General features: G+C 46.0%; 1 protein-coding gene across 1 annotated transcript; it reads right to left on the bottom strand.

Annotated features, from left to right (window-relative positions):
• Nucleotides 1-6,830: 6,830 nt before the first annotated feature.
• On the bottom strand, nucleotides 6,831-47,716 carry PTCHD1 (patched domain containing 1). Its single transcript, XM_072848896.1, has 3 exons — nucleotides 46,765-47,716; nucleotides 32,891-33,551; nucleotides 6,831-14,429 (listed from the first exon to the last, which is right to left on the bottom strand). Exons 1-3 carry the CDS (start codon nucleotides 47,191-47,193, stop codon nucleotides 12,775-12,777), a joined length of 2,745 nt encoding a protein of 914 aa, XP_072704997.1. The 5' UTR covers nucleotides 47,194-47,716; the 3' UTR covers nucleotides 6,831-12,774.
• Between the last annotated feature and the right edge of the window lie 2,970 nt (nucleotides 47,717-50,686).

Here is a 50,686-nt window from a genome sequence, read left to right on the forward strand (position 1 = left end):
GAAGGCTGTAGCTCTCTCTTTGCAGGTGTAATTCGATCAAACAGGCATTGCATATTCCTCGCTAGTCATCGCCTAGTCCCCCAGGTGCTGACCAAGTCATTGCCTACCCATTGGCCTCCCCGGGAAGTTGCATAATGCTGCAGAGACACAATGGAGAAAGGGATATTTTTAAACGTGTGCTTTATTTTTTTTTAAACCTGTATAAATAAATACAAAATGACAAAGAGGTTCATGTTTACTAAACATTGCATTTGATTGTATGACATTACACAGTGTGTGTCACAATAGTTCACCTTGTAATTGTGTCCTTTTAGCTGTTGGTGCATAATTCTATAACTCATAGGATACAATTAGTCCTGAAGCTGCATCCAGCCACCCTTTTAGTGGAACCCCTGAGTGCTTACAATTGCAAGAGTGTATTAGGGGAGCGCTTGAGCCAATTGGCCAAAATTGGGGAATTTCATAAGAGAGGTCTGGCATAGCAAAAGAAGAAGCTAATGGGAGGGGCAGGATAGATTCTCGAGAAAAGAAAAAGTATTAAAGCTTTGGAGCATTTTTATTTCTGATTTTCTTCCCCTTAGCAGTTAACAGAAATATATCTGAAGTAATCAAAGTCAGCAGAGATCACAGGTTCATTTAGGAATATGATTTTTTTCACGCTCATTGAGAGCAGGCAAATGGACAAACCTTGCATGATCAGTTTTTACCTGAAGAGCTGGTTCATATTTTGATAAGGGTACAAATAAACTCAACCACTTGATGAAATGCTGATTCTCCAAACCACTTACCATCCTCAGCTACTGAAGGTCAACTGCCAAGGTTTTACAGACATACTCTGGTCATGATTTGCTTGCTTGCTTCTTTAAATTGCACTCCATGTGCTTTTTCACATTCATTCTCTCTAATTCTCTTCAGAAGGCTTGAATACAGCTACTTTACCTTCACTTTTAGAGCTTATAAAAGCATTTGCTGGAAACAATTTTTGCATTCTGTTTGGCCTGTTTAAAGCAAATTGTTGTTTTCAGGTATATTAGAATTTTGTATAGATTTTTCCCATTATTCCGTAAAATACATATATTTCATATGTATTTTAGGAATGAGGGTAGCTGTAAAGGATGACCCTTGACTACTTGAGATCTATGATTGGCCACCTAAGTACGGTTTGCATTTGCTCACTGGCTGACTTAAGGTACATTAATGAAAACGATGTCTAAAGAAACAAATATGGATTTGAATGGTGTGTGAGCACCAGGGAACTGGTGACATTACACATAAGCCATAACAAGAAGTTAAAAACTGTAGAGAGGTTTTGGACTTTGACAATCTTTCCCTGACTTTATTTTTCCTGGATCAGGGGATTTTTGGTAACATTTACCCGATTCTGCATTCAAATCTGTGTTTCCATACGAGTATCACGCTCGCTATTGTTTGCATTTGCTATTGCCTTCCTGTGAAGTGCTGCTCACTTGCGGTTCATCTGCCCCATCTTCCCCGGCCAGTGGAGTTAGAGCTCAATACCTTCCTTCCCTTTGGCAGCATTTTGAAATAAGCTTGGTGGGTATCTGCCTTACCGGAGAACTATTTACCACTTTACTGTTCCATAAAATGATTGTACCCAAACACAGGTACCCCACTGCTTTGATACTGGACACACTGCTGTTACCTGGGTCTATGACAAGGCTGAGACATTATAGAAGTAAGTCAGAAAAGATACATCTTTTCCCAGCTGACCTTCTGCCTCTCCCCTCCTGCACAGAAGTTTTTGTAAATGATTTTATATGCTTTGTATTTGTCAGACTTTCCTATCAGAACAAAGGTAAAAATGTGAACTTTTTTTAAAAAAGAAAAACCAATATTTTCTGCTGAAAATCTCAGATCCAGCAACTCTATCCTCCTCTCCTCCCCTTTCCAATGTTTTATTTCCACTGGGCAACATGTTTTGAAGCCAGCTGTTATACTCTGCTTGGAGTATATGGAAAACCCATAGTTCTTCCTGGCTTAGGAGTGGAATATTGAGCACCTTTTGAAAATTTGGTAGTGGAAAATGAGGCTCACAAAATCACTGATAATTGAGCCTCATAAAATCAGCTGCCACTTAGCGAAAATAATGGGACTTTTACTTGCTTTCCAATTCTCTCCTTCCTGCTGTGGCCACCTTCATTTCCAAATGTACTAAGAGAGGATAGAGATGGCAGGTGCGAAAAATCTTCTGGGGTGAATAAAACAGTTCATATTTACAAAGATTTATTTGACCTAAACAAAGTCTCTTTCAACCAAACAGTTATCTCAATAAAACCTGCAATATGAATCTCAGATGGGCTGCGTGGCATGAAGCCAAAGGCTGAGGGCTACCAAGAACTGGAAAAGCACAAGCATAAGTATCCCTGGATGGCATCCATAACACATCTACCTCTTAGCGCATCTACAGAGTACCACAGAGGCCAATTTTTCTTATAAGCTTTTAAAGAACATTAAAAATATGAATGCCCTCTTTTGTACGTCTCTCTGATGAAGGAGTAATAAAGCTTTGCCCTGCAGTGGCTCGGGTATGGGTTGTTTCCCATTACACCCGTGCTGGTCCATGCTCACCTCTGTGTTCCAGGTCCTCGGTGACTCGGGCAGTGTCAGAGGGACCGTCTGCCTTAGGAAGTGGACTGACAAAATGAAACTCAGTCTTTGGCTTCAAGGCGAAGTCGTCTGGAATGTGATGGGCCACGCTTTAAACAAGTGTTATTAGCTATAACTCCCGTGAAGTCTGTGGAGAGGTGCTGAGGTACACAAAGAGTACATCATTAAAGTATTTTTCCCATCATTTTTTCCATTTCTCCCTTACCTGGACTTCACAGTTTAAAGCTCTGTTGGTTGCAGTTGTCAATAATTTAAAACTCTTACCTTATTTTCAGCCTGGTGCTGCAACAGACCACCTGAAGAGCTCTCCAGGGCTGTGGGTACATTTGGGAGTTTTTCTGTGTAGGTTTTTATGGAGTTGTCTACAATAAATTTAGGCATTTCTCATCTCAGTCGACTTTTTGTCTCCCTTGACTTTCCCATTTCCAATATGTATTTGTCATTTCTACCTATGAAACATTCTCCATAAACTTATTATTTCCTTCTCACTTCAAACATTTTGTATTCTGAGATCTTGGCTTTTGAAGCACATGCTGGGCTAAAAAAGGAACTCACCGATGCTAGCAATCCTTTCTGTAATTCTGAAGTCACGTATCTCAGCTCCAAATTTTCCCTTTCTAAGCCCAATTCTTTTAACCTTTTCCTGTAAATTAGATTCTTTGGGCTTGGTGTCACCACTGACTGCGAGGCAATAACTCTTCCTTTGATGGAGAGGTTTGGAGAGTGCCGAATGAGTAGTTTAAATGGTGTTCTCTCTCTCTCTTTGCTCTCCCTACTTCTGCAACTTCCATATTATAAATTTGCTGTATAGCATCCACGCAGATGGTGATACTAGTTATAATATGATGTTCTGACACTGAGCTTTGAATGTTTCTCCTTTCTAGATCTACTAATATAGGTTATGTCACTCGTATGTATCAGAGCTATGTCAGAGCAGCAAAATGTTGGCTTTCCTGTGACGGCTGCTGTAGCCACCCTTCCAGTAAGATCCAAGCTATTGACAGAAATGGCTCCCATCAGAGGGGCTAATGAGCAGGAATAATCCTGAAATTACAATGTGGCCACTGCCTCTGGAGCCAACACCAGGAGAGGCTCAGCAGAATCCCACCCCTCTTGCAGCCAGGGGTACAGTATACTGATTGGTAAAACTGTCAACAGGCAAGTCTGGAACAGCTTGCAATAGCATGCTGAGAGGAGAGAAAAGAGAGCAATTCAATTGCAGATGTTCTTGACTCAGGAATCACCTCAAGAGAGCCGGTATTTCCCACTTCCCACTGTAGGTAAGGTGCCTGAGGGCTCACTTTGTCCAGAAAGAAAATTGATCACATCTTCAAAAGAAAAGAAAAGAAATCCCTCCAACACATGAGTATTTTATCAGGAAGGTATGGCTATGTCAGAAACATTAAAAGTCAGCTGCTCTTCTCTAAGAATTGTAGTGAAAAAGAGTGAGGGTCCATTTGTTGTTTTTTTTTCAGTAAGTTATAAGCCAGAATCTATTTGACTGATCTCTTTTTCTGTGTGATATTGTACATATATCATGCTAAAGTCTCCAGCTCTGGGCTCCGGATTAGATTATGAATGATATCTACCTTTTATTCCAAAGCAACGAGGTACTGAATCTGTATTTGAAATCATATAATTAGGCAGCAGTGAATTTTTATTTTCCATACATGGACAGACCCTGTCTTTTATTAGACAGCCTTAATATACATTACGGCTGCAAATCTTACATACGCTCATATAATTTTGCTCACTCTTCATTCTACCTTAGACCTTCCTTCCTTTTGCAGCTCAGTTTTTACATCAATTCTCTCCCATCCACCTGACAAAATAAAACCTGAGTATTTTCCTTTCTCAACAGCTCTGCATTTCTGCAGCTAGTTTCTTTGTTCCTAAACTCCTTACCAACTTCTCTGTTGCTCCCCTCCATGCTGATTCATTACTAATTTCAGGACAGCTGAACCATTCTTCCTGCCAGCTTTCAACCACATTTCTGGGTTGGCTTTTCCTCCTCTTTATATGGAGCCAACTTGAGTTGGGTGTATAAAAATACATAATTGGTATGGGGGTGTATGAACTATATATATATATATTAGTGGGGCATCTCATTTTTCTGAATATAGCTGACAAATATAAAATCATTTTTACTTGTAGCATCAGTGAACAGATTGCTTATTATGAAATATAATCAGTATGTGAAGGCATATTTTTTTGCAAATTGTGTTTTCTGGCATCAATTTGTTTGTATATATTTAAAATTTTGTTTCCAGCAAACTTCACCTGCGCAACTCAGTAATTTCTAGGGAGATAAGTGTCAGTCTTGCTCAAAAGTATGTCTGTTCACAGAATAGATCATATTTAAGGGGACTGAATGTGGCCAGAGAGAATCAGAATAGAATATTCTGCATTCATTTATAACATACTCTATCATATGTAGTCCGGATACCCAGCTACTAGGGTCTTTAACATGGTTCTTACATTTCCCACATCTATAAATTTTCAAGTGGACTTTTATTTCTGCTGATGGACTGTTAGATGTCTTATTCCCCGGTTCTTTCTAGCTAGGTGCTTGGCATATATTTCAGTCATTCTCTGCCAGTAAACTGAAATCAGCAAAACAAATCCAGTTCTCCTCAATAAGTTCTATATTGCCATTAACCTTTACATGTTTAAGTGATGTTTACAGGATGAATGTAAATCTGAGCACACCTCACTGTTTTGAGTCCATAATCCTGCCTAGTTCTGTGTGCAAATTAGTTGTACAAATAAGGAAATCTGGTATTTTGGAATGACAATATTCTGATTTGTATGCAGCAGTGCAAGAATTGCACCTGGAATTGACGTGCCATCCGTGAACATTTGTTGGGCTCAACTGTATTCCTTGATAACCTAAAAATCAGACTTAACATGCCTCTATTCTGAAGGTATACATACAGATAAATTTTCAGAATAAAACATACTGATTACACATTTGGAAAGCCTGATTTTTGTAAATTAGGTCTATGGAGAACTGTATGAACAGCTCTTGCTAACATAGACAAATGAGGCACACCAGCCTCGTATGGGAGTTTTGCTCTTTGAGTTCCTGTGCGATGCTTAGGCGTAGCCTCTCTTACATTAGATTAGCAATTAGAAAATGGATATAATTTGGTTTTCTGTTTCAGCCAGAATTTCTGCCAACAGTCCTTGTGGATCTTGAATTTAAGGCAACGTGAGAAAGAACGACTGGAAGGGACAAGGCCAGGAGCCGTAACAGGTGACAGAAGTCACCTTTAAATTGCAGACCCAAACTTCCCGTTAAACTAAAGCAGCCGAAAGCCCTTGGCAGCCAAAAGCCCACCAGCTCTCAGGCCTGCTGCTGTTTGCCGTGACTCACCTGCTTTTTAGAGTAAATTGATTTTTATCTCATTGCTGCAACCAGGTGTGACAGAGCAGCCGTAACTATCACCCTTGTCACTCAGTGTGGTGGTTTGCTTCTCCATCAAAGCAGTTGGTCCAAGTGGGCCTATAGGGGTCCCTCTCCCCTTCCCCAAAACACTGGGAAAAGCTGTAAATGGGTGGTCTACCTGGGTGTGGGAAGAGGATGATGGACCACAGTCATCGGAAGATCCTGGGGCAGCGGCTGTGGTTCTGCTGGGGAGCGGGAGGTGGGTCTCTCAGTGATGATGGGGCTTCCTAACTTTGTGGTTGTTAAGGTGTTGGTAAGAAAATTTTTAATAGTCATAATTCTGTTCAATAGTAATATTTGAGGTCTACCTACCAGATCTTGGTAGGTCTAGTTCTTGTCTGAGCAGATAACACTAGTTTTTGGTCAAATCAATTTGAGATTTTTACCTTAGCTATTGCTTTGCCTGCTTGGGCTGGGGTTCTGCTGCTGGATTAGCTAGGAACCCCCCCCAGAAAAGGAATTGGATCTCAATTAACATGGAAATGAATAGACGTGAAGCGAATGCATTTTCCCTGTGCTTGCTGCAGAGCAGCGTGCAGCCTGGGACAAGAGGGGCTACTGGAGAAGCAGCGTGCCCTTCGTCTTTGGGACATTGCCAGCTCTGTGCTGCAGCAGGTCCCCCTGAACTGTTCCACCACTCCTCTCTGATGGGAGTTGGAGAGGATGCACAGCCTGATTATCTGGGTTAGGCTAGGTAAATTGGTTTGTTAGATTGGTGATGGCATGGGACTTCTGTAGCAGTTTGGGAGCACAGGAAGCAAAGAGAGAGACAGCCATTTTATTTTAGGCTTATGCTATACATTGAGATTCATTATACAATTTTTTTCCCTAAATTAATACAAAAATAGTAAAAATAGGTTAAAAAAAGCCCAAACGAAAACCCCTGACATCTTGCAAGCCATTTATTTGACGCACAGGTTAAGACTTCTTGGAGCTTAAATAACCTAGAATTATTTATGCTGACTTTTTTTTCTTTCTTTTCCCAAACTAAAAAAAGGTGATGACTTGCAGAAAGCCAACTACACCAGACTGATTCGTGCCTGAGAAGCGGCTGCCCCAGGCAGCCGCAGGTGATGCTGAGGTGCCCTCTCTCCAGGCAGGAAGCTGCGCCAGGACCACGACGGGGCGAGTGGTGGCACGTTGGGGCACGCCGCTCTGTCCCAATCTATGCGCCATGGGCAGGTATACATCTTCAAATGCCCTCCTGGGATGCCTTCGCCATATTTTTCTCAAAAAACCCCTCCCAAACAACCCCGAAGTTCTCCCTTGCACTTTCCTGGCAGCAGACAGGTTTCACAAGGGCTCCCTGGGGACCCATCCCCGCCACAATTTGGAGTTAAATCTCCCCCCTGTTCTCTAATGAGACTGGGGAGGGGGTGAGGAGGGATAAGGTTTCCCCTGCCCTGGGCTGGGGTCCCTGGGCTGCCCTGCGGCGATGGTGTGGTGCCTGACCGTGGGTGGAGAATGCTGCCTACCTTTGGGGAGGGATAGGGGCTCTCTCCCCTCCACGCCCCCTTCTCATCAGAGCTCTGTGTACCCCAGGAAGGCTTACTTATTTCAAAATATTTAGAAGTAAATAAATGACCAGTAGTTTTAGTGATAAATGTAGGGATAAAATAATGGAAGAAATACTTTGCCCCTACATAGCTAATTGTACAAGTTGATTTGTATGGATCAGGGTCTTAATACCTGTGAAGGCAGGGGAGTAAAAGGCTCTGGGTAATCCTTTCTGACCAGGATCTTCCCAAAAGTGCCTTCCCACAGGGCTCGTGCCTTACCACACGAGCTCCGGGTCAGCAAACCCCAGCAGCTCTGTCGTGACGTGAGGCACAGGAGGAGCTAGCTGAGCGTGCACGGGAGCTCGTGCACACTGTGGGCTACGCACGCCCCTGGGAGCCGCCGGGCCGGGCTGTGGGACGGTGGCATGGGAAGTGTCCCCACCGCAGTGGGGTCTGGCATCCTGCCCCTCCTGCGCTCCCGACCTGCCGTCAGCTCCCAACCACGCCAGAGTCGCTACAGCAACTGGGGGGCCACCGCGAACCTGAGGCTAACTCCTCTTAACTCTGCTTCCCTTCCCGCATCTCCTTGAACACACTATCTGCTTCCAAACTTAACAAATAGGAGAAACACCAGTTTGCTAAGTTTTGAATCAACCAGTTCTTCTCCCATAAAAACCACTTGCAAAAGAGCTGTTTCTGGCTTTCTCACTGTCTGTAAGAGAAGTCACGGTCTTCCTTCTGACTCCCTGAACTCTGCCCAGTCGTGCTGCCACTCTCTTTTGTTTTCTCTTTGAATAAACAAGGTGTGGGTTGAGGTGGGATTTGGTGGCTCACAGGACAGTCAGCCTAGAGAAAAGCATTTAAAAGTACACCTTTCAATTTACAGTACACGTTTCCCCTGAATTCAGCGCTGGCTCAGAAAGCTTCTGAGAGCAGATGCGAATCCCCATGTGGCTCAACGTAACCTCAGGCCACTTTGGTACTGTTTTCCCTCCAGGTTCATGCAGTTGACCATGATAAGTGTGTTTGCTTGTCTTTGGAAAAGAAGCTCTTTTTCTTTGCTGGACGGGTTTTTCTCAGCCCTCACAGCTCTAATTTTAATCTAACTAGAACATTTTCACTTAAACCTTTGGGCAGAAAATTCTGGCTTCATCAATTAATTTTTACGGCGTAGTTATTCCAGCTATACCAACTTTTCTCTCTTCGTTTTTTCCTCCAATTAGAGTACTTGTAAATTGAAAATGAACTTGTGCTGAGACAACATTAGGAATTATGTTACAAGAAAATTGGACTGATCTTGATGGTCATATGCACTTAGGTTGATTCTTTTTCCCCATGCTTACCCCATAGTAAAAATGTACTGTACACCATACCTTAACCGTATGGAAATAGTAATGTTTGTATAAGATATATGTGCTCAGTGAGCCACAGTCCTATATAGTCTTGTTAGCCTTAGTTAAAATTTTTGCTGTTAGATTTTAGTCAGTGCCTGACAGTGTATAATAGTCTGTTATACTCACTGAATTTATACAAAAATTGGGTCATCTATATTGCAAACAAAACCACAGTGATACCTGGGCTAAAAAGCCACTTAAGAGTATGACAAAAAACTGCTCAAGCCTAGGTAGTCTTCCAAAATGGAGGTTCACCAGTAACGGTAAAATCTTATGCACAGTTAGCTACTGGGAGTGCTTTGGACTGAGAACAGAGCACAGCATCTGCACCTATTAATCAATCGGCGCAGTGAGGACCAATTGACTTTGGTGAAGATAATTGCTCCAGAGGAAAAAGTCAAAGAGGAGGAAGGCCAAAGTGGGTTAGCATAGTCTGAAACCTTGAGAACATGCCATTTCTGGTTCATGTTGAGGTATTCAAGCTACCTGTAGAGAAGGAGTATTTGGTGCATCGCTCAGACACATCAGGACTCAGGCAGAAATCTCACGGACCTGGGCTGATTACGCCTTGGACATTTTCACAGCTTTACCTCACCAAGCCTGGAAGTGGGGAGCAGAGTGGTGGCTTGAGGTAAGACATGGTGAAAAATGTACGTAAGTTGGTTTTGGCTCTGTTTTTGGGTTTCCTCTGTTTTGGGGATGCTTCAGAGACTGTCTCCTGCCTGGCCTGTCCTTCCCTGTGCGGAGAGGGGCATGGCTCCTCTTCCCCCTCCCAGTCCTGGGAGGCCAGCAGGAGTTACTAGTTACTGGTGGGGTAACATGGCACTGGGGGAAACCGCTAGGGGAGGAATCTGCCCTTAAAAAGATTTTTAAGAACTGGCTGGACAAAAATCCTTCAGAAATTATTTAAATGTCGTTGGCTCTGCCTTGGGGCAAGGGGGTGGGCTGCATGACTTCTCACCCTGTCTTCTGCGGACACCCAAGCACGTCCTGTGGCACTTTGCCATAGGAGTGCCTCCACATCCTTTTTCTGACAGGTTTGGAGATAGAGGATTAATTTTATCACTGGTTTTATCACCTTCCTTGAAGATCTCTGAAGGCCTCACATGCTGAGATTTAATGAGAGATCTGTGAAACTACAAGCTTGTCTTTGGACATCTCTTTAAAGATGCTCCTACCTATGCATTTCAATTAGAAGTGAAGAGGTTTATGGAAGCCATCTTTGCGTCTGGTGTTTGCAAGTGATAGCATCAGGGATAGCAGAGGTGTAAAATCAGTGTTTGCCATGTATTCCTCTCTGCAGTGTACAAGCAACCTCTTTCACACATCTCCCATTTCCAGGTGTCCCACAAGCCAGTAGATTGCTGCTGCCAAAAGTGGTTTGCAATTCCTCTGTAACTCTCAACTAACTTGCTAACGCCCTCAGAAGTTTAAAAGCCACTGCAGCTGCCTGTTGAACAGCCAGGAGATAGGGTGACTTATTTAAATTACATCATAGAAAATCTAGAGTGAAGTATATTTAAGGAATGCTTTTTGGCTGGAAAACATAGCCCCAAGCCTGAGTCTAAAGAAAACAGGAGAAACGGATCTTTCCCCTAGCCTTACATTCATTTGGCTGTCTTCAAGGTGTCCACCTGACTTCTGCCAAGGCTGAAGTTGTTGTTACAGCTTCCCAGCTGCTACCGCAGCAAATGTTGTTTGTTCAAGCAAAGAGCCTGTGCATTCCTGGACACAGCTTCCATTCCTTCTGGTCAGAGAAGGGACTTATCCAGGGGAAAGTAAACGTTGCCAGCTGCACTGCCGACTTGATTTGCTAGTCGGAATGTAACAATTTGCTTCAGGGCAAAATATCTGGTTATCTTATTTTCTGCTAGGGAGGAAGCTTCAGAAGCACCTCTTTGCTTGAAAATTAATATTCACTAGGCAGCATTTGCGTGTTTTGCACGGGGCATTTGGGGGGGGTCACTGGGGTTGGATGCTAAGGAGAAGGTTCGTGCAATGAAGCTTACCCTGGGATTGTGACCGCAGCTGGACTAATCACCCCAGCCAGCCTCCCGAGGCACAGCGCTCCCCGTGGCCCAAGCCCCATGGCTCCTGCAATATCCCTTCGCCCTCCAGATACTGTGAAGGAGGCAAACACTGTGCCAACTGCTGAAAACTTTTCAAGTACTCTTACTTTCCGGACGAGCTGTAAAAAGGAGTCTGGTTGCCATATATTCACCTTGCACCACAAAGCAACAGTCCATATATTCATGAGAACACCTGACACCAGCCAGCTTCCTGCAACTGGGTTTTCACAAGCAACGTATAGTCGGAATACTCTCAGCAAAACCTACAGAATTGGCTTACGTATCCCCACTGGGGTTCAACCACATGATAAAACCTTACAGTAATGAGCCTGTCGCTCTTAAGGGTGGAGGGGGTGGAGGAGGAAAGAGATGCTGCTTTATCTGTATTACTCCACATCACAGATGCTGACAGAATTATTGATTTAGAACTCACAGCTCCAAAAAGACTCAGTAATGTAATCTTTTTAAGTTTGGTTTTTTTTTTTCTTCCTTCAGATGTGATGTTTTCAATAGGCCCCTTAGATATGGGCTCTTTGGGGATATTATTAAACTTGCTGCTGCTAAACCGCAGTCCCAACCTTCAGTTTGTTCCGCACAACTCTCACGGTCTACTGTCTCTTGGAAGAGCCCATAGCTGCAAGGTCTATTGCTTTACAGGTACTCTAGGAAGATTGAGGGATTAAGTTATACATTACGTAAAACTACCCACTAATCCTCTTAGTGTGCATTACCAGTGAATGGCCTGAAATAGGCTCTCACTAAAAGAGCCCTAACATTCACTTTCTTGATGACATTTTAGTATTTGAGGTTTGTGTCATGGATTTTGGTGCTGAAATATTCAGTACACCATCTTCTGTCTGCTGCTAGATCCACTTGCATGTGTTAGTAGAGTGCTAACAAAATTACAGTTGGTAAAGCAGATTACATGTTTAACTAGTAGCGAGACATGTATAAAATAGAATTCTATATTTTCTAGAGTGACAGAGTCACTGGGATTTCTTTGTTCTTTTTTTTGTTCTTTTTTTGTTTTTATAAGAAAAAGAAACAGCTATAAAACCATGATTAAAAATGTTACAAGGGATGATTTACATTTTAAAATGATATTTTTAGAAAAAAAAAAGTGATTTATAACATAAAAGTGTTTGGAAAGCGTTTGGTTGCTGTGTACTGCCTTCTTTCCCAGTACAGTTTGCTATCATCTGTTATACAGTCTTGCATAAATGTTTAGATTAGGGGAGAAAAGAAAAATTAAATGTGATGGCTAAGACCTATAAGAGCTGACTCACTGACTTGAGTTATTGCTGTGCAGAAAGTTTGTAAAGCCTTTACATCCAGCGAACATTTAGTGCTACTTCAGCCTTGACAGTTGACCTTTCAATCTCGTTGGGTTTAGCCACAATAATTGCAGCATCTGCAGTGCAGGCGATGCAGGCGGCTGCTTAGGAACCCAACTTCTCTCATTAGATCTTACTTCATGCGTCTAAAATTCAACCCCTCTTTGCATCTGTGTGCAAATTCTCTCCTAATACCTGTTATAGGAGCTGAGCAAGGTACCATCCCCCAGCTCTTTTTTTAAAATTTATTTTTAATTTCTCCCATCATTTTGAATATTCCTGGATTTAGATTAGAGGGGGGAGGGAAAACCTCCAAACCCCTTCCTCTCCCCAGATATTTAGTCAGTACTGGTTTCTTTTTTTTTTCTCAGTAAGACCTAGTGTAAAAAAGCAACAAACAAGTTAGACTGTTGTAATTTGGTCAACCACTCGGGTGCTATCCATATCCACCATTTCAACACACTCTATTTCCTCACGGTTTTCAGGATTCTTCTTCTCTTTCCTCTTCTTCTTGGACGGTGGCAGGAAAGTCAGTATCACAGGTAAAATGGCAAAGCAGTGAAAGAAGGTGACTAATGCTATTAAAAACAAGCACCTGAACAGTGTACGGGTCAGATTTGAAGGCACAGCTGCAAGAGGAATCAGACCAACAATATAGCAGAGGTAGCTCTGCAAAATAGCTACCCCATGCACTTCCAGGGCATTTTTCACCCATTTAGTTCTTGTGAACTCTTTGCCCAGGACAAAGGTTGATAACAGTGGAGCACAGTTGTCAATTGTATAATTAATTCCGTAAATTAAGCACAACACAGAAATACAATCTAGTTCCACTTTCCACAAGGTCATAAAACCTATAACTCCAAACTCAACCGAGGCAACAGTTAGAGTGAGCCAGACATTGATCAGAGAGTCTGCCACCAGGAATGCAGAGAAGAAGAGCAGAAATAAAGCACTAATGCAGGAGTTTTGTAAGGGGGCTCCCACTGAAGAGGCATAACGATCCATGTACACAAATGATGGATTGAAAACGATGAATTTCACCTTGGAGGTGAGAGAGAGCTTCCTCAGGGTCTCCAGGAGGTCATAAAGTTCTTCCCTCTTGGTTTCCATTGTCTTGGCCACCAAGAACATCCTGGAGGCCACGACATCGACTTCGTTGTTGTATTTCTTGGAAAAGATGATATCCTCTGAAAAATGGGCAAACTGAGGGGCCTTCAGGAAGGAGTTCCTCAACATATCAGTGAAGTTTTTCTTGGGCAATCCGGTAGATATGTTGAGTTTCCTAAGGTAATTTAAGTAGCTTTCAAACCAAGATATCCTCACAAAGCCCTTGGTATACTCCAGCACGTCCTCCTGGACACTGGTGTTCCAGTACTCGATCGACTCGTAGATGTAGAACCCAATCACCGGGCTGTAGTTACTGAAATACTTCTGCTGGGCAGTCGTATACTCAATGGTCCGTGTCGCGGTCGCTACGATGTTGCTCAGGTCTGACCCTTCGCTGACCTGCAGGTAGCCCATTAAGGCAAAGGAAATATAAACAAGGTAAAAGAGAACTACAAAAGGCTTGACGTAAGTGTTTGTTATCCAGTCACAATAATAGCGTTTAAGGAACCACACCAAAAGATGACTCTCGTAAGTGTTCGTTTCCTCTGAATCCGCTGTGTCCTCGCTGAATTTGGCTGTCAGAAGAAACCTATACCATGCAGGCTTCTCTTGCAATACCTCTGGCTTTGGTACCTTTCTGCAGAAGATACTATGCTGGTAGTTGTTTTCTATGTAGCCAGTAAACACCAGGCTGGAGCCATAAAAGGAGAGTACATAGAGGTAGTTGAAGAAAATTGCAATACAGGAATTGCAGCAGAAAATCCTGGCTGCTTCAATGTTAGTGAAGGGACTGGCACCTATTCCAAAAGTGACCAGGTACATGGCAGTGGTGAGAGAAAACGAGAGCATGGAGTCTGCAAATACGGCTGCAGTCCTCTCTTTAACGTGTTGGTCTTCTCTAGTTTTTCTCCAGGAGGACAACATTTCAAAAGTCCCATACAACCCATGACCTACAATAGAGAACAAAGCGAGTGTTTAAAGTACTCGAATCAACACGCGGAAAATGTAATGTGGACATGCTAAAAGACTCAAAGGAGACACGGCTTGCCGTTATCAGTGCTTGAAGAAAATGTCCTGCAGAAGAGAGAAATTATTATGGTGGTCTAAGCCACAGGAGCGCATTCGCTACCTGCCTAGCAAACCTTACTGCCAGAGCTTGAGGAGAGTTCTGCATCGCTGGTGCAGGGTTGATGGGTTAAAGAAAAAGGATTTTCTTCTGGTTGGCTGTTTCGTTTCATTATTTCAGAGTGCCTGTGATGGAAGATGCTTTGAAATTAGTTTTTCCTGGTGATGGGATCTGACCTGTGGTGAAAACAAAGAAATATGACCTTGAAGTGCCTATGCTGGAAGCAGAGCATTGGTTGGCCACTTTGTAGCATATCTGTAAAGAAATGAAACCTTCATATAAGCTGAACATTGTCAAGCAAATCAGTCACTGATTTCTCCACTTCCTATACAAATTTTCCTTCAGGAAAAAGAAATCCTAGAAACGGAACAAACAAAAAAAAGCACAAATAAATTTTAGAGATGCAGAATGGTAGAACTGATATGGAACTGCTTAAGGCATTGGTCTTCTTAATTTAATATATCTAAGGGCTTGTAAAATCAAATACAACTCTATTTTTCTTGGCAGTTCCTACATTTTGCAATGTATTTAATTAACTCTTAAAATGAATATAGCATTCATGAAAGGAGATAAAGACCTGCAGACCTAAAATCCTGTGTTTAACCCCCAAGTGCAGGTGAATCGGGAAAAGTGCATGGTTTTATCATAATCCCTGGTTGGTCGTCTTCCTCTTACGGTTTCTTTTTTGTGATTGATAACCAAGGCGCATTTGGACGACACAGACCTCTGCTCTCTCATAGTGGACCTGAGCTGGGAACGCAGCCATCAACCAGCTATCAGATGAGAGTGGCTGAGATAAAAGTAGGTTGGTGTTTTACACAGAGATGAACGTAAAAATATAGTCTTTGTATCACACCTAAAATGTAAGACTTTAATATTCCTCATAATAATTCGTATCACGTTCATCTTTACTTAATAGATCCTTTCTGTCTAATCCCACCCTCTTTGCTGCCTTTTGATTACTCCTTCTCCTTATTCTTTTGCTGTTTTCGCTGTCCCCTGTCTACCTCTCTGGTCTGCTCTTGCATTACCTCTAGAAATTCCCAAAAGCCCGTCCACAGTGTTTCGCTCTTACCCATTCCCTGGATAACATTAGGTAAAACGATCAGTACTGAATTAGTTGCTGATGACACTGAAGTGCAATCACTGGATTTTTGAAGCTGATGCTCCAGTCAGGCAGGTCAAGGTAATTTAAAGATCTTTGTTAGAATTTCAGGCTGGCTGCAAAGTATGAAAATTGCTGTATTGGCTCTGTTCTCTCCACCTCTAGATGATTATCACTTTTGCCATAAGGGCTATGAATATCGGTCAAGAAACCCCCCAAACAAATGAGATATTCTGAAGAACCAGAAAACCAGAAAATATGTTATTGTGGTTGGAACTAGATGATCTTTAAGGTCCCTTCCAACCCAAACTATTCTATGATTCTATGATTCTATGACCATATTTATTCTTAAATGCCTCATGTAGGCTAAATATTTAATTAACTTGACAAAAGAACCCTTTTGTGGTCAGAACCTTTTACTGTAGGGGCAGCTGTAGTTGATTCACTCCACCCTTCCTGCAAGGAATAGCATATCTACATTTTAACAGATGGCAGAGCTGATCACTCTGTAATGCTGAAAAGAATAGGTATGGGGTATTTTATAAAGAATTCAAAATACAGAGCTCATAAGATGAGATAGTAGGACAGCTGGTGTATCTCCCTATCACGGTCACCTGGTATTTGGAGTAACAAAGTCCGTGCTCTCGTGTATATCAGATATCTTACCTACATTGTTATTTGGAGTCACAACATGGACCACGATTGCCCAGTTTGTAGCAATATTACGCTCCTGGTTTTGGTATGGCATTTGGCATTCATCTTAATTTTCCAAAACAATGTTTTACAGCTGCTTTCAGAGGCCAGGTCAAGACTGTCAATTTGATAACTAGCACTGTGCCCCCTCTTAAAGCTAATGGGGAATACTGGAACTCCCCAGACGTAAAATCAAGCAAAAGGCACAATCAGTGACTGGCACCCCGTTGCTAATTATGCTTCAAATAGTTATGTTCTAGGCTCAGTAGGGAAAGCTATTAAGCTTGCTTTCAGTGTGTTCTTTGTAAAGACAGACTGACCTTTATTTAAATGTAACTGATCACTTGCCAAAGCAGGGAGTGAGAGGTTTAATCCATTTATGGCTCCCATAAGTCCTGCAGACAGGCTCGTCTGAGAATTTCATATGGCATCATATGCATTAGCTTCGAGTGAGCAAAACAGTATATAATGAGGTCATTGAATATTACAAATTACTTCCATCGTGAGCTTTAGCTATAGCATGTTTTTGTAAAAAACATTTCAGCGTTAATAGGCTCTTGCCTAAAAATACTCAAATAGCTGCATTAATTTGGAAAGCCTTTGACTTTGCAATGAATAAACAAATTTAGAGCTAATTAAATATGATGCTGAGCATGACTTTTTAACAGGTATAAGATTTCAGATAATATCTGATAACATGACTCCTGATACCATATATTTTTTTTAAGTAGGAAACATAAAAACACAATTTGCTCTAACATAATCTTTGAGACTACCCTAAAATGGAATCTGATTTAGAGAGCTGCTCAAGTAAATGCACGAAGAGGTGTCACTGCATGTGCTCCACAAAGCCAACAGAAAAACATTTAGATACTCTTCTATTTTAGGATAGGTTCCTTTTGTTGTTTGCTACACAACCTGCGTGCTAGGAATTGGTATTTTCCTTCAATTGTACAATCTGTGATTCCTCTGTCCATTTGTATACTAGCTATAAAATTCTCATTTATGTTTAGGAAGACAAGCCTAAATGACAAACTTGCACACTTTTTGCATAGGTGGCACTACTGACCTGATCCAGTATCCTCTGAGAAAAAGATTAAGCCCAAACCTGTGCACAAATTAGGCATGGCAGTCTAAAGATTATCCTTATTTAGCTAGAATGGGATTTACCTAACCTAATTTACTCCTCTAAATGCTGACTGCAAGCACAACTTGGGGTGACAATCTCCAACGTTGTCTAACTTGCTGATGCTTATATAAGTCTAACCCACAGAGATTAGGGCAGATAGCTCCATGGAAGTATTTTGTGAGAATTTCTTTCACTATTCCGTCATTTCAGAGTTTCCATTTTTTGCATCCCTAACTGATTTGCACTGATTACCTCTATTTCTCTTGCTGGTGCTATGAGTTCCCTATATAATACTAACGAGAAGAAGGCCAATTTTTCCTTGCAAATAAATTCTGTAATTGATTTAACTGATTTTCCCTTTTTACTAGAGATTTAGCCACAAATCTGTAATGATTTAGAGCAATTTGTTCATTATTCACAATCATTCAATAAATAATAAATATGAACTCAAACAGCTAATGGGCTACGGGAGATCTTTTCCTGTTGACATTTGCTATTATGATTCACTGGTTGTGCCCTACAGTCAGGCTGTACAACCATGAGCTAAGAAGAAGGAGTACATGGAAAGACGGGCTTTTTTTTTAAGGAAAAGAGGTTCTGAATGGGCAAAGGAAAATCTTAGGGGAATAGGAGAAAGGTATTGAAGAAAATGGGGACGAAAATATTTTTTTCCTTATTCTCTTTTTCTGCTGCTTTGCAGTGTAGGAGATACTGCTACCATGTCTTGGATGATGGAGGACAGAAATTCTGGCTTTTGTAGCCAAAGAAAATTAAGAAGATAGTCGCTGTTATTTCTGAGGAGCTTACGTTTTTTACAGGCTGAGGTGGGCTATCTTTAATTTTAGAAGCTAATAACAATACCAGCAATAAAAACAATAAATTATGCCTAGCTTAAATACAGTGCTTTTATGAGTAGCCTGAAAATGCTATAAAAAATTTTGTTTGTCTCCTTCAGGAGCAAGTCTTGCAATTACACATGCTCTGCAAAATCAATGCAGAGCATGCATGAGAGAAAAAAGCACTTGTAGGAAGTTGTGAAAACTAAGGCAAAATTTTCTGTTGCTTAAAATTATTGAATTATTTACCTCATTTTAAACCCTACTTATGTGCAGGAACGTAAACTGTTCTTTTTAGTACCATCTCAAAATCTCAAAAAAGAAATGCATCCTTTCCCCTGCGAAGTGGTTGTTCAAGCAAGAGGCCTTTAGGAACGGGCATCAGCAGCCTAGGCTGCAAGTTGACTCCGCTCCTGCCTGGCAAATGGCAGGACTGAAGCAGAGAGGGGAGAAGGGATTTACAGCAGCCCCAGAGCCTGTGGGAGGGCAGCGAAGTGACCTCCCGGTCACCGGAGCCACAGACCAGCTCTCTATTTGCTTGGCTTAATTGCTTCCCTAAAAAAAAGGCTACTGCCTGCTTTTATTGTTTAAAGATTAAGGGATATGTTCAATTTTGCACTAAAATCATGTGAGGTTTCAATCTTACCACGATAAGATGAGGTTTGGGTATTCAAATAGACTTCTGTAAGAGAAAGTAAGGGCAATGACTGAGAACAAGGTTTTGGTTCCTCTTCTTGCAGTTTTACCCATCTATGAAAGTAGAGAATAACCGTACGCTGTGGCTCTCATTTTTTTGTTCTTACTGTTTTGAAGGTTGTGTGTGTCTGCGTGTGTGTTTGATACTTGAGTGCAATCTCTCTGAACAAAGTCTCACTTACAGGTTGTGAAGTTCCAGCCTTCTGTGTGGAAGGTCACGTTTCAGGGGTAATTAATTTTATTCGTCCCATTTCAATGCAGCGGCACACAAAACGCTAATAGTGATTGATCTGCACCTCAGTGAGGCTGAATGCTGCACCAGGACGTATGTTGCCCATTAACTGCCAGAATTAAGACTAATAAAGCACCAAACTGTCTTCCTAAGGCGGCAGACTCCTCCAGCAGCAAAGCTGGGTTAAGAGGTGTTTCCCCCTTCCCAGGCACTGCTTCCCCTCCCCTGCCAAAGTTTGCTGCTCCCTCATTGCCACTAATTCACCTGTTTCTCGTCAAAATTGGACTAAAGGAATGGTCGGGATTAGGAGCATCAGCAACCTTTTTTTTTGAGGGTTACTTTTTAATCTGAAATCTCTTCCTGACACTGATGGCACAAAAGACTGGCTGAAATTGGGAATGTGTCATGGCAGGAGGTATGGGAGCCTTGTAAACTGGGGAGGCAAAAACCTGAAGTGGAAGCGTGCTCTGACAGAGGTACTGAGGTTAAGTCTGGATTTTGATTTAAAGTTTTTGCTTGGATTGTAATGGCTGCATCCTTGTAACACTATCCGTTCAGCTGGATGAATGCTGTCTCACTTAGGTTGATTTAAGCCTGAAATCATCCCACTGAATAGGAGCACTTGTCTGCAAGAGGAATTTAGTGTGCTGTGAAAAAGTGTGTGAATTTACAGAGGACTAGCTATGTAGCTATGTTGTTTCTTTGTGGAAATCTGTGAAGGACAGCTTGCTTCACATTCAAAGTGGAGTGAAATATCATCTGCAGAGACAAACACTGGATGAATTAACATGAAATAGCTAGGATGCTATAAATTCATATCCCAGCTTGCTGCCAATGCAGGCAAGGTCTCAAGAACTGCACTTGTGCAAAATTAGTACATGGGAGATCAGAATCATATCACAGGAATTGCCCTTTCCAAAACGATACCTGTAATAACATATGATATAATGAAGGTGCAATGAATTTTCCTAGCTGACAGTATTAAAAATAACAACGTACACTGCTCAACTCTGGGATTGCTTTCCACAGTAATGTCAACAAAGAGGCTGAGATAATTTCCCCCTGCTGACTTATTTTTTCCAGCTAGATCAGTGAGCTCATCAGCTCCCATCTTCTGAAAAGCCAAGTGAAACTGCTAATCCGGACTCCCTTTGTCACAGGAGTTGCAATCAACCAGTTGTTGACTAAATATGCGACCTGCCTCATGCGGCCTCTCCCAGCAGGCACAATTTTAACTCGGAACATATAGCAGGTTCAAAGTGCTACTGAATATGCAGGCAGAGCATGAGAATTTGCATCCAGTTGAAGCAAACATCTGGCTTCATATCCTGTTCTCACTAAAATAATAAAATACTACAGCTAACCGAGATCCTTCAGCATGCAGACAGAATTAGCACCAAGCCTAACTTATACGACAGTTTTCACTGAGTTTATAGCAATTTAGTGGCATGGGTTGAGCCGAACAGTTAAATCATCATTAGCATGCTGTTGCAACAAGCTGTGGGTTACTCTAGCCAATGTCCACCTTTGTGGTCCATAAACGGCGCTGCAGGGCTACAGTTTTGCTGCGTGAACGTCAGACCTCAAAAAGGGTGCGTATTGTCGGACGCGCCACTGCGTGCAGGCTTTCCCATCCCAAACATTTCTGCTGAGCAAAGAAAATGCACTGCAAATCCTACTTGCTTTTCCTACACTTGCCCGAGTATTTCTGGGAGCCCACTTCACAGTGTAGAGTAAAATCCTATAGGAGAATAACATCCTATAAGGTACTCATCTGATCAACTGTGTTTCCAGGCAGCAGTGTTCGTCTCAGGAGAACTGTGGCAAGGGGACTGAGGGGTGTAGACAGTTGAGTAGTCTTAAAAGCATCCTCATTTGCAAAGTGCGTGACGCCCCAGCCACCCAAGCACAGCCTGCCTTCATTTCATACCTCCAAGCACAGGTTCAAACGGCAAGTAAGCCTGAACGCTACGTGCAGGCATGGTACCTGGATTAAGAAGAACACATGAAGAGCGATACGGGATGGGATGTACTGGTATAAGCGTAGGCTGTACATATTGCAACGCTTTCTTTACCTCCTGTCACACAGACCTTACATGTCTGTACTGTAACTGAATTACAGGTATGACAACATACCTCAAAAATATGACGACGATGCTGTCAGGTAGGTTCAGTATTTGCAATTATTGTTTTAAAGACTACTAAATTCTACACAGATATCACTAAAGTGTACTATGCCTGCAGATGTTAACATCTGACTTGGGATCTTCCCAAAAGAGAAACATACTGAAATTAGATGTGTCAGTCTGTTAGGCATCTAGGCATGATACCAGCAGATCAATCTCTGCGATTGCTTTACATTTGAATATTAGCCTTCACCCTCAGTTGTCAGGCTGATGTCTCCAACCATGCTTACAACAGCACCGGCCATCCCAGTCAGAAAACCCCAGGCATGCCCATGTATTCCTCAACTTACTACTGGGATCAATACCACAAGCATCTTGGCGCATTCACACCAGATAAAAATCTGCCTCAGTCTCCAGAGAGAGAGTTGTGTTTTGTGCTGTATCTACTTGGCAACAAAATAAGAGAAACCGAAATGTTTCATAATGTGCTCCCAGTATCTGCTGCGTTTCACAGCTGTGGGTGGCTGTGCCCACAGAAGCGCACCGCTGAAGAGACAGTGTCCCTGTACAATGCACTGTATTGGTTGGTGCATGCAGAGAAGAAATCTTCAACTGGTGCTCAGCGCTTCGTGCTATGAGACCACAACGTTATTTTTAGTCGTAGATCCTGCAGAAAGACTCTCTGGGCTGTTAAGCCTGCGCTCAAATTGCTTAATGCACAGGCAGGAAAACAGGGTGCACCTGGAAATCCAGCACAAGGTTTATGCCTCATTTAGTTCTCGTGTAGCCCTGCCAAGCACAGCTTAAAAGGGGGCTAGTTGCTCATAAAACTCATATGGATCTGCTGCACTGGAATAATTTTGACCCCAGTCTTCTGGCAATGAATGTCTGCCATAATATCCTACATTTTCTAAGTTTCTAAACTTAACTTTTGGAAATGCGGCATAGGATTCACTCTCTGTTCTCCTGTGAAACAGTCTGTTTTGGTCTCTCCTGTGAAACAGTCTGTTTTGGTCAGACGCAGCTAGCCCTTTCTGAGTTATACTAAGAAGTACAGATTTGCACAAAGAATGCACTGACAAAAAAGAAATCACCCTCATACTCTTGGTCTCACCCTAAATGGTGGGGACACAGTCAGCGATGCTTGGGGTGCATGATGCATCCCAACTATAAACTCCCCAATACTACCTTTTATGGTGGCAAACAAGCAACAATGAGCCGATGTTTTAGAAAACGGTACAAATCACAAGCTAATTTTAAGAGCGTGATCTACATATTACTATTGAAATGAAAATCATTCTACATATAAATCCCTAGCTCTGTACACACACACATACATGAGACACATGTAGACATTCCTGTCATTTTTCTACCTGTATAAGGGGAAAAGAAACAAAGAGAAGAAGTAGAATTAAACAATTCCTAGTATTCCTACTCCTAGTCTTCACCACAATCCCTAATCAGCAATGACAGTAACATGGTTCGCCACTTTTTATTTTTGGAGTATGTGTATTTTAAAGCTATTCATTATAAAAAAAAATTTCTCACTTAATATTGCATTTTCAAATTATTTTTTTAAACCGTATCAAATTCAATTCAAATTAATAGCCTCTTATTATAATGATTGTATGGGTAATTCAGCATGCATGTGGTTAATCTTGAATAGTCCCATTGATTTCAATAGAGTAAAAATTACTGATTTAGGCTTTGGTAAAATGCTGGGTTTTTTGCTTGGATCACCCTTTTTTAGTACTGAACCAATGTAATATTTGAGATTTTGTTGTTATAGTGATAGTAAGAATGTCAGATAAGCACATTTTAAAAACAGAAATACATGTGAGAGAAAACTTGAGCGGCTCTTTTATTTTGAGAAAGACAGATAAGCAAAGCAAGTTATAGTTCAAACTCTACTTTTATATATAAAGTGAATATTTAATTCCACTTAAGAATCGGTAAAGGCTTGTTTTGGCATTTAAATAGCAGTCTGTCAACTCTGTTTAAACATGTGACTTGCTTTCCTCTGTTTTCATGAAAGACCTGGCAAAAGTTAAAAGTCATATTTCGTACAGTGCAACAGAAGGAGCTGAGCGTTAGTGAAATCTGGTTTTACCTGCTGGAATATTTATGTCTGCACAGCGTGCTCATCTACCGACTACCCAGACCTTGTCCAGATCTGAACCGAAAGCATTTGAGCCACACCTGTGCCGTACGTGCAAGCCTGCGGTTCTGGGGCAAACAGCAGGGGAGCATCTAACTCCCGCTGGCCTTCAAAGGGCCTCCCTGCCCGGGAGTCCCCCGTTCCTCCCAGTAACACCTCTTTAACTTTGCCGTCTTTAACTTGGAAACATGAGAAAAGCCCCCGGGAAGCACAGCGCCCTGCCTAAGCTGTTATTTGAAGAGACAGGGAGAAGGGCTTAGTTTTGCGGCATGGAGGATGACAAGAGGAGGAGGGCACAGGGCTGCGGCTGCCCGCCACCGCTGCTGGCACGGGGTACGGACCCCGGGGTGCGCGGGGGAGCCAGGACCACCCCCTGCACCAGGGGAGCCGCACAGGATGGGAGAGTCTGGTGCCAGGATAGTAAAGGAATGACAGATGTGGCCAGCAAGATGAATTTCCCCCATGATGCATGTACCTCAAGCTTCACTAGCCAAGGAGGTGGTTAGATGTAGAGTTAATATGTTAAGTACCACCGGGCTTGTCTCGCATATGACGTGCTTAGATTCATATCAGCAGACAAAATTGCAAACTGATTTTCCCCACAAAGTGAGTTTTTGACAGATTTTATGCATGCTGTGTAAAAAAACTACTTAAAGTTAAATGAAAGCTACTTGCAATCACCTGCGAAAGGTTAGTGTTTACCATGTTACAGAACAGCCAAGTGATATACAGTACATGACAGCTCCTGAAGACAGAGTAAGACACAGTGAGTATATCTGGGGCAAAATCATGTTTTAAATCTGTTTTAAATTTCTAAGCCCACAAGCCAAAATATCGTTTGCTTCTAGGAGCGTTGTCCTAGTGGAATATGGGCCCGTGGAATATGGATTGGTTTACCAGACTTCAAGTTCCCCTTTTCTGGTGCGAAAGCTGCACCCAAAACATCTCAGGCACACCCTTAAATTCTCCTGTTTAAGCAATGTTTGTCATTACTCTTACTCATATAGATCAGCCATATGTGAAACACAATGTTCAAAAAGTTGCAAAACTTCAGTTGAAGCACATACAACCTATTATTTTTACTGACTAAAGAAAAAAGGAAAAAAAGAAAAAAAATTACAAGTTTGGAACTCAGCTTGGGCTTTCCACCAAACACCTAGACTTAACTTATTCCAATTTAACTTAATCCATCTCTGCCAGTGTCCTCTGCCAGAACGCTGAGGTCTCATGACCTGAAAATGGCAGCCCCCCCCGCCACACGTGCCTCTTGGCTATTGCCTATTTGGGGGATGTCATTGATTAGAAGCCCAAACCATGCACCATCTCTCTAAAAGAAAGACCTAAAGTGAAAAGTCACGTCAGTGCCTGCTGACCTTCCCCAGGTCTTCATTGACCATCCGAGTCTAGTATGCAAAGTATACCACACACGTATATCTATATATTTCCTACATGTATATATAGAGATAGCAAAAGGTTTCTTTTCTCTAACCTCTGAACTTCCAATATATTTTCATATATGAGGAAGCTTCTCTCGAGGGACGTCACTGCTTGAAGAAAATCAAGATGTCAGAGCCAAACTCTCAGTACCTTTGACTGTTTGGAACCTCTCTAACAAAGCCCTCCGTTAAACCATCACACGCACTGACTTCTCTGCAGTTAAAAGAATGCAGACAGTAAAAATATAACATCTTTCTGCTACTCTTTGCATAAATGAATGCTCATTAAATGTACTGCATCACCTGTAACACACTTTTCATATGAAACAAGTGTATATTGGAGCACCACCAGTCAAGAGGAAATGCCTGATCTTACTCCATGATGTACAGCACTTGGTTTCAATAGTAAACTGTTCTCTGGACTGACTTCCTACAGATACAGCTCCTCTTTTCCAAAAAGCATTATATTTACTGAGTCATCAACACTCTTCTGAAGCCAAGAAGCATGTATGCGTGCAAGGATTTCAATGGGGTTTGTGGTGGTGAGGGGGGAACATGGACACATGTTGGCTGTGTCGCCACCACACGTGGCCAGCTGCAAGTGCTACTTGCCACTTTTGCACTGCAGGGAAAAGGGCTGGTATAAGTGTCTAAGGGCTGGTACAAGCGTCTCTGCCACCATTTGTATTTTAAGCCTATTTCCTTCCCATGCATGAGTGGCTTCTTGGTGTTTGGGTTCCTCAAGGGGCTTGGGGCATCATCCTTCAGCAGAACTGGAGAGAGGGAGACCAGGAGGTGGAGGAGGGGGTTAATCACCTCGCCTTTGGGTGGAAAACACTGACTTTGCTGAGAGGACTCTCTGGTGCATTGAGTGAGGAGGGGTGGCCTGGGAGCCTACTTCCGCTCTTCCCCATGAGGAACAGAAATGCCAGGTGATGCTTGAGGGATGGCAGGAGATGCATGGCTGCTTAGAGAGCTCAGGAAGAGATTGAGGGACTGAGGAGAGAAAAAGGAGAGCCAAAAGGAATGATGAGGAAAGTGACATGCCTGGGATTCTGCTCAGGGTACAAAAAACCAGATAATTTTATTTATTTCTTAGAAGAGGAATGAAAGGAACAAAACATAAAATATTTTAGGACTGTAACTGAGCTGCGCAGGGTTGAACTGGGAAAGCAGAGCAGATGGAGTGACAAAAGAACAAGTGTACTTCCAGGGCACTCTTGGAGTCCTTTGGCAGCGTGAAAAAAGCAAAGGATGAATGGTGGAAATCACTGGGAAATCTGAAGCAGCTGAGATACAACTGCAGGGTATGGTGGGGACCTGTTTGGGAACCAAGGAAGTTATTGAAGAATACAGGGAAAAGGGTAGGAGCAATGGGTCCAGCTGTGGCTGAGGAGAGGGGAGGATGGGAGAGAAGAGAAATTAAAAAAAAACAAAAAACAAACAACAAAATGGCAGAGGAGACACACTGGCAGGAGTGGGGAAAACAGGAGAAAAGATGAAGGAAGCTTAAGGAGACCAAAAGATGCTGAGAACTGTGCAGGCATCAGGAAGGAGATGCTGTGGCCTGGAGCAGGGAGATGGGTGAGACCTGCTGGAGGAGGCTGCCGGAGATGGCAAACGAGATGGATGAGATGGGAGAAAGGGGCAGGGGGGCTGCAAGCTGAGGCAGCCAGTGGAGGGAGGACGCGCTTCTTCCCAGCATGAAGAGACGGCAGAGGGGCAGGGAGAGCGAGAAAGCTTAGCTCGGGGAATAAAAACAAGAGAGACTCAGTAGGCTTCACTTTTTTAACTGACAACAGGAAAATCGGTGGAAAAGTACTATACAAAGTCGAACATTTTGTGTGTGTGTGTTACCTTGGTGTGTGGACTGAAGGGCACCGGGGAGACTGCGCAGGGGCTGGTTCTCTCTCTTTGAAACTCTCTGTATGTAACCAATGTTGACACTTCAGTTTTATTGAATGTAGCAAACACTTGGGTGCTTGATAGGGAGGATAATGAATGCTTTTAGGGCGTGCAAGTTTGGCATATGTTGCAATTCCCTACCAGCACGTTCTTCCAGAAAACTGAAGAAGGAGCCGGGCCGGGTGTCTTATTGGCACCGAGGCGCGGCTCCAGCGAGCCACGCGTGCTGGCACGTGCTGGCCCGAGCATCCTCGTCCTCTCGGGGTTTTCGTGCTGGTTGTTAGCTGCCCTGCTTGGTTTAGCTACCTGTTGCCTTCATGTTCCCTAACCTTCAGCAATCCTCTCACTTGCCCTCCTGCGCTTTTCACTCCCATCATCGAACACACTGACCTCCCCTCTTCTTCTGCTTCCTAACGAGCCTTCCTTTCCTTCTGACCTTCTTTCCCATCTCTGACCTCAGATCCCATCTTTGCTGCTCCAACCTTTTGCGTCCATAAAGCCCTGGTACAGATAGCTCAGCTCACTCCTCCACCAGCACAGCTCTCTCCTAGGCAAGCCACATGGAAGGAGTGCGTCCAACAAATTTGTGTTTCTGGGAAGCGATCGGCACTTTTCTGCATCTGTGAGGTGCTCCTACCAGCCCTGGTACCCCCGGGTACCTCCCAAAGCGTTCTGCACCTCTCCTGCTCCTGTGCCCCCTCCTGCCAGCCGCAGCCCTGTGCCGTCTCCTTCTCCCCCTGACTTTCCCCCACCCGTGGCTGAACCTCACGAGGACCCTGCCTGGGTTCTGCCCAACACTTCCACCTGCTGCTTCCCAGCTGTCCCTCCCTGGACCTGCTCTGTTGACCGTTTTCCCCTTCCCTCTTCCCAGAAAGGGTGTACCGACAGGGCGGGACACGATGGGAGGATGGAGGGAGGAGGTAAGAAGAGGTATCTGCATTCGTCCCTGCTTTGCCGAGTTTCACACAAGGCTGGCTATTGTTTCCCTTTACAGCAAGCTGCAAGCTCAAGCTGCTCTCGTAACTGCTAACTGGTTTTCCCCTGCCAGCATCGGAGGCTAAATATAAGCCCGTGGAGCCAGCCCTGCGTCCCTGCCCGTATCTGGCAGCGCCTGGCATTCCACTGCGATTTCACAGAGCCGATGCTTTTCACGAACTTGGCAACTGAAGAGAGCCGCCTCTCCCTGAATAAGCTGTAGGAGTTTCTAGAGGAATAGGAAACAGATTGCTAGTTTTCTCTTCAGTGCAAAGGGCAATACTGCAATTTTCTTTTGAGTCCCCAAGTTAAATGCTGCGCTCCACCTCTGGGAAGTAAAAAAAGTCACGCCAAAAACTTGTTCAGCCAGTGCTGCTTGTTGTCCAATGGTTTGTTTGGTACCACTGTGGTTTTTTTGAGGAAACTGGTATTTTTAAAGGATTGGCAGTTATTAAACAGCATGTAATGTGTAAGGGAAACTTATGATGAATACATTAGCATCTGTGCCAGACTAAACATCTGTAGTTTTTAATGGAGCAGGCAATAGGAAATAAGAATTCTGCTTTTCAGCTGACACTATAAATCAACTATTTTTAAATTCAACCAAATTGAAGAATTTAATTTTTTGGTTCTTAGGGTCAAAAATGAATAGCCTTAGTTCAGCAAAGTATCCTACATGAACAAGGCATGTGAGTAATCTTGTCCTTAAATCACTTGTTTACACACTGATAAATGTGGGTGATAGTTTTTAAAAACCACGGAGATTTTTGTTTATGCTAATTCAAAATATGCCCAGACAAATGGTGGGAGCCTGCCAAGTTTCACAGGTTTCAGTCTTCACTTTCACGTTTGAAGTACCTGTATAAATCCAGAGCTGAAGAAGAAAAGTTCCCAGCTTGGCTTGACAAGGTATCCCTAGAGAAGAGAGCGGCTGCAGCCAGCCTGCCCTCCTCTGCCAGCTTGCCCCCAGCGCAGCCCCTCCGTGGGGTCCGGGGCCAGCCCCAGGCACTGCCTCCTGCCTTGCTCTCAAGCTGGGCCTCCAGTGACCAAAGGGGCCCCCTGCTCTTTTGGTACCCCTGGGGGAAGGAGGTCTCTGGCAACATCTCTCCCGGCTTCAGTTTTTGCCATTCAGTTAGCAACCAGTGAGGGCTAAAAAGAAATGTGCCACAACATAAAAATGGTCACGGTAGTGATGTACTCAGGCTATGTACAGTCATCAATGACTGAGTTATTCTGACTTAATGAGTTACCCTTCGTGAGCTGGGTTACAGTAACCCGCCTTAATTAAAGAGTAAAATAAATTAGAATAAACTACCATGAAGGTGATTAAAAATGAAAGCATGAAGTGTTTAAACCAGTATGTCATATTTAACAGGTGGGGTAGGCAAAAGATGTTCCTGCCTACACTTACACAGTCTGAGCTTAAGAGTGCAACTTGGTAAGCCATGGTAATTTAATAATTTAAAATTGTCGTATTGATGCAAAAGATAAGGATTCAACACCTACAGAGGCTGGTAGCCTTCACTGTAGCTTGTTTGTTCTTGGAAATGGCTAATGCTGAAGGGATGTTACAGAAAACAGGTTGAATGAAATCTAGTATTAAAGAACACATTGAACAAAGTATTTTGCAGACATATTGCCTGAATTATTAGAACGGGCTTGTGACTGGACAAAGTATTTAAACTACTCAGAAAGTAATTCTTGAAAATATGAAAAAGCAGATAATTGCAAAACATTGCTGTCCAACTTTAGTTAATGCATCTTGGAACAGCAGTGATGGTATCAAGATGAACTTAATGAACAGGAGAAATGGTGTGAGATAAACAAGCTATAATTCAGCAAGGACAAGGGTAACCTTCTACGTGTTGTTTGGAATAACTGATTGTGCAAACAGGGTAGAAAGTGACATGAAAGATCTGTGAATTACCATGTGCCACCAACCAAATGCCAACCACTTCATACAGCTGAGAAAAAAATGAATGTCATATGGGGATGTATGAACAGGATTGCCATATGCAAGATGTGTGAAATCATCCTCCTACCATACTTGCTGCTGAAAGCCTCAGCCTGAATCCTGAGCCCAGATTTAGGCACCGCACTCCACAGAAGATGTGGAGTGGCCAAAAGCAAGAAGATTGCTGGAAGTCTGGTAAGCATAGTCTGAGGAAACCTGGGATGAAAGGGAAGAGGACTGGGCAAGTGAGAGTGATCCCAAATATGCAAAGAAAAATAAAAGAAATTGTTTTCCAGATGCAGTGGATAAATAAGGAGGACAGCTGAGTTACAAAAGGGGAATTCAGGTTAGACATGATGCAAATGTGGTAGCAGTAGTGCAGTGAAACACAGGGGAAAGCGGCCCAAGGAAGAGACAAAGTGCAGGGTGAGAAGTATCTGTTAGGAAAGACGTAGTCTTGTCCCATGGCAGAGGGCAGATGACGTCTGGAAAGCGTCCCCCCCCCGTCTCTGTGATGCTGATGAAAAGTTAAAAATCCTCAGCTGCTATAAACCGGGAAAACTCCATTAATGATTTATACTAGTAAAGGGGTCTTGCCTGAAATGTGTCCAGTGTAATCATTTTTTCTATCTAATTTTTGCTTTTAGCCACGAGATTATGAGTAATTGCTACGGGGCTACACTGTTAGCCAGAAATCCTTTAGCTTTCTAAAGGTCAGTTAATCTATGATCTAATCTGATGGTCACTGAAATTAAGTGGAAGTAGTTCAGTGGGCTATAATGGAGGGTGGTTTGTGTCTCTAGCCTTCAGTTACCTTGAGCTAAACCATCCTTTATAAGTAAAACAGCATACAGGCATGAAATAAATTTTGAAACACATGCCGAATCTTTCTGTTGTACTGCAGGAAAAAAAAGGAAACCCTGCCTTTCTAGCTATCTGCTGGTTTAAAACAGTTCTCATTAAAAACTCCAGAATGTCTTCAGTGCCTTCTGTTTACCTGTTGATATTCCTGTCCCTTGGGAGATTTTATGCAGCTGGGGAAGCAGGCAAGATTCATGTGAACTTGGCTGCTCTGTCTTGACTTGTTCACAGTGAAAGCTGAGCTGCATATTTGAAACTTACTCCTTTTAAGAGTGGAATACTTCAACTAAGCAAGACCAAAAAAAAAACCCCAGGAAAAAAAAAGGAAAAGAAAGGCAGAGTTGGCGATACAGCTCGGCAGTTAAAGGAGCATTAAAATAGAAGTGTGAAACCTTACATAGTTATCTGTAAGTCTTCAAGGATTTCAAGTCTCAGCATAGTCACTATTAGTGAATTAAAGATCTGAAAGGTTGTCCCAGTGAGCAGATGCTTTGATCCCTAAACAGAGCGAATATTTCATATTTTTGAATCGCTTTCCCCAGGTACTTTCGTTTCATATGGCTGGACTTTAGACTGCTTTTCTTTCTGTGTTGTTTCTTTCTGCTTTCTTTTCTGTGTTGCTCTTGCAATACATCTGGAAATCCCCTCCTATGTAATATCGTATGTAATATAGACTACTTAGTTTGAGTAATTGAATTGTATAATACATCCACGGGTGTAAAAACCCACAAAAGAAACCAAAGACTCAGGTCAGAAAGCTAGCTGCCTTTTGACTCTGACTTTCTCATGCTGTATGTCCTCTAGATTAGGATACAGTTTAATTTTCATGAATGTCATCTGAAAATGAGAGCTGATGTAATGTAGCTGAATTCCCTTTGTCACCGAATGTATTCTGTACGCTAACTGGTAGTGCGATGCACTGAAGCATAGTCTTTAATTAAAGTGCAACAATACCACAGCTACAGTACGGGCATGGCATAGGAACCTGGCGCTGGATATAAAAATAGCTGTGCTGAAACGTGTTGTATCGCTACACGATGTGACTAAGTCAGTGGAGACACTCTTACACTTGGAACCTGAAGTACTACTGAGCACTGATTTTCAGCTGGGGAAGCTGTGATCAAATCAATGCACGTATTATTCTCCACAAATGAATAATGGCGTGAATGAGGACATATTAAACACCTACAGCACACAAAGCTTTTCACACTGGTTATGAACCAAACACAAACAAAGAGGCTGTGAACTCTCTAGCGCTCTTGTTTTGTCTCCCGTGAAGCCCTCCTGCCTGTTCGGATACGATGCGCAGCGTCCCCACAAATGCCCTGGTGCCGATGGGAGAGGGCACTGATTTTGGGTCGGGAGCAAGCTGACTGCGCTTCTCTCTTCCTCTTTCCTACCCTTGAGGAAAAGAAACAAAATGAAACCACCCTGTACCCCACAGCCAGTGAAGGAGGTACGAAAACCGGGGAGATGACGACGCCTCTGCTGGCGGGCGGGAGCGGCCAGTGCTGCTTCCCTTGGTAGCCCTCCGCTGCAGGATACGCTGATGCTACCCAGACGGGTCCGTCCCTGACCGGGGGAGGCAAAGCTCTCCACCCCAGGACTGTGAAACCTCTCTACGCTCGCTCAGCCAACACAAGGGCTTCAGGAGAAACGCAACCCAGAACCGACCACCGCCTTTATCCCTCAGACAGGCGCCTGCCAAGCCAGGACAGCACCGCTCTGCTCTCTGAAGGAGCCAGCGTTCTCTAAATGCCCAATGCGCGCAGCCCCTTTGACTTGCCAGCACAGCTGACGCTGTCACTGCGGCACGGGGACCTCTGCAAAGGTTTCCCTCCAACGCCGGCCACCAAAACCAGAATCAAACACCCACAGCAAAGCAGCAGCTGGGCAAACCCTCTGCACAAGGCACAACATTCTCACATCCTTGCTCCTCGCTACCGCGCGGGCACCATGTCCTACGGCAGGGTGCTACGCCACACCGGAGCCCCAGGCATGATTTTAACATCCCAGCACGGTACAAACAGCTTAGGAAAAGAGGCCGAGTGGATTTGGCACGGGGCAGCGTTGCAGGGAGGAGGCACCGGGAGCCATGCAGTGATGCTTCGCTGCTCGCTGGGAAATGCGTCAGGGAGGCACAAACACACAAAAGAGAGAGGAGATAGGAGATAGTTACCTAACATGACGAAGGGGATTCCCAGGAAGGTGGAATTGTATTTCCCACCAGTGAGATTGATGATCCCAGCTGCAGTCAGGGTGGCAAGGGTCACGGTCAGCAATCCCAGCAGGCCAAGCCAGGGTTTGCTGCGGACACAATCCTGCATGGAGCAGCAGAGAATGGCCAAGGTGACCACAAGGACCAAGCTTGTGATCAGGTAGCGTTCTGACACCCTGCTCGTCTTCTGGAAATCCTCCTTTAGCGAAGAAGAAGTGAAAGGATACATTTTGACTTTCCTGTTGGATTTCTGGAAAAGTTCAACAGTGTCACAAAAAATGGATTCCCACTTCTCTGCTACCATGTCATTCAAGGAGTTGATTGCCTGCAAGTAGTAGGTGAGCTGAATGGCTTCTGCAGACTTCACCCGGTCTTTGCTGTGCACAGTAACCCCACCAAGCTGATGCCCATTATACACTTCCCTGCCATCCTTTAAGTGAGTAATCGGATAAGTGATTGCAAAATTAGTTCGATTAGAAGAACGAGCAGCCTTTAATTCCTCCAGTACATGCACTATGTCGTCCACTATGCATGTCTTGTCATTGTTCAGGATACATATATGGGCAAACGTGTAATTGAAACCAGGTCTTTGAACTTGGATCCTGGTCACAGCAGAGTGCAACTACAAGGGAAAGAGAAATCACACACGTTATTCATCAGTTCATCTCGCACAGTAGCAGCCAGAACAACAGCAGCTCCTCACCTCCGTCCCTTTCCTATTTGATCTAAGCAACAGTAACAAAAGTTCTGGTGACTGCAGTATTAATAGCACACTCATTGCAAAAAAAGGAAACATGCATTAAAATAGCAGTATTATTCCCCCGCGTCCTTTGCTGGTAACTCGGGTGTGTTGCGACTTGCATCTGTGCCACGCGCATCTGCCGTTTGGCCTCTCTAAACAAGCAAATTCCAAAGGCCCGGACCTCCACTTCCAAGTCATCTGGGCGAACGTAACAGGGAGAGCTACAGCCCGACCGTTTCCGGGGACACTGTCGTGCTCCGCATTGCCAAATCACTCTCCCGACAGACACGCGTCAGGTACGGAAGGCAGGAGAGGTGACCGGGGGTGCCCCGCGCGGGACGTGCCGGCAGCCTGGCAGCCGGCGGCAGCAGGGGACGAGCGCTCGTTGGAGTAAAGGACAGGCCACAGCTGCATGCCCTGCGTGTAGAGACTGTTGGCCTAGCGGGAATAAGATAGCTGGCATTAATTAATTTGCCCTCTTTTCCCCTCCCTCTTTCCCCCATCAAATCCTCAGCAAGTCTGAGAGCGGGAAGTAATGGCAGAGAATGACACTGGTTTCCTCCTCCTCTCTCCAGGAGGTTGTGTTAATCGGGGGGGGGCCCTCATTTTCGGGGCTGCAGGTTATTACCGCCCATTGTTTGGCCTAGCAGCTCTTAGTGCAGCCTCCTTTCTAAGTTGTTTTGCATCCTTCTGAAATTTGCCATGCCTGAACTCTGACCCAAAGTGCATTCAGTTATTTTTGAGCATCAGAAAGGCAGAAAAATTACCCTCTCTTCTTGAAAAAACACAGAAAACTCTCACAACCTTTTCTGAATCCGATTTAACACAGAAGAAGGAATAAATCTAAAAGACGGTAAGGGAGTAGCCCCAACAGGCCAAGGTGACAATCTTTTTCAAGAATATTGAGCTTGCTAATGTTGGGAGCCTTAGCAATGTGCAAGCTGGTTTTTTGCACGTTTTCCTTGCAAAATGTGGAGCCCTCACCCACCACCATCACCAATTAACTCCTTCTGTGCCGCTCCAGTTGTGCAGAGAGTACCGAGACCTTCCGTAAGGATGCTGCTGAGGCCAACGTGGTGCTACCCACCGCCAGAAGTCTGAGCAGACTTTCCCTGTGGCTGTCATGTCCTTCATCGTGGGTAGCCACGAAGTTCAGGAAGGGGCTCCCTCTGCTCTTTTCCAGCTGGCACAGGGGGTACCCGGCACCCCAAATGCTGGGGGGCCCGGCATGCCGCTGCATACATGCTTTGTGCACGGCTCGGTGAGATACGTGATTCTCTCGAGGTCTCAGCAGGGACGACGCAGAGGGGCACGGACCCCTCGTGCTGCCTGGTCCCAGCGACCCCGTGGACGTGGAAGCCTGCACAGCCCGGTCGCCTGGGCGGCCACGTCTGCTGCCGTGGGGGGAGCAAATCACAGGATCCGCTCTGAGGAACTGCATGGATTTATCCTTCGGTCCCTTTTACGCCGAGGGAAATGGTCGTAGGAGCATCGCAAAGGTGTGGCGACACAACCAGGGCTGATAAAAAAGAAGGAGAAGCCCTCCTTCACCTGCCAAGCGGGGAGACCACAGCTCGTCCAGGGAGCTGGAGAGCCAAATTAAGAATGACCATAATTTATTTTCCTTAAAGGGGGAATAGTTATTTTCTGCCTTCAGATTTTCAGCAAGGCAATGAAAACTGGCTATGGGGAGATGATTCCCTTTTTTTCTACTTGCATATGCTGTTTTCCACTGCAGTCCAAAGAGGGCAGGAGGCTCTTATGCCCAGTAAAGAGGCTGGGATTAGGTGATACTTAATGGAATTAGTTCCTTCTGAAGACAAACACTGATTAAAAAAATAGAAGATACAGTACATGAGAGCAGTAGAGCTTATATACTCATCTGGTGGCAATGGACAAAATGTCTAATAATCATGGCTAAGATCCTGCATCTGTTGAAGTTAAATAATCATAATTACTTTTATGTGGTATTTCAGACCTATTTGCAGAAAAAACCTCAATTTATATGATACTATGAATCTGATGACTGTTTTGTGATTACATTGCATAATCTGTGATGGGTATAAACTTAGTTACACTGCCTCTGTTCCTCAGGATGATATGACATCATATAGGGAAAGATTAAAAAATTCCTATATTCTCAACTTGATTCTCTATCAGCTTGGGGGTGTATTTTCCACATTTGAGTAGTTTTTACTTTCGACAGAACAACAGTTCAATATCGACATTAGAAAGACAGGTTTGAGAAATGAACTGAACTAACAGATCTTTTCACAGTACTGTGAGAACACAATACCTGGCCATGGTGAGAAGCAAAATTCTCCATTGTGGTGAAAGAACAAGTAACTGTCTGTGCAACAGGTTAGGGGCTTTTGCACAACTTTCTTCTAAAATGAAACAAATTAAAAGATTTGCAGGAACATGCCAAAGAAATAAGTCTGTATGGGGAATTCTTCCTGTCTTTCCAGTTTGTTTCTGGAGCTGTTTTGGGGTATGAATTCAAATGTATGTCATTACAGTGTGGGGAAAATGCCCTGATTTACCTAATCAAAGACAGGTACCTGATTTTAAATTTTTTACAATGGCAGCTACTATATGGTTTTCATTGACAATGGTTGTAAAATCAGATGTCATATTAAGAAGTGCAGCTGAGGACAACCGGGAGGAATAGAAGGAATTTCCTGCCTGTATTAGATTCACAATACAACTCCTTCAGAGCGGATCCATCGAGTGACACAATGCAGAAGAACCTAAACTGTCATGCAACTTTTATGAAACAATGTGTGTTGCTATTTACCTACCCTGCCTCACTGCTGCATTTGCTTCCTTCTACATCTGAAGCACTTTCTTTCAATATTTAGGTTATAAAATAACCTCATCTGTCACAGCTGCTACTTCATCTTTAGTGAAAGGCTAGAAGCTAAATGTCATACCTAAAATACTCATTTCTTCTTGGAAATGATCGTTTCAGAATCAGGAGCCCATTCTGCGGTGCTGGCCCGGTGCTTTCTGCGAGGCCGTGCTGGGCTGGACCAGGCGCTGCGTGGAGGGGACCTGCCCATCGCACCTCCCAGCAATGGGGCTTCGGGGAGAGAGGGGAGCAGGCAGCCAGCTCTGCGTCCCGGCACATCCCGGCAGCCGAGCAGCCCCCCGAGCCGGCTGCAAGCTCGTGCAGTTTAGAGCAGCTCCGAGACATACTCCGAGCTTTGCCAGCGGCCACAATGTTTGGTCTCGAATTGGAGGCAAACAGCCAAAGAGGACGACCTGCCATTCACTCCATCCCAACAAAGTATGCTGAGCACTGCACCAGCATGCCCAAGGATTCAGCTCCGGGAAGCCTGACTCAGACTTTCGTCCTCAAGACAAACACATCACTTTACCTGCACTTTGCTTTTTCAGATCGGATCCTAGAAAAAACCCTCTGTCACCTCAGTGCAGGGCAAGGGCATGCTGCAGCATGGCTGCAGGCTGTCTCTCTCCCTTTGCTTGCCCGTGGCAGCCCGTGCGCTGCGGGGCTGCCGCCTCTTCCCTGCCGAGAGCTGCAGTCCCATGGCACTCTCCTCTCTGCTGCCGTGCTGGGCAACGCAGATTTTCAACTGCGGCCACGCAGATTTTTCCACTCGCATCCAGAGCCCACACCCATAGCCCCGGGTGACTGGCTTCCACAGAAAGCAGAAGGTCCAAAAGGTTACAAGGGCACGTCCTACAAGTTCAAGGGATTACACGGTCTGCAACTTGACTTGCCTATGGTACACCAGGAGGTCCCCCAGGAAACTTCAGTTTGTTAACAGGAGGTGGTAAAGGCTGTTGTGTGATGGGGACAACATTAGCAATATGCTAATGCATAATGTATATTGTACTCCTCAGTGCAGCAGATTTTAATAGCAAGCAACCATATTCTGAATAAACCTGGCACCTAGTACTGGGACAAATGACTGACCACCAGATCCTCATTTATCCAGCTGTTTTCTTATCCTTACCGATCCTATTAGGAGAAAGGGAGATTTAAAGGAATAACAAAAGCTGAATGAATGGGCTTTCTTGAAGGGGGAGACATGCACTGCTTGCTCATTGCTCACAGCTTTTTCAGCTAGCTAACAGTGCAAGGAAGCAAAAAGCAGTCTATTGCTGAGATGCCAGAGCACTGCAGCATGAGAACTGCACAGCATCGCCTAGGCTCCCTTGCACGGTGGCACACTGTCCCTGAAAGCGCTCAGGCACGAAATAATAACTTCCACCTCCCACTTTCATCAGTGTTTAACCAGTGACCATCACTTGCAATTCCCCTCTCCCTTCCAAAAATGGTGTTCATATGTGTCCCGTACCATGCCAGAGATTTCTAGAACAGAGTTTTCTCTTCCTCCAGCCTTTAGCCATTCGCATTTGGTAACACCTTGGTCTTGGTATTTTTTTTACTCCAAGTCCCATGCTCACTTGGTTATTTATTTTAGACAGAGAGGAAAGATGGCTTCAACAGGGAGACAAATCCCTTTCTGCAAATATGTCCAGTTGAGGGCTGTACTGATCTCAGGCCTCCACACCAAGCCACGTTTCAGCCTGTGGCACAGCTGACAGATGAGAGGTGGCAAAATTGCACTGCCCCATCGGCTTGTTTTGCCCGTGGGCCCAGGACAGGATGCCAGGAGACAAAACATAAAATCCCTTCACTTATCCTGGGCTAAACCATTTACTCCAGGGCCTCAGAGAGCTGTGGCTGCAAAGATTTCAAGCTGGTTTTGGCTGCTGGTCCTCCTACCTCTGCCATCAGCACAGGAAGGCAGGCGCCAGGAACCAGAGCCCCCCAGTAGGCTTGGTTTGGCTGTCCTGGGATGGCTAAGCCCTGCACCAGGCTCTGCAAGACGGCTCTTCCCCGTACAGAGCTTGGCACAACTTTCAGCAGTGGCAGCAAAGCTGAACCTGAAGGCAAAGGGGTTGTACTTAGCGATGTATATTCAGGAGAGAACGAAAGCTTGATTTTATTCTTAAGTCCATGCAAAAGATGCAGGGAGCTACAAGAAGGGGTGAGGAAAACCTCTAGCCCCTTTGCTTTGTTGAGAAGTCCTTTCTTTAATTCAAAAGTGAGCAGGTATTACCAGGATTTTGTCAATTTAATCAGGTAACAAAAAAATCTGCAGCCTCCCTGTGAAGGAAACAGATCCCATCCCAGCAGGGAGGGGTTAGAAACTGCTGATTCATTTGCAAAATGGTCCAATCCCAGAAATCCTTTAACCCTGCGTTACATAATCTGCTACCCCAATCAAAGCTATGGGCAAAGGGGACGAGGCACGAGGACCCAGCGATGGCCACTGGTGACCCACACGGGTCTCGCCTCGCTGGCGGCACAGCTTTGCTCCCAGGGAAACTCCACGGTGGGAGCGACAGCAACATGCAACGGGACACTTTGGTCTTGCCAAGCTTCTATTCCCAGTGCACGGAAAGACATCCTGACCCTGTGGGAGCTGGATCAGAGTCACAGCCATCATTTTTAATATTAAAGATGTGTACAGCTACCTCCTGCTTATCATATATACCACCAACGTGTTTGCTTTTGCTGCTGAGCGGTGACGTGCTGTGTTTTATAGGGGACATCACTCATTGTAAGGACTTGACTACGCTTTGTCACTTGACGTACAGTCGATGAACGGCCAACTAGACAAAACTAGCCAGATATACGGATGTCCTCCTGTATTGCAAATGATCTGGCACATAGAGAGACATGTTTTACTCACAGGAGTAAGATCCTTGCAATGCCATATTACTTTTTTTGTTGTTGTTGCTATTATTTGACTCTATTTATTCTTTCAGTCTACATCTGATGGTTCAAATTAAAAATGAGCTTCACTCCAGACAGTGCTGCCAACTCTTAAAATTTTTTTACTGTCATTTTCACCAAGTCGGGTTTTTCTCTGAGCCCTGGAGCCTGAAGTATTGTGATTTTTTAAAAAAATCTCAGCTTCCATTAAAAAAAAAAAGTCTCATGGTTATGCAGGAAAGCCTGAGAAGGCTCAAAAATAAAGTGAAGAATGAACTCATTATTTATTACTGCTTAAAATCTCATCACTGTTTTGGGTTCAGGACTGAAGAACTAGAAAGCAGGATGAAGACAGTGATTTTAAATATAGGCTTCATTTTCATGTGAAGCTGGTTTACTCTTTTAGTAATTTTTACAGGTAACTTGTGCCAAGGAAAACGAAGAGGAGAAAAAGCCTTTAATGGATAGCTATAAATTTCTCCACTTTTTCTATGATCTCAGTAATCTCTGGCATTTCCTATCTTTGCAGAGTGCTTTTTTATTCACTTCAAGAGACAGCCTCAGTCAAAATGTAAAAGGGTTACGAGGGAAAAGACTTGCACAGCTCCCAGCTTAATCCACAAAAGAAAACACTGGGGGCTCTGCAGACATGGGCAGAATTAAACTATTAAGAGTGTATTTTCATCAGAAGAAGGTGCAGAGAGGGAAGGCGAGGGAGCCCCCGAATGGGGCTGTGCCCTGCTGTCGGTCTGAGAGGACGGGCCCCGGGCAGAGATTCAAAGGGGGCTGGTGGGCAGCAGCCTCCTGACCAAGCCAGCCTGGCTGAGGGATGGAGAGCGTGCACACGGCCGATGGAGGAAGCCAACAGATCCTAAGGACTCAGGATATACATTAGAAGTTGCAGCTGGAGAGTGTGCAGCAAGGATTGCTATTGGTAGCCAGGGACTTTTTCTACCAGTCCTACAATCAGGTTTCCTGAAGAGATGCTAAGATACTAATTATGCAAGCTATGTATTTTTGCAACTAATTTTTTCACCTGTCCAAAACATGGTGACTTATATTTTCTCCAAACAATTTTCATGTAAATAAAATCTAAAAATTGTTCAAACTACAAGTCATCAACTGAGGGACAACTATTAGTGCTCCAAGTGGCAGATGTGCATGCATTTACATTCCATCTGACTTCTGACTACAGAAAATTGCGAGATACGATTTTTCTTTTCTAATCTGAAGTGGAGAAGCTTTTCTAATCAATACCGTCTTAATTCTGACAATTGCCATGGCAATTCTGCCTGAATTTGTCCCACTGAGAGAAGCCCACTCTGGTTTTCGGGCCGGCACGTGCAGGAGGATGGGACGCCTGGGCAGCAGAAACCCCTCTGCGCAGCCTGGTGAGCGGCTCCGAGACTGATTTTTCATGACGGGAAAAAAGATGAAAACTTCGCTCCTGTGGCTGATCTTGCATCAGCTCCACCACCGGTGCCCTTCTCCACGCACCCCAGACCTCTCCATAAACACCCCTCCATCCTCACACTGCTTCCCGGCGGGCTGGAGACACGGTGCAGGCTCTTGCCAAGGGCTCCTCCAGCAGAAGTGTGACCAACGGTCCCTTCCTCGCTGCAGGGAAACCTCAATAGCTGCAAGTTCACAGCCCATTGCATTAATTAATGACTCAGCTTCTCGTTCTCCCTTCCAACAGAAGAGAGGGGGTTCTCCTGCTGTAAACCCCAACTTAAAGGCGGGGCCCGGTCACAGCTGTTGGGAAGCCCAAACGTGGTCGCTGGGGAGCCCTGGCAGCTCTCCTCAAGCCTTGCGGCACTGCCTGGGGCGCCGGTGGCCTGGCCTCGCCGGCTGTGATGCATGGAGGTCCCCGGCCTCCGACGCCTGCCTTGCCCACTTGCTGCGCTTTCCCGGAGGGGTGACATTCCCCGTCACACACGTCCAGCTATGCATTGAGAAAATCTGTCCCCCGTGAGCTCTGTTAGACGGGAGGTGAGGTCTGACCTTCCAAGGCAGGAAAGGCGATGCAGCACGGGGTGCTGGGCGTTCCTAGCACGGGCTGCCTGGCTGGCAGCAGCTCGGGACGCGGGGTCATAGGGGAGCATCGGCACCACGGCGTGAGGCAGGAGGGAGAGCGGAGGGGCCCCGTCCCGGCTGGCGCTGCTGGAGCAGGGCAGGGGGGCTGCGGAGACCAGCGGGATGTGGTCGTCTTCCTGGGCATGGGCAACTTCAGGACTTCTGCTCCAGCCGCTGGCCGGTGCCTGCAGGAGAGATCAAACCCTCTCGCCTGCAGCAACCACGGCGAGGAGCTGCTGCTGCTGACACCGGGAGCTCAGAGGGGTTTCTGCACATGCTTCCACGCTGTCCTTGCAGCACGCTATTTATCTTCCCTCTTCCCTGGCTGTGCCCAGATCTTACCTGCGTATCTTAATTCTCATCTGTTTTCGCATAAGATACATTTTAGCCCTGCAGCATTGTGCTGCTATGACAACAGGCTTGCACTTCTGCTGCTTTCACACCCTTGTTTTTCTTGTATTAGGACTCTTCCCCTCATCTTACAGCCTTGCTTTAAAGACATGACTTCATCCTTTACATTTTTTTTTAGCAGAATTCACTATTTGTTCTGTTGACTGTTTCCCTAGAAGTGTTTTTAGTTCCGGAGCTACCTAGAGAAGGTGGAGACCTACTATATCCACTGCTAGATCCACAGTTGACTGCCTGTGTCCAGGCATTCAGAAGTAGTCAAAGTTTGAAAACAAAGGGTACCTTGCGTTAGCCAGGATCGCGACAGACCCAGCTTTCGGCTCTGCTGAACAACCAGAACCCACTTCCACTGACTTTGAAAAGAATGGCTTAAGCATGCCATGTTTGTACAGCAAAGCAATTGGAAATACCACAGACATGGGAACATAAATATGGTTATTTCCTCCACGAGTTTCCTCACACGTAGCAAATAAGTGAGGAACTCTGGGAAGACCGTAGACAGAGCGTGCAGGCACACACATTAACAGGGACATAATAACTAAGAGAGAGGAAATAAAACCCCAACAAGTATGAGGTCTACAAAATTTTGAAGTTCAACTGGTTTGTTCTGCAGTAATCAGAAGTTATGCAGTTCTTAAGTAAATGTGTCCTTAAACAGAAATACCTAATTTTACCATTTGCTTGCATGTTCAAATAGATATTTAATCAGCTATCTACATCTATTGATGGCCAGTTTATAGGAGAGGGGTGATGTATAAGCACTGTCTGAAAATATGTAGTTAGGAGAGGTTTTGTTAAAAAAAATAAACCCTCATCTACAGATTTTCATAGAGGCAAACTGCAAATACAATCCCCTTCACTAAGGCATGTTACATTTCAATCCCTTTTCATCTTTGCATCTTGTCATCTGAAGTGGAGTTTTTGCCAAAAAAAAATAGTACTGTGTTACTGTTATAAACACAATAACATAAGTGGAAGAGAGGATATTCTTCTGCAAAAAAAGGAAACCTTTCATTTAGGAAAAAAAAGTCTTTTGTAGTATAACGCAGTTAACTCACTGTAAGTACAGAGGAATGAATAGGCTCAAAAGGATGGGTGTCTCAAATTCTGGCTAAATCAGAATATATTTTCTGGGGTTCAAAAATCTGGCTAGGACTGTATTTCCAGTGAGTCTGTATGCCTTCAACCTACCAAGTTTCTACTTGCAAGTGGAAATACCACCATGAAATGGCAGGGGGCTGCTCTAACACTATTTGTAGGTGGGATTCTAGGCTTGGACGATTTCTACAGACTTTACATAGTCATCTGAAGTTCTGCGCGATGGTCCACACCAAATATCCCAATTATTTTTGTTTCTCCAAGCACTTCTTGGAAATACAGGGGTAAAAACACACTTTCTTCAGTTAGGTGTTTTTACTTCCTCTCTCTCTCTCCCCCCCCCCCTTGTGAAATCTTGAGCAAGAGAGGTCCTGTGCACTGACAGCACAGGATGCCAGCTGTGCCCTGTGCTCAGCTATAGAGCAGGTACCGTAGCAAGTAAAATTTCATTATTGCCCTCCCACAGTATCCCAGTCTCAGGATGCATCTCTTGCGTATCCGAGACTCTACCAAGGCTTTTTGTTGGATCATCTATTCAGGGCCAGAGAATCAGGATATGTTTAGGTTTCTCCCTTTCTTCTGTAAATGACTATGCTAGCTGGAAATGCAACATTGGGATGGCAGGCCTAGAATGGTTTAAGCATTTATGGGGAGTTATGAGAACTATGGATGGAGATGCATACAAAAATAAAAAAGCAAAGGGTACTTGGCATCATCTCCAAGTCGAAACTATTATATAAGGCAGCCACATGCCTCCCTGCTAATGAGCAGGAGAGACCTTGTGTGGAGCAGCTTGTACATTCAGCAAGACCTGCCACTGTCATGTGAGCAGCCAGCGTCGCGCTGGCAGATGCATGCTGTCAGCAGGGAGTCCTACGGCAGCTCCTGCTCTGGGAGCGCCGCTTGAGATCTGGGCCGAGACAGTCGTGAGGCTGAGCCCTTCCCTAAATCTCTTCCCAGCCGGCCCACAGGGTATCGTGCAGTAGCCGTAACAGCAAGTTTCTTGGGCTGATAATGCGCCCACCAAGCTAACCAGAGTATTTTAGAGATGCCACCAAAGAAGTTATTTCATTAACTAATTAATTGATTAGGATGTTAGAGTGATTAACTTTTGACAGTACCAGCTCTATTTCAATGTCAACTGCTCAGACCCCAAAACTTTGTATCCCTTTACTAAGGGGACAATAATGGAAGCTGACTTCTTCCTCTGCCGAAACCAGAGGAAATCTTCTCCTTCCCTTGCCACGTGACGACAGTAGCTGTAGCTGTTCAAGGCTCATTCCCTTCCCTCCTTGGCTGATGAGGTGGGATACGGCAGGTAAGGAAACCGAGAAGAGGTGCTGCAAGAGCAGCTGGCGCCTGCCTGGGGCAACCATCCTCCTGGGTCTCCCATCCTCCTGCTAGTGGGTGGAGATGCAGCAACAACCATGCGGGAGGAGCCAGTGTCCAACCTGACGCCTCTTCTAAAGCAAAACCTCTCCCTCCGGGAGGTCATCCTTCTCCAGAAAAGGAAAGATAAGCAAATGCTGCCGTATAGGCTCTCTGCTCTGACTGTGCCTACACGACAGCATCTTCAGGAACGTAGGTGGGATTACTCCACCCAGGACACTTATTTACAAGCACAGCACTTTGAGTTGGTTGGCTCTGGGCTGGGAATGCCTTTGCTCCCTTCTCCCCTTCATGCAACTGCATATATATAGGAAAAGCTTGATGGCCACCTTTCCCTTTCTCCTTCCCTGCGGACACAAAATGATGTAGCCCTGCATCACCACGGATATAACAATATTGGAAGCTAGGAGCCCTCCCTCCTGCTTTGCTGTGCTTTGACCCATGGGGCCGGCCACAGGGTTGGATAGGCAGCTGCCTGAGCCTGGCTCTGCCCACAAACAGAAAAATAATTAGGACAAAGGACATAATCTATTCTGCACAAGACATACTGGAATTAATTAGACAAGTAAAGAGTTGGAAATAATGCATCAAATATGCCTGACAATGTCAGATTAACAGTAAGAGTAAACAGTCAAATGGCAATGGTGTTCATTATCTCACTAAATGAAAAATAATCATTTTGTTAGCAAATTCTGTCTATTAAAAATGAGGCAGTGTTAAATACTGAGAGAACTTCCTACGTTATAGCTCTTTTGCTGCTGTGATAAATCTTATGCAGAAGTTTGCTTGCGGAAAGATTCTGAGTACCATTTATTTGTGTGTCACTATGCTATTGATAAAACTACAGATCTCTAGAGAAAGCAGTACAGAGAAAAAAATCCATTATCATTATTATCCTATGACTGGGTAAATGTGCATATACTGGATGCGAATGCAATTCATGGTACAAGAAAATGAAGGAAAAAATCGTCTCTCTGGAGTTTTCTCGTTCGCCAGTAACATTCCTGTTACTGTACTTAGCGAGTCGATGCTCATTCAATCTGTTTGCTGATTACCGTTGGGTAATATGTCAACAGCAAAAAAAGGAAAACATAAAATACCGAGTGGCTCTGTACTACAGTTCTGCATGTGCCTACAGTGGAAATAAAATATAAATAAATCCACTGTAACAGTTATTTCCTTGTTTAGTAAAGAGTGAGGTCTCCCCAAAGTCTCTTACAATAGGTATTTGCATCTATTTTCTCATTTTAGAAGAGACACTCCCTGAAGTGATTAAAAAGAATTAACGTTGGCTTTTGTATGGGCTGACAGTTTGACATTCAGGGGGGGAAAAAAAAAGCAATGCTGAGTCTCCGGGGTTTCCACAAGGCAACAGGATTGAGCTAGCCACACCTCTGGTTATTTGTAAATGTTCCTTTCCTTTTTCTTGGGTGAACTTGACCCTCTTAACACACGGTTTTTGCATCTGTCCTCCCTGTTTTTCCTTCCAAGAATGTTCGAAAGTACTGCGGTGTAAACTAGAGTACCAGCTTCCACAAACGCAGATTTCCGACATGTTATGACATATAGTACGGTGAGATGTCCTGTTAGATTGTGACTCGCACGCTCCGTGCCGCTCAAGTGACAAGGGAAGATGCTGCCCGCTCTAACTTGAACCGGCAGCACAGGCTGCACCGTGCCTGCAATCTACACCTGAGCTGGATTCTTCCTCATCTATGCATGAAACCAGCGTTTTCTGTGATGGTGGGTTGGGAGTGGAGGGGAAAAAACCACTACCCGCTAAAAATAATCAGCTGAGTTATGTCATTTGCCTTCATGAGCAGCGAGGAGGTTTTGTGCTACCCCTCTCCAGGCAGAAGTGCAGTCCAGACGCAGCAGCAGCCCCCCAAAGCGTTCTCGGCAGCTCGGCAGATTGGTACCTAACTGTTTTTGAAGTTTGAGTTTATCCAAGCCCGAGTCGCCTTAACTCGGAGCACGACTGCAAGGCGAGTACAGAGGCACCGAAAAATTATTTAAGCAAGCAGCCTGCCCCTCTCGCTCACCCGAAGCGGATAAAACCGAGCCAGGGAAAAAAGAGAGCGATAACGCACAGGGGGGGAAGGCAGCGGAGCCCGCCGGCGCTGGCCGGGAGCGCGGCGCCGGCTCCCCGCCGCGGGCAGGCATCCCAACTGTTGCAGGGAGGTGACCGGGAAGCTGCGGCGGCAGCGCCCGCGGCGGGCGGGCGGGCGGAGGCCGGCATGCACGGGTGGGTCCGTGCGTGCGGGCAGGTGCGGGGACGGGGCTCGGGGCCGGCGGGGAGCGGGGCGGGATGCGGAGCGCCGGGCCGGGCGGGGTGGCGGTGCCCGGGGAGCGGGGACCCGCCGCGGTTACCTTGAGGATGAGATCGGTGTGGTGCTGGTCCAGCATGTTGGCCTTGCGGAAGGAGGTGATGATCACCCTGCCGTACCTCCCCGGCGTCTGCAGGTCGGAGTAGAGCCGGTGCTTGGAGCGGTTCACCGGGAAGAGGCTGTCCACCAGGTTCCTCTCGATCTTGGCCAGGCTGTGCGTGGGGGCCAGGAGGTGCTCCACGCTCTCCTCCACCTGGTAGCGGCTGAAGCTGGCGCCCAGCAGGATGGAGATGAGCACGGGCGCCGAGGCGAAGAACACCGGGTGGCTGGCGACGAAGTGGCCGAGCCGGGAGAAGGACGTCCCCAGCCCCCTGTGCAAGACCTGCCGCAACATCCTAGTGCGGAGGGCGCGCAGGAGGGCGAGCGCCGCGCCGGGGCCCCCGCAGCTCCCCCACGGCCCCCGCAAGACCATGGGGCAGCCCCGCCGGGCGCCGCCTCCCCGCCGGCCGCGGCTGCGGGGGGCCGGGGGCCGCCGCCGCGCGTGTGCGTGTGCGGTGTGTGTGTGCGCGCCTGCCCGCCTGGGTGCGTGCGCGGGGCGGCTCGGGCGCTCGTCCTCCTGCAACGCCGCCGTGCCCGAGAGGAGTTTCCCACCGCCTCGCTGCCCGACTGGCCGGCCCGCCGCCCCTCGCCGCGGCCGCGGAGCGGCGGCGCGGACCGCCGGGGGGGGGCAGCCCCGCCGCCGCCGCGGCCCCGCCGCCCCTCGCCGCGGGAAGGGGAAGGGGCAGGGGCAGGCGCCGCTCGCCGCTGCCGCCCCCGCCGCGGAGTTTGCGCGGGAGCGGGGCTGCCCGCAGACTGCTGACTAATCCCCCGGCCGCGGCAGGCGGGGCGGGCGCGGAAAGCCCTCCGCGGCGCCCCCGCCGCCGGCGCCCTCCGCCCAGGGGCGCGGGGCCACGCCGGGCAGCGCCTAGCACGGGGCGGCGGGGCGCAGCGCGCCGCCTCCCGCCGGGGCCGCCCCGCGGGCCGCGCTCGGGACGCCGCGGCGCGCCCCGCCCCGCCCGGCTGCCGGCCGGCTCCGCCCGCCGCCGCCGCCGCTGCCGCCGGCTCCGCCGCGCCGCCACATCCCCGCCCCGCCCGGGCCGCCGCCCCCGGGACGGCCGGGTAGCGCGGGCTGCCCGCGCCCCCGACGGGCGGGCGGCGGGGCCGCGGAGCGGCCGGCCCCCCCGTGGGGGGGGGGGAGTTGGGTGTGTTTCGTGGGGGGCTTTGGCTCGGGGACCCGCCGCCAGAAACGTCTGGGCGCTTCCCCCGGCGGCGGGGCGGGCCGCGTCCCGGGGTGCCCGACGGCGCGCCCCGCGCTCCAGCCGCGCACCCCCCCGCGGCGGCGCCGGCAGCGCGGCAGAGCCCCGCGCGGCCCGAGTGGGCATGTGCGAGAGGCGCCGCACATGCCCATTAGGGAAGCCGGGCGCCGGCGGCGGGGCCGTCCCTGCCCGCCGCGCCGTCCCCGGCCCCCCGGCATCGTCCCCGGGGCCGCCCCGGGCTGCCCCGGCAGCGCCCCGCCGCTGCTGCCGTGCCGTGCCGTGCCGTGCCGTGCCGTGCCGTGCCGTGCCGTGCCGGGGGAGCGCGCTGCCGCTCCCCTAGCCACAAGCCGGCAGCCCCGGCGGCGTGTGGCCGAGCGCGCTGCCCACCTGTGCGTAGGTACACCCCGTCCCCGCGGGGTGCGGTCTGGGGGGACGGCCGCGTTTTTAGACACAAATTGCAATTAAATAACAGAAACGAGCAGAAATGCTCGTGCTGGTCGTGCCGGCTCTGGCTGTTGCCATATTGGGGCGCACCGATTCCTACCGCTGTCAGCTGGCCCTAGCTGTTATTTCTCAAAGCAAAGGTGTTGGTACTGGGAGTCCAGTTACTACCCAGGCCAGTGGTTTCACAAATCGGCGAAAAGGAAGTTTCTGTTTGACAGCTGTTACACCTGTTGCTGCATGAAACAGCAGCAGCTCCCTGTTTTGGTTATTGATAGACTGACAGTCGTCCTTCCTTTTACATTTCAGTAGCGTCTGACCCAAGCTAATGTTTTGTCACGGACGCTTCATGCACAAAACCTCCTTGACATCATTCCCGTCTCCTCACTCGCAGCTAGGTCACACAGCTTGAATGCTAAACTCTTTCCGTGTTTCACCGCTTCTCATGTGGCGAGCGAGCGAATGGCTTGATGGAGCTGCGCGGAGTTATGGCCAGCAAGGTCCCCACGTCCCCTGGTTCTTCTGGGGTTTGTGCCCACGTCCAGGAAATGCTCCAGGCAGTACTCTGCCTGCAGGGCCAGCGTGGCTGCTTCTGGAGTGCCCGATCCAGGGATGCTGGGCTTTGTAATATGATCGTGCCCCTGCTCGGTTCTGCTCCCACAGCGGTGGGTCCCCACTGCTCGTATCAGTCCCACATCATTTTAAGAAAAAAAATTAATTTGAATATAATTTGAAGAAAACCTCGAAGATGGAAACAGAAGCAGAAGTGCAGATGTGGGAGAGAGCTGGGCCCAAGCCTGGGTGAAGTTTGGCATCGGGTCAGGCCTCAGAGCCCAGGCCTCTTGTCTCCCAGTCCAGCGCTCTCCCCTCGCTGCCCATTTCCAGCTGTACACACGTCACAGCACAGGCTTAGTCACGTTATGGTATGTTAGGGGGAACAGCAGGATGCGCCTAGTATTTCATGTCATTAGCAACAAGTAAAGAGCTTTTGTCATTGCTGCTGACAGTATCATCTGTGCTGATTTTTTTTTTTGTCTCCATTAAACATATTTCATCATTATTAAAAATGAAGGGGATTATTAATTATTTCAGTAACCATCCAGTGGCTGATTTGCAGCTCTCCAGAGTACCTCAGGAAAACTAGTTTGAGGGCCTGACATCCATCCCAGTTCTCAGCACATTAACATTGGGTAAGCTATAGGTGACCCCAGGAAGAAAAAATCCATTTTGCGGGGGCAGAGAGGAAACCCCATGTATCAGCAATTCTGCTGGATGTTGCTCTGTCTTCCCAGACCAGTGTCTGTTCTATTGCTTATTGTAACCAGCATCAGACTGCATTGTTAACTGCGGTGGAAACGCTGTCTTTCCAAAGGTAGTAATGGGTTTTCACCCCACAAAATTATCTTGGCCCAGGGAATTGCCCTGCCTTCGACTGTGGGGTTGCCCATAGGGGAGGGACATACAGGGGTGGGATGTGAGGCAGCTTGACATGCGCTGCTGGAAACACAGCTCAGCTGCGTGTGCTGTAACCGCACTGAGTGAGAATGTTACAATGCCATGAGCGTCCTGTGGATGTTACCAAACCGGAGGGGAAATCTTCTGCATACTCCTGACTCTGCAGATAGTGAAGTCACCTTGTTACTGTCACTGCCCTAGCACTCCAAAAATTGCCATCAAAATATGTTCTGTGGTAATACGGTTGTCAGGATCGGAGCAGCTGGAGGCCTCCCACTGTACTCTGTGAGGAGCAAAGCATGGTTGAGCTCTCGCGTCTGTCGTAGGGGAAAGCTCCAGTAACTGGAGCTCTTGCTGGTAACACATGCCGGGCAGCACACATTAACCTGCTGAGCATTAACCAGCTCTGCCTATCTTTTGGAGGAAATGGAAGGGTAGGATTTCTGTCACGTGTACGCGCTACTCTGCGACGGCTCTGAATGGTGCTTTACAAAATAGATGATGATGTCTCATTGCTCTAGAGAGTTTCCAAACTAAATTAAGAAGAGAACGATGAGAAGAGATGACCATACAATGAGGTGCAGATGCTGGGAAGAGGGATAATGAGAGGGAGGACAATATGATTATGCCCTTTCAAAGCAAATGCCTCAGGGCAGCCACTTGTGGGGACAGAGTGTAAAAGGGAGGTGGGGAAGATGTGACTCATAAAGATGGCATCTGCACAGGGTTCAAGTCTGCTTTCAAGAGCGGGCTTGTCCGCTGTGAAACATTTGT

This window comes from Ciconia boyciana, chromosome 1 (genome assembly GCF_034638445.1).
Source record: "Ciconia boyciana chromosome 1, ASM3463844v1, whole genome shotgun sequence".
Lineage (NCBI taxonomy): Eukaryota > Metazoa > Chordata > Aves > Ciconiiformes > Ciconiidae > Ciconia > Ciconia boyciana.

Coding starts and splice junctions, on each gene's coding strand:
- PTCHD1 (XM_072848896.1), bottom strand. CDS start 47,193: ATGGTCTTGCGGGGGCCGTGGGGGAGCTGCGGGGGCCCCGGCGCGGCG. Junction 33,552..46,764: donor ACACCGATCTCATCCTCAAG/GTAACCGCGGCG, acceptor TTTCCCTTGTAG/TTGCACTCTGCTGTGACCAG. Junction 14,430..32,890: donor AATCCCCTTCGTCATGTTAG/GTAACTATCTCC, acceptor TCTCTATTGTAG/GTCATGGGTTGTATGGGACT.